At 54.9% G+C, this 68,347-nt stretch overlaps 4 protein-coding genes across 4 annotated transcripts in view; 2 read left to right on the top strand and 2 right to left on the bottom strand.

The window, feature by feature from the left end:
- The window catches only part of LOC138100993 (myc-associated zinc finger protein-like), a gene marked incomplete at its 5' end in the record, with an annotated part of 9,473 nt that extends 3,856 nt beyond the window's left edge, over positions 1–5,617 (top strand). The window contains 2 exon segments of the mRNA XM_068998836.1: positions 411–474; positions 5,384–5,617. Coding sequence (XP_068854937.1) covers positions 411–474; positions 5,384–5,617 — 298 coding nt within the window.
- Positions 5,618–11,487: 5,870 nt separating this feature from the next.
- On the bottom strand, positions 11,488–32,288 carry CLN3 (CLN3 lysosomal/endosomal transmembrane protein, battenin). The gene is made up of 14 exons (XM_068998841.1): positions 32,077–32,288; positions 31,759–31,822; positions 31,580–31,655; positions 31,393–31,446; positions 29,340–29,419; positions 26,753–26,838; positions 25,613–25,685; positions 25,228–25,368; positions 23,828–23,942; positions 18,883–18,951; positions 16,530–16,585; positions 14,694–14,787; positions 12,663–12,806; positions 11,488–11,637 (listed from the first exon to the last, which is right to left on the bottom strand). Exons 1-14 carry the CDS (start codon positions 32,105–32,107, stop codon positions 11,521–11,523), a joined length of 1,200 nt encoding a protein of 399 aa, XP_068854942.1. The 5' UTR covers positions 32,108–32,288; the 3' UTR covers positions 11,488–11,520.
- Positions 32,289–32,400: 112 nt separating this feature from the next.
- SGF29 (SAGA complex associated factor 29) lies at positions 32,401–59,885 on the top strand. Its single transcript, XM_068998842.1, has 9 exons — positions 32,401–32,551; positions 33,735–33,810; positions 33,893–33,965; positions 36,568–36,632; positions 36,818–36,947; positions 44,512–44,658; positions 44,801–44,836; positions 49,973–50,135; positions 59,662–59,885. The coding sequence occupies exons 1-9, from the start codon at positions 32,477–32,479 to the stop codon at positions 59,776–59,778; spliced, it is 882 nt and encodes a 293-aa protein (XP_068854943.1). The 5' UTR covers positions 32,401–32,476; the 3' UTR covers positions 59,779–59,885.
- A 3,960-nt stretch (positions 59,886–63,845) lies between these two features.
- Positions 63,846–68,347, bottom strand: part of LOC138100999 (structure-specific endonuclease subunit SLX1-like) — an 8,946-nt gene continuing 4,444 nt past the window's right edge. Inside the window, exons 4-5 of the mRNA XM_068998843.1 lie at positions 67,813–67,943; positions 63,846–64,031 (exon numbers count right to left, since the gene is read on the bottom strand). Coding sequence (XP_068854944.1) covers positions 63,914–64,031; positions 67,813–67,943 — 249 coding nt within the window. The 3' untranslated portion in view covers positions 63,846–63,913. The remainder of the gene's footprint in view (positions 64,032–67,812; positions 67,944–68,347) is intronic.

The raw sequence follows: 68,347 nt of genomic DNA, 5'->3' as shown, positions 1-68,347 counted from the left end.
ACGGAGGGTCAGTGGGGCATTGGGGCATGGAGGGGCTTGGGGGCATCGTTGGGTGGTGGTGGAACTTGAGGTCATCATGGGGTCATGGTCATGGTGGGGCTTGGAGACACTGGGGCATGGAGGGGCATTGGGGTCATCGTTGGGGCATGGAGGGTCATTGGGGCATTGGGGCATGGTGGGGCTTGGGGCCATCGTTTCATGATCATGGTGGTCATTGGGTCATGGTGGGGCTTGGGGGGGTGGTGGGGGTGGGGGTGGGGGTGGGGTCATTGGGTCATTGGGGCATTGGGTCATTGGGGCATGGTGGGCCATGGGGTCACTCGTGGTCACTGCTCAGTTCCCGGTGGTCCCTGGTGGTCCCTGGTGGTCACTGGTGGTCACTGGTGGTCACTGGTGGTCACTGCCCCCAGGCCGGACCACCTGAACAGCCACGTCCGGCAGGTCCACTCCACCGAGCGCCCCTTCAAGTGCCAGGTGAGGGCCACGGCCACCGCTGGCCACGCCCACTGCTGGCCACACCCACTGCTGGCCACACCCACCGCTGGCCACACCCACTGCTGGCCACACCCACTGCTGGCCACACCCACTGCTGGCCACGCCCACTGCTGGCCACACCCACTGCTGACCACGCCCACTGCTGGCCACACCCACTGCTGGCCACACCCACCGCTGGCCACACCCACCGCTGGCCACACCCACTGCTGGCCACGCCCACTGCTGACCACGCCCACTGCTGGCCACACCCACCGCTGGCCACACACCACTGATGGTCACACCCACTGCTGGCCACACCCACTGCTGGCCACACCCACCGCTGGCCACACCCACTGCTGACCACGCCCACTGCTGACCACGCCCACTGCCGACCACGCCCACTGCTGGCCACACCCACTGCCGGCCACGCCCACTGCTGGCCACGCCCACTGCTGGCCACGCCCACTGCTGGCCACGCCCACCACTGGTCACACCCACTGCTGGCCACGGCCACTGCTGGCCACGCCCCACCGCTGGCCACACCCACTGCTGGCCACACCCACTGCTGGCCACGCCCACTGCTGGCCACGCCCACTGCTGGCCACACCCACTGCTGGCCACGCCCACTGCTGGCCACACCCACTGCTGGCCACGCCCACTGCTGGCCACGCCCACTGCTGGCCACACCCACCGCTGGCCATGCCCACTGCTGGCCACACCCACTGCCGGCCACGCCCACTGCTGGCCACGCCCACTGCTGGCCACGCCCACTGCTGGCCACGCCCACCACTGGTCACACCCACTGCTGGCCACGGCCACTGCTGGCCACGCCCACCGCTGGCCACACCCACTGCTGGCCACACCCACTGCTGGCCACGCCCACTGCTGGCCACGCCCACTGCTGGCCACACCCACTGCTGGCCACGCCCACTGCTGGCCACACCCACTGCTGGCCACGCCCACTGCTGGCCACGCCCACTGCTGGCCACACCCACCGCTGGCCATGCCCACTGCTGGCCACACCCACTGCTGGCCACGCCCACCGCTGGCCACGCCCACTGCTGGCCACACCCACCGCTGGCCACGCCCACCGCTGGCCACACCCACTCCTGGCCACACCCACCGCTGGCCACACCCACTCCTGGCCACACCCACTTCCGACCACGCCCACCGCTGGCCACACCCACTGCTGACCACACCCACTGCTGACCACACCCACTGCTGGTCACACCCACTGCTGGCCACGCCCACTGCTGGCCACACCCACTGCTGGTCACACCCACTGCTGGCCACGCCCACTGCTGGCCACACCCACCGCTGGCCATGCCCACTGCTGGCCACACCCACTGCTGGCCACGCCCACTGCTGGCCAGGCCCACTGCTGGCCACACCCACTGCTGGCCACACCCACTGCTGACCACACCCACTGCCGGCCACACCCACTGCCGGCCACGCCCACTGCTGGCCACGCCCACTGCTGACCACACCCACTGCTGACCACGCCTGGCCCCTCCCCCACCCCATGACCCCACCCCTTGGGGTGCCACGCCCACCTGGACACGTGACCCCCGCCCCTCCCCCACTGCCTCGCCCACTACCCATTGACCCCTGAGTGACCCCTGAGTGACCCCTGAGTGCCCCCTGACCCCTGAGTGACCCCTGAGTGACCCCTGAGTGCCCCCACTGACCCCTGAGTGACCCCTGAGTGCCCCCTGAGTGCCCTCTGACCCCTGAGTGCCCCCACTGACCCCTGAGTGACCCCTGAATGACCCCTGACCCCATTACACAACCCTGCCCCTCCCCCCCGCCCCTCCCCCATTTCCCCTCCCCTGACCCCCGTGTGACCTTGCGTGACCCCGGCTGACCCCTGAGTGACCCCGGCTGACCCCTGAGTGACCCCTGAGTGCCCCCTGACCCCATTACACAACCCCGCCCCTCCCCCCTTTCCCCCTCCCCCATTTCCCTTCCCCTGACCCCCGCGTGACTCCGGCTGACCCCTGAGTGCCCCCACTGACCCCTGAGTGCCCCCTGAGTGCCCCCTGACCCCTGAGTGCCCCCACTGACCCCTGAGTGCCCCCACTGACCCCCGAGTGCCCCCTGACCCCATTACACAACCCCGCCCCTCCCCCCTTTCCCCCCTCCCCCATTTCCCCTTCCCTGACCCCCGCGTGACCCCGGCTGACCCCTGAGTGCCCCCTGAGTGACCCCTGAGTGCCCCCACTGACCCCTGAGTGACCCCTGAGTGCCCCCTGAGTGCCCCCTGAGTGCCCCCACTGACCCCTGAGTGCCCCCTGAGTGCCCCCTGAGTGCCCCCACTGACCCCTGAGTGACCCCTGAGTGCCCTCTGACCCCTGAGTGACCCCTGAGTGCCCACTGACCCGAGTGACCCCTGACCCCTGAGTGACCCCCGAGTGCCCCCTGACCCCATTACACAACCCCGCCCCTCCCCCCTTTCCCCCTCCCCCATTTCCCCTCCCCTGACCCCCGCGTGACCCCGGCTGACCCCTGAGTGCCCCCACTGACCCCTGAGTGCCCCCTGAGTGCCCCCTGACCCCTGAGTGACCCCTGAGTGCCCCCTGACCCCTGAGTGCCCCCTGACCCCTGAGTGACCCCTGAGTGCCCCCACTGACCCCACAGTGACCCCTGAGTGACCCCTGACCCCCGAGTGACCCCCGAGTGCCCCCTGACCCCATTACACAACCCCGCCCCTCCCCCCTTTCCCCCTACCCCATTTCCCCTCCCCTGACCCCCGTGTGACCCCGGCTGACCCCTGAGTGACCCCTGAGTGCCCCCTTGACCCCTGAGTGCCCCCTGACCCCTGAGTGACCCCTGAGTGCCCCCACTGACACCTGAGTGACCCCTGACCCCATTACACAATCCCACCCCTCCCCCCTTTCCCCCCTCCCCCATTTCCCCTCCCCTGACCCCCGCGTGACCCCGGCTGACCCCTGAATGACCCCACTGACCCCTGAGTGCCCCCACTGACCCCTGAGTGACCCCTGAGTGACCCCTGACCCCTGAGTGCCCCCACTGACCCGAGTGACCCCTGAGTGCCCCCTGACCCCATTACACAACCCCGCCCCTCCCCCCTTTCCCCCTCCCCCATTTCCCCTTCCCTGACCCCCGCGTGACCCCGGCTGACCCCTGAGTGACCCCTGAGTGCCCTCTGATCCCTGAGTGACCCCTGAGTGACCCCTGAGTGCCCCCACTGACCCCTGAGTGCCCCCTGACCCCATTACACAACCCCGCCCCTCCCCCCTTTCCCCCTCCCCCATTTCCCTTCCCCTGACCCCCGTGTGACCCCGGCTGACCCCTGAGTGACCCCTGAGTGTCCCCACTGACCCCTGAGTGACCCCTGAGTGACCCCCGAGTGCCCCCTGACCCCATTACACAACCCCGCCCCTCCCCCCTTTCCCCCCTCCCCCATTTCCCTTCCCCTGACCCCCACGTGACCCCGGCTGACCCCTGAGTGACCCCTGAGTGACCCCTGAGTGACCCCTGAGTGACCCCTGAGTGCCCCCACTGACCCGAGTGACCCCTGAGTGACCCCTGAGTGCCCCCTGAGTGACCCCTGAGTGACCCCTGAGTGCCCCCTGACCCCTGAGTGACCGCTGAGTGCTCCCACTGACACCCGAGTGACCCCTGAGTGACCCCTGAGCCACCCCTGACCCCTGAGTGCCCCCACTGACCCCCGAGTGACCCCTGAGTGACCCCAGACCCCATTACACAACCCTGCTCCTCCCCCCCTGCCCCTCCCCTATTTCCCCTCCCCTGACCCCCGTGTGACCTTGCGTGACCCCGGCTGACCCCTGAGTGACCCCTGAGTGCCCCCACTGACCCCTGAGTGCCCCCTGACCCCATTACACAACCCCGCCCCTCCCCCCTTTCCCCCTCCCCCCTTTCCCCCTCCCCCATTTCCCTTCCCCTGACCCCCGTGTGACCCCGGCTGACCCCTGAGTGACCCCTGAGTGTCCCCACTGACCCCTGAGTGACCCCTGAGTGACCCCTGAGTGCCCCCACTGACCCCTGAGTGACCCCTGAGTGCCCCCTGAGTGCCCTCTGACCCCTGAGTGCCCCCACTGACCCCTGAGTGCCCCCTGACCCCATTACACAACCCCGCCCCTCCCCCCTTTCCCCCTCCCCCATTTCCCCTCCCCTGACCCCCGTGTGACCCCGGCTGACCCCTGAGTGACCCCTGAGTGACCCCTGACCCCCGAGTGACCCCTGAGTGACCCCAGACCCCATTACACAACCCTGCCCCTCCCCCCCTGCCCCTCCCCTATTTCCCCTCCCCTGACCCCCGTGTGACCTTGCGTGACCCCGGCTGACCCCTGAGTGACCCCACTGACCCCTGAGTGCCCCCACTGACCCCTGAGTGACCCCACTGACCCCTGAGTGCCCCCTGACCCCAATTACACAACCCCGCCCCTCCCCCCTTTCCCCCTCCCCCATTTCCCGTTCCCTGACCCTGGTGTGACCCCGGCTGACCCCTGAGTGACCCCTGAGTGACCCCTGACCCCTGAGTGCCCCCACTGACCCGAGTGACCCCTGAGTGACCCCTGAGTGACCCCCGAGTGCCCCCTGACCCCATTACACAACCCCGCCCCTCCCCCCTTTCCCTCTCCCCCATTTCCCCTTCCCTGACCCCCGTGTGACCCCGGCTGACCCCTGAGTGACCCCTGACCCCTGAGTGACCCCTGAGTGCCCCCTGACCCCTGAGTGACCCCTGAGTGCCCCCTGACCCCTGAGTGCCCCCTGACCCCTGAGTGACCCCACTGACCCCTGAGTGCCCCCTGAGTGCCCCCTGAGTGCCCTCTGACCCCTGAGTGCCCCCACTGACCCCTGAGTGCCCCCTGAGTGCCCCCACTGACCCCTCCCCCCCCCCCCATCCCCCCGCGGTGTCCGGCAGACGTGCGAGGCGGCGTTTGCCACGCGGGACCGGCTGCGAGCCCACGCCGTGCGCCACGAGGAGAAGGTGCCGTGCCACGTCTGCGGCAAACTGCTGAGCGCCGCCTACGTGGGCGACCACCTGCGCGTGCACGGCCCCGCGCCCCGCGGCCAGCAGCCCGCCACGGCCAGGGGTCAGTCACGGGGTCACTGGGGTCACTGGGGTCACTGGGATCACTGGGGTCACTGGGGGTGAGCAGTGACCACCTGCGCGTGCACGGCCCCGCGCCCCGCGGCCAGCAGCCCGCCACGGCCAGGGGTCAGTCACGGGGTCACTGGGGTCACTGGGAGAGGGCACTGGGGTCAGTGGGGTCAGTGGGGTCAGTGGGAGAGGGTACTGGGGTCACTGGGGTCAGTGGGGCCAGTGGGAGGGAGCACTGGGGTCACTGGGGTCATTGGGAGGGGTTATTGGGATCACTGGGGTCAGTGGGGTCAGTGAGAGGGGGCACTGAGGTCACTGGGGTCACTGGGAACACTGGGGTCACTGGGTTCAGTGGGAGGGGTCACTGGGGGCAGTGGGAGTGGCCAGAGGGGTCACTGGGGTCACTGGGGTCACTGGGGTCACTGGGGTCACTGGGAGGGAGCACTGGGGTCACTGGGGTCATTGGGAGGGGTCATTGGGATCACTGGGGTCACTGGGGTCACTGGGGTCACTGGGGTCAGTGGGAGTGGTGAGTGGGGTCACAGGGGTCACTGGGAGAGGGCACTGGGGTCACTGAGGTCAATGGGGTCACGGGGTTCAGTGGGAGGGGTCACTGGGGTCACTGGGGTCACTGGGGTCACTGGGGTCACTGGGAGGGGTCACTGGGGTCACTGGGGGTGAGCAGTGCCCACCTGCGCGTGCACGGCCCCGCGCCCCGCGGCCAGCAGCCCGCCACGGCCAGGGGTCAGTCACGGGGGGCACTGGGAGGGGTCACTGGGAGAGGGCACTGGGGTCACTGGGGTCATTGGGGTCACTGGGATCAGTGGGAGTGGTGAGTGGGGTCATTGGGGTCACTGGGAGGGGTCACTGGGGTCAGTGGGTTTAGTGAGAGGGGTCACAGGGGTCACTGGGAGAGGGCACTGGGGTCACTGAGGTCAATGGGGTCACGGGGTTCAGTGGGAGGGGTCACTGGGTTCACTGGGGTCACTGGGGTCAGTGAGGGGTCACTGGGGTCACTGGGGTCAGTGGGAGTGGCCAGAGGGGTCACTGGGGTCAGTGGGGTCAGTGAGAGAGGGCACTGGGGTCACTGGGAGGGAGCACTGGGGTCACTGGGGTCACTGGGGTCAGTGAGGGGTCACTGGGGTCACTGGGGTCAGTGGGAGTGGCCAGAGGGGTCACTGGGGTCAGTGGGGTCAGTGAGAGAGGGCACTGGGGTCACTGGGAGGGAGCACTGGGGTCACTGGGGTCAGTGGGGTCACTGGGAGGGGTCACTGGGGTCACTGGGATCACTGGGGTCAGTGAGAGGGAGCACTGGGGTCACTGGGGTCACTGGGGCCAGTGGGGTCAGTGGGGTCAGTGAGAGAGGGCACTGGGGTCAGTGGGGTCAGTGGGGTCACTGGGGTCACTGGGGTCAGTGAGGGGGAGCACTGGGGTCACTGGGGTCACTGGGAGAGGGCACTGGGATCACTGGGGTCACTGGGGTCACTGGGGGTGAGCAGTGCCCACCTGCGCGTGCACGGCCCCGCGCCCCGCGGCCAGCAGCCCGCCACGGCCAGGGGTCAGTCACGGGGGGCACTGGGGTCACTGGGGTCACTGGGATCACTGGGGTCACTGGGAGGGAGCACTGGGGTCACTGGGAGGGAGCACTGGGGTCACTGGGGGCACTGGGGTCAGTGGGAGGAAGCACTGGGGTCACTGGGGTCACTGGGGTCAGTGAGGGGTCACTGGGGTCACTGGGGTCACTGGGAGGGGTCACTGGGGTCACTGGGGTCACTGGGAGGGGTCACTGGGGGCACTGGGGGTGAGCAGTGCCCACCTGCGCGTGCACGGCCCCGCGCCCCGCGGCCAGCAGCCCGCCACGGCCAGGGGTCAGTCACGGGGTCACTGGGGTCAGTGGGGTCACTGGGAGGGGTCACTGGGGTCACTGGGGGCACTGGGGTCAGTGGGAGGGGTCACTGGGGGCACTAGGGTCGCTGGGAGGGGTCACTGGGCTCACTGGGATCACTGGGGTCACTGGGAGGGGTCATTGGGATCACTGGGGGCAGTGGGGTCAGTGGGGTCACTGGGGGCACTGGGGGCACTGGGGTCACTGGGAGGGGTCATTGGGATCACTGGGGGCAGTGGGGTCAGTGGGGTCCGTCACTGGGGTCAGTGGGGTCAGTGAGAGGGAGTGCTGGGGTCAGTGGGAGGGGTCACTGGGGTCACTGGGGCCACTGGGGTCACTGGGAGGGGTCACTGGGGTCACTGGGGTCACTGGGGGTGAGCAGTGCCCACCTGCGCGTGCACGGCCCCGCGCCCCGCGGCCAGCAGCCCGCCACGGCCAGGGGTCAGTCACGGGGTCACTGGGAGGGGTCAGTGGGGTCAGTGGGAGAGGGCACTGGGGTCACTGGGGTCAGTGAGAGGGAGCACTGGGGTCACTGGAGTCACTGGGGTCAGTGAGGGGTCACTGGGGTCACTGGGGCCAGTGGGGTCAGTGGGAGAGGGTACTGGGGTCACTGGGGTCAGTGGGGTCAGTGGGAGGGAGCACTGGGGTCAGTGGGGTCACTGGGGTCATTGGGGTCAGTGGGGTCAGTCATGGGGCACTAGGGTCACTGGGGACAGTGGGAGAGGGTACTGGGGTCACTGGGGTCAGTGGGGTCACTGGGAGGGGTCACTGGGGTCACTGGGATCACTGGGGTCAGTGGGAGGGGTCACTGGGGTCATTGGGGTCACAGGGGTCATTGGGAGGGGTCACTGGGGTCACTGGGGGCAGTGGGAGTGGCCAGAGGGGTCACTGGGGTCAGTGAGAGGGAGCACTGGGGTCAGTGGGGTCACTGGGGTCACTGGGGTCACTGGGGTCAGTGAGGGGGAGCACTGGGGTCACTGGGGGCACTGGGGGTGAGCAGTGCCCACCTGCGCGTGCACGGCCCCGCGCCCCCGCGGCCAGCAGCCCGCCACGGCCAGGGGTCAGTCACGGGGTCACTGGGGTCAGTGGGGTCAGTGGGAGAGGGCACTGGGGTGGGGGAGGGGCTCCACGATGGGGGAGGGGCTCCATGAGGTGGGGGAGGGGCCCCAGGTTGGGGGAGGGGCTCCAGGGTGTGGGGGAGGGGCTCCATGATGGGGGAGGGGCTCAATGATGGGGGGAGGGGCTCCATGAGATGGGGGAGGGGCTCCATGATGGGGGAGGGGCTCCATGGTGGGGGGAGGGGCTCCATGGTGGGGGGAGGGGCTCCATGAGATGGGGGAGGGGCTCCATGGTGGGGGAGGGGCTCCAGGGTGGGGGGAGGGGCTCCATGGTGGGGGAGGGGCTCCATGAGATGGGAGAGGGGCTCCACGATGGGGGGAGGGGCTCCGTGATTGGGGCAGGGGCTCCGTGATGGGGGGAGGAGCTCCATGGTGGGGGAGGGGCAGCTCCTGACCCCTCCCCCCCCCCTTCTTTTTCTCCTCCCCTCCCCCTCCCCCCCCCCCAGGTTCCGGCTGCCCCGCCCCCCGCTCCCGCCCCTCCCCCCCCTGGACGGGACCCCCGGGGGCAGCCAGGGCTGGTGAGGGGGGGGGAGGGGCCTCCCCCTCCCCTCCCCCACCCCCCCTCAGGCCCCTCCCCCTCCCCCACCCCCCCCCTCAGGCCCCGCCCATCCCCCCCTCGGGGGGGGGGGGAGGGGCGGCAGCGTCCAATAAAAACTCGGCTCCCAAAAAGGCTCCGCCCCTTTTATTTGGGGGGGGGGGAGGAGGGGCTGGGGAGGGTGGGGGAGGGGCCGAGGGGTGATGACGTCACGGCCACGCCCCGGGTTAAAAGCGGGGGGGCGGACCCAAAACTGGGGGATTTTCAACCGAAATTTGGGAGTTTCCGGCCCCCCCAAAATTGAGGGTTTTTGGAGCTCAAAGTTTGGGGATTTTTCACCCAAAATTGGGGAATCTGGACCCCAAAATTTGGGAGATTTTGACCCCAAAATTTGGAAGTTTTTGACCCCAAAATTGGGGATTTTTTAGCCCAAAATTTGGGGATTTTTCACCCAAAATTTGGGGATTTTTCACCCAAAATTTGGGAGGTTTTGACCCCAAAATTGGGGATTTTTTGAGCTCAAAATTTGGGGATTTTTCACCCAAAATTGGGGATTCTAGATCCCAAAATTTGGGGATTTTTCACCCAAAATTTGGGAGTTTCTGACCCCAAAATTAGAGATTTTTGACCCCAAAATTTGGGAGGTTTTGACCCCAAAATTGGGGGTTTTTTGAGCTCAAAATTTGGGGATTTTCAATCCCAAAATCTGGGGATTTTTCACCCAAAATTGGGGAATCTGGACCCCCAAATTTGGGGATTTTTCACCCAAAATTTGGGAGGTTTTGACCCCAAAATTGGGGATTTTTCACCCAAAATTTGGGGATTTTTCACCCAAAATTGGGGATTCTAGATCCAAAAATCTGGGGATTTTTCACCCAAAATTTGGGAGTTTTTGAGCCCAAAATCTGGGGATTTTTGACCCCAAAATTTGGGGATTTTTCACCCAAAATTTAGGAGTTTTTCACCCGAAATTTGGGAGTTTCTGACCCCAAAATTGGGGATTTTTGACCCCACAATTTGGGGATTTTTCACCCAGAATTTCAAAGTTTTTGACCCCAAAATTTGGGTATTTTTCACCCAAAATTGGGAAGTTTTGACCCCGAAAATTGGAAGATTTTGACCCCAAAATTGGGGATTTTTGACCCCAAAGTTGGGTTTTTTTCACCCAAATTTTTCAGCATTTTTTGACCCCAAAATTTGGGAATTTTTCATCCGAACCTGGGAATTCCTGACCCCAAAATTTTCCAGGTTTTGACCCCAAAATTTGGGACTTTTTGACCCCAAAATTTGGGTTTTTTGGACCCAAAATTCACCATTTTTTACCTCAAACTTCACAGCGTTTTTAGTTCAAAAATCACCATTTTTACACCTTCGAAACCAGCAATTTTTATCTCCAAATTCACATTTTTTTCTCCTCAAACCAACGAATTTTTAACCTCAAAATTCACGATTTTTACCTCAAAAATTCCCGATTTTTTTGCACCCCAAACCCACCATTTTTCACCTCAAAATTCCCCATTTTTTTTATTTTGAAACCAACGATTTTTGACCTCAAAATTCCCTTTTTTCTCAACCTCCAAAGTCGCCGTTTTTTCCCTTAAAATTCAAGAATTTTCACCTCAAAATTGGGAGGTTTTGACCCCAAAATTGGGGATTTTTCACCCAAAATTTGGAGCGTTTTTTGACCCCAAAATTGGGAATCACTCAGAGGTCACTCAGGGGTCACTCAGGGGTCACTCAGGGGTCACTCAGAGGTCACTCCAGGGTCACTCCAGGGTCACTCCAGGGTCACTTTGCGGTCACTCAATGACCGCTCCAGTGGTCACTCCATGGTCAGTTCATGGTCACTCCAGGGTCACTCAGGGGTCACTCAGAGGTCACTCAGGGGTCACTCAGGGGTCACTCAGAGGTCACTCAGAGGTCACTCAGAGGTCACTCAGAGGTCACTCAGTGGTCAGTTCGTGGTTACTTTGGGGTCACTCCGTGGTCACTCCAGCGTCAGTTTGTGGCCACTCCATGTGGTCACTCCAGGGTCACTCAGCGGTCACTCAGTAGCCACTGGTCACTCAGTGGTCAGTGGTCACTCAGCGGTCACTCAGCGGTCACTCGGTGGTCACTCAGGGGTCACTCTGTGGTCACTCCAGGGTCAGTGAGCAGTCACTCAGCGGTCACTCAGCAGGCAGTGGTCACTCAGTGGTCACTCAGTGGTCACTCAGCGGTCACTCAGCGGTCACTCAGCTGTCAGTGATCACTCAGCGGTCAGTGGTCACTCAGAAGTCACTCAGGGGTCACTCAGTGGTCGGTGGTCACTCAGCGGTCACTCAGCGATCAGTGGTCACTCAGCGGTCAGTGGTCACTCAGCGGTCACTCAGCAGCCACTGGTCACTCAGCGGTCACTCAGAGGTCACTCAGAGGTCACTCAGGGCCTGCAGAACACGGCGTGGGCCCCCAGGGCGGCCCCTCCGGCCGCGGCGATGGCGGCTTCGGCCACCAGAGTGACCACGGCCACGGCCAGAGGCTGCTCCGGGGGGGGCACCTGCGGCCAGGGGAGAGCAGCGGTCACTGGGGTCAGCCAGGGGTCACTCAGGGGTCACTCAGGGGTCAGGGGTCACTGAGGGGTCACCCAGGGGTCAGGGGTCACTGGGGTCACTCAGGGTCACTCAGGGGTCACTGGGGTCAGCCAGGGGTCACTCAGGGGTCAGGGGTCACTCGGGTCACTCAGGGGTCACTCAGGGGTCACTCAGGGGTCACTCAGGGGTCACTCAGGGGTCACTGGGGTCACTCAGAGGTCACTCAGAGGTCACTCAGGGGTCACTCAGGGGTCACTCAGGGGTCACTCAGGGGTCACTCCGGGGTCACTCCGGGGTCACTCCGGGGTCACTCAGGGGTCACTCAGGGTCACTCAGGGGTCACTCAGAGGTCACTCAGAGGTCACTCAGGGGTCACTCCGGGGTCACTCAGGGTCACTCAGGGGTCACTCCGGGGTCACTCAGGGGTCACTCAGGGATCACTCAAGGGTCACTCAGGGGTCACTCAGGGGTCACTCAGGGATCACTCAAGGGTCACTCAGGGGTCACTCCGGGGTCACTCAGGGGTCACTCAGGGGTCGCTCAGGGGTCACTGGGGTCAGCCAGGGGTCACTCAGGGGTCACTCAGGGTCACTCAGGGGTCAGGGGTCACAGAGGGGTCACCCAGGGGTCAGGGGTCACTCAGAGGTCACTCAGGGGTCACTCAGGGGTCACTCAGGGGTCACTCAGAGGTCACTCAGAGGTCACTCAGGGGTCACTCAGGGGTCACTCAGGGATCACTCAGAGGTCACTCAGGGGTCACTCAGAGGTCACTCAGGGGTCACTCAGGGATCACTCAAGGGTCACTCAGGGGTCACTCAGGGGTCACTCAAGGGTCACTCAGAGGTCACTCAGGGGTCACTCAGAGGTCACTCCAGGGTCACTCAGGGTCACTCAGGGGTCACTTGGGTCACTCAGGGGTCACTCGGGGTCACTCAGGGGTCACTCAGGGGTCACTCAGAGGTCACTCAGGGGTCACTCAGGGGTCACTCACCTCCCCCTGCAGGTTCAGGAAGGCGTTCCCGTAGGCCCCTCCCCCCAGCAGCCCCTCCCCCACCGCCAGGGCCGCGGCCACGCCCAGCGCGGGCAGCAGGTGATTGACAGCCACGGCGGCCAATAGGAAGGCGGCGTTCAGCACCTGGGGGCGGGGCCGGGGAGGGGCAGAGAGAGCGGGGGAGGGGCAGGTCAGAAACGGCGGGAAATGGGGGGGGGGGGCAGGGATCTGTGGGGCAGGGGGGGATCTGTGGGGCTGAGCAGGGATCTATGGGGCAGAGCTATGGGGCAGACAAGGATCTGTGGGGTGGATCTACGGGGGCAGGAGGGTCTATGGGGCACAGAGGGATCTATGGGGCAAACGGGGATCTATGGGGCAGAACTGTGGGGCAGGAAGGATCTATGGGGCAGATCTATGGGGCAGACAGGAATCTATGGGGGGGATCTATGGGGCAAACGGGGATCTATGGGGCAGAGCTCTGGGGCAGAGAGGGATCTATGGGGTGGATCTATGGGGCAGGAGGGTCTATGGGGCAGAGCTATGGGGCAGACAGGGATCTATGGGGCACAGGATGATCTATGGGGCAGATCTATGGGGCACAGAGGGATCTATGGGGCAAACGGGGATCTATGGGGCAGAGCTATGGGGCAGGAAGGATCCATGGGGCAGGAAAGATCTCTGGGGCAGATCTATGGGGCAGGGGGATCTATGGCGCAGAGCTATGGGGCACAGAGGGATCTATGGGGCAGATCTATGGGGCAGGAAGGATCTATGAGGCAGATCTATGGGGTGGATCTATGCGGCAGACAGATCTATGAGGCAGAGCTATGGGGCAAACAGGGATCTATGGGGCAGGATCTATGGGGCGGATCTATGGGGCAGAACTATGGGGCAGGAAGGATCTATGGGGCAGGAAAGATCTCTGGGGCAGATCTATGGGGCAGACAAGGATCTATGGGGCAGACAGGATCTATAGGGCAGAGCTATGGGGCAGGAAGGATCTATGGGGCAGATCTATGGGGCAGACAGGGATCTATGGGGCGGATCTATGGGGCAGAGCTATGGGGCAGACAGGATCTATGGGGCAGGATGGATCTATAGGGCAGGATCTATGGGGCAGACAGGATCTATAGGGCAGATCTATGGGGCAGGAAGGATCTATGAGGCAGATCTATGGGGCACAGAGGGATCTATGGGGCGGATCTATGGGGCAGACAGGGATCTATGGGGCAGGGCAGATCTATGGGGCGGATCTATGGGGCAGGAAGGATCTATGGGGCAGGATCTATGGGGCAGGAAGGATCTATGGGGCAGGATCTATGGGGCAGAGCTGTGGGGCAGACAAGGATCTATGGGGCAGATCTATGGGGCAGGAAAGATCTATGGGGTGGATCTATGGGGCAGACAGGGATCTATGGAGCGGATCTATGGGGCAGGATCTATGGGGCAGGAAGGATCTATGAGGCAGATCTATGGGGTGGATCTATGGGGCAGACACAGATCTATGGGGCAGAGCTATGGGGCAGGGCAGGATCTATGGGGCAGGAAAGATCTCTGGGGCAGATCTATGGGGCAGATCTATGGGGCAGGAAGGATCTATGGGGCAGATCTATGGAGCGGATCTATGGGGCACAGAGGGATCTATGGGGCAGATCTATGGGGCAGGAAGGATCTATGAGGCAGATCTATGGGGTGGATCTATGGGGCAGACACGGATCTATGGGGCAGGATCTATGGGGCGGATCTATGGGGCAGAACTATGGGGCAGGAAGGATCTATGGGGCAGGGAGGATCTATGGGGCAGATCTATGGGGCACAGAGGGATCTATGGGGCAGATCTATGGGGCAGGGCAGATCTATGGGGCAGGATCTATGGGGCAGGAAGGATCTATGGGGCAGATCTATGGGGCAGGAAGGATCTATGGGGCAGATCTATGGGGCAGGAAGGATCTATGGGGCAGGGCAGATCTATGGGGCGGATCTATGGGGCAGACAGGGATCTATGGGGCAGGGCAGATCTATGGGGCAGACCTGCAGCAGCGCCAGCAGCCAGAGGCGCCGCAGGCGGAGGCAGCGCGAGGACGAGCGAGAGACGAAAACCCCGGCCTGGTACAGGAGCTGCAGCCTGGGGGGCACAGGGGGAGATGGGGGTCAATGTGTGGGGCGGGGAGGGGTCAGTGTGTGGGGCAGAAATGGGGGTCTGTGTGGGGCAGGGAGAGATGGGGGTCAATGTGTGGGGCACAGAGAGAGGGGGGTCAATGTGTGGGGCAGGGAGGGATGGGGGTCAGTGTGTGGGGCAGGGAGAGAGGGGGGTCAATGTGTGGGGCAGGGAGGGATGGGGGTCAGTGTGTGGGGCAGAGAGAGAGGGGGGTCAATGTGTGGGGCAGGAGGGGCAGAGAGAGATGGGGTCAGTGTGTGGGGCAGGGAGGGGTCAATGTGTGGGGCAGAGACGGGGTCAGTGTGTGGGGCAGAGATGGGGGTCAGTGTGTGGGGCAGGGAGGGGTCAGTCTGTGGGGCAGGGAGGGGTCAATGTGTGGGGCAGAGATGGGGGTCAATGTGTGGGGCGGGGGGGTCAGTGTGTGGGGCAGAGATTGGGGTCAGTGTGTGGGGCACAGAGAGAGGGGGATCAGTGTGTGGGGCAGGAAGGGCAAGGAGGGGTCAGTGTGTGGGGCAGAGAGGGGGGTCAATGTGTGGGGCAGGGAGAGATGAGGTCAATGTGTGGGGCAGGAAAGGGCTCAATCTATGGGGCAGTTTTGGGTCAATCTATGGGGCAGGGGAGGCTGAGATGTGGGGTAGGGCTGAGCCCGATCTATGGGGCAGAGAGGCCTCAATCTGTGGGGCAGGCCTGGGCAGGAGGGTGGGTCGTCCGGGTCAATCTATGGGGCAGAAAGAGCTAAGATGTGGGGCAGGGCTGGCCTGATCTATGGGGCAGAGAGGCCTCGATCTGTGGGGCAGGTTCAGGTCAATCTATGGGGCAGAGAGGCCTCGATCTGTGGGGCAGGGCTGGGCAGGAGTGGGACACGTCTGGGTCAATCTATGGGGCAGAAGGAGCTGAGATGTGGGGCAGGGCTAGGCCGATCTATGGGGCAGAGAAGCCTCGATCTGTGGGGCAGGTGATGATCGATCTATGGGGCAGAAGGAGCTGAGATGTGGGGCAGGGCTGGGCCGACCTATGGGGCAGAGAGGCCTCGATCTGTGGGGCAGGGCTGGGCCGATCTATGGGGCAGGAGTGGGGCAGGGCTGGGCCGATCTATGGGGCAAAGAGGCCTTGATCTGTGGGGCAGGCCTGGGCAGGAGTGGGGAACATCCGGGTCAATCTAGGGGGCAGAAAGAGCTGAGATGTGGGGCAGGGCTAGGCCGATCTATGGGGCAGAGAAGCCTCGATCTGTGGGGCAGGTGATGATCGATCTATGGGGCAGAAGGAGCTGAGATGTGGGGCAGGGCTGGGCCAATCTATGGGGCAGGAGTGGGGCAATTTTGGGCCGATCTATGGGGCAGAGAGGCCTCGATCTGTGGGGCAGGGCTGGGCCGATCTATGGGGCAGGAGTGGGGCAGGTTTGGGGCCGATCTATGGGGCAGGAGAGGGCTGAGATGTGGGGCAGTTTGGGGCTGATCTATGGGGCAGAGAGGCCTCAATCAGTGGGGCAGGGCTGGGGCCGATCTATGGGGCAGGAGTGGGGCACATCCGGGTCAATCTATGGGGCAGAAGGAGCTGAGATGTGGGGCAGGGCTGGGCCGACCTATGGGGCAGAGAGGCCTCAATCTATGGGGCAGTTAATGATCGATCTATGGGGCAGCAGTGGGGCAGTTTGGGGCTGATCTATGGGGCAGAGGCCCCTCCCCCCCCGCCCCTCCCCCCCCGCTCACGTGCGGTACTGGGCGCTGTGGGGGAGGGGCGAGGAGGGGAAGAAGAGCAGCTCCATCTGGGGGGGGGGGGGAGGGGGGGAGGGGTCGGGGGAGGGTTCGCAGCCCCTCCCCCACCCCCCGAAACCCCTCCCCCACCCCCCAATCCGCCATCTTGGCCCCTCCCCCACCCCCCAAAAAACCCCGCCATTCCTGCCCCTCCCCCACCCCTCCCAGCCCCTCCCCCACTCCATTCCCGCCATTTTTGCCCCTCCCCCACCCCCTGCAGACCCCTCCCCCACTCCCAAATCCGCCATTCCCGCCCCTCCCCCACCCCCAAACCCGCCTTTTTTTGCCCCTCCCCCACCCCCAAAACCCCTCCCCCAACCCCTCAAGTCCCAGCCCCTCCCCCACCCCATTCCCGCCATTTTACCCCTCCCCCACCCCCAATCCGCCATCTTGGCCCCTCCCCCACCCCTCTCCAGCCGCTCCCCCATCCCATTCCCACCATTCCCGCCCCTCCCCCACCCCCCCAATCCGCCATCTTGGCCCCTCCCCCACCCCCAAATCCGCCATCTTTCCCCTCCCCCTACCCATTTATGCCCCTCCCCCACCCCTCCCGGCCCCTCCCCCACCCCCAAACCCGCCATCTTTACCCCTCCCCCACCCCCAAATCCGCCATCTTGGCCCCTCCCCCACCCAATTCCCACCATTCCCGCCCCTCCCCCACCCCCAAACCCACCATCTTTCCCCTCCCCCACCCCTCCCAACCCCTCCCCCACCCCATTCCTGCCATTTCTGCCCCTCCCCCACCCCCAAATCCACCATCTTTCCACTCCCCCACCCCAAATCCGCCATTTTGCCCCTCCCCCACCCCCAAACCCGCCATGTTGGCCCCTCCCCCACTCAATTCCCACCATTCCCGCCCCTCCCCCACCCCCAAATCCGCCATTTCTGCCCCTCCCCCACCCCATTCCCGCCATTTTACCCCTCCCCCACCCCCCAACCCGCCATCTTTCCCCTCCCCCACCCCTCCCAACCCCTCCCCCACCCCCAAACCCGCCATCTTTACCCCTCCCCCACCCCCAAATCCGCCATTTTGGCCCCTCCCCCACCCCATTCCCACCATTCCCGCCCCTCCCCCACCCCCAATCCGCCATTTTACCCCTCCCCCACCCCAAATCCGCCATTTTACCCCTCCCCCACCCCTCCCTGCCCCTCCCCCACCCCATTCCTGCCATTTCTGCCCCTCCCCCACCCCCAAATCCACCATCTTTCCACTCCCCCACCCCAAATCCGCCATTTTGCCCCTCCCCCCCCCCAAATCCGCCATCTTGGCCCCTCCCCCACTCAATTCCCACCATTCCTGCCCCTCCCCCACCCCCCAATCCGCCATCTTTACCCCTCCCCCACCCCCCAAACCCGCCATCTTTCCCCTCCCCCACCCCTCCCTGCCCCTCCACCACCCCCAATCCGCCATCTTTACCCCTCCTCCACCCCAAATCGGCCATCTTGGCCCCTCCCCCACCCCCAATCCACCATTTTACCCCTCCCCCACCCCATTCCCGCCATCTTTCCCCTCCCCCACCCCTCCCGGCCCCTCCCCCACCCCCAAATCCACCATCTTTACCCCTCCCCCACCCCATTCCCGCCATTTTGCCCCTCCCCCACCCCATTCCCGCCATCTTGGCCCCTCCCCCACCCCATTCCCGCCATTTTACCCCTCCCCCACCCCCAAACCCGCCATCTTTCCCCTCCCCCACCCCTCCCAACCCCTCCCCCACCCCCAAATCCGCCATCTTGGCCCCTCCCCCACTCAATTCCCACCATTCCTGCCCCTCCCCCACCCCCCAAACCCGCCATCTTTCCCCTCCCCCACCCCTCCCGGCCCCTCCCCCCCCCCCAAATCCGCCATCTTTACCCCTCCCCCACCCCCAAATCCGCCATTTTGGCCCCTCCCCCACCCCATTCCCACCATTCCCGCCCCTCCCCCACCCCCCAATCCGCCATTTTACCCCTCCCCCACCCCAAACCCGCCATCTTTCCCCTCCCCCACCCCTCCCAACCCCTCCCCCACCCCCAAACCCGCCATTTTGGCCCCTCCCCCACTCAATTCCCACCATTCCCGCCCCTCCCCCCACCCCCAAATCCGCCATCTTTCCCCTCCCCCACCCCTCCCAACCCCTCCCCCACCCCCAAATCCGCCATTTTGGCCCCTCCCCCACCCCATTCCCGCCATTTTACCCCTCCCCCACCCCCCAATCCGCCATCTTTCCCCTCCCCCCACCCCCAAACCCACCATCTTTCCCCTCCCCCACCCCTCCCGGCCCCTCCCCCACCCCCCCCAATCCGCCATCTTGGCCCCTCCCCCACCCACCAGCCCCTGGTTGATGAAATATTCGGCGAAGTAGACGAGGCCCAGCGGCGCCCCCTGGCGGAGCGCGACCTGCGGGGGGGGGGGAGGGGCGGCGGGAAAGGTGGGGGAGGGGCGGAGTCAACCCCAGCCCCTCCCCCACCCCCCTCACCCCTCCCCCACCTCCTCTTTCCCCCAAATTCCCCCGTTTTTCCCCCCAAATTTCTGATTTTTTCGCCCCAAAATTCCCATTTTTAGGCCCCAAAATTCCGACTTTTCCCCCGAATTTCCCCCGGTTTTTTTACCGAAAATTCGCGTTTTCCTCCCCAAAAATTCCCCATTTCCGCCGAATCCCCGTTTTTGACCCCAAAATTTCCGGTTTTCCCCCCAAATTCCCCCAAATTTCCCCGAATTTCCTCAAATTCTCCCCAAATTTCCCCCAATTTTCCCTCAAATTCTCACAAATTTTCCCAAATTCCCCCAAATCTCCCCAAATTTCCCCCAAATTCCCCCAAAATTCCCTCAAATTTTCCCCAATTTCCCCCCAATTTTTCCCCAATTCCCCCAAATCCCCCCAATTTCCCCAATTTCCCCCCAAATTTCCAAATTTTCCCCAAATTCCCCTCAAATTCCCCCAATTTTTCCAAAATTCCCCCAATTTTTCCCATTTTTCCCCATAAATTCCCCCAAATTCCACCCAAATTTCCAAATTTTCCCCCAAATTTCCCCCAAATTCCCCCAAAATTCCCTCAAATTCTCCCCAATTTTCCCCAAATTTTTCCCCAATCCCCCCAATTTTCCCCCAATTTCCCCCGATTTTCCCCGATTTCCCCCCAAATTCCCCCAAATTTCCCCGAATTTCCTCAAATTCTCCCCAAATTTCCCCAAATTTTCCCCAAATTCCCCTCAAATTCCCCCAAATTTCCCCCAAATTCTCCCCAAATTCCCCCAAATTTTGCCCAAATTCTCCCCAAATTCCCCCAAATTTCCCCGAATTTCCCCAAATTCCCCTCAAATTCCCCCAAATTTCCCCCAAATTCTCCACAAATTTCCCCCAATTTTCCCCAAATTCCCCCCAAATTTCCCTCAAATTCTCCCCAATTTCCCCCAAATTCCCCCAATCCCCCCAATTTTCCCCCAATTTCCCCCGATTTCCCCAATTTCCCCCCAAATTTCCAAATTTTCCCCAAATTCCCCCAAATTTTCCCAAATTCCCCCAATTTTTCCCAATTTCCCCCAAATTTTCCCGTTTTTTCCCATAAATTCCTCCAAATTCCACCCAAATTTCCAAATTTTCCCCAAATTTCCCTCAAATTCCCCTAAATTTCCCCCAGTTTTTCCCAAATTTCACCAATTTTTTCTTAAATCCCCCCAAATCCCCCCAAATTTCCCCGAATTTCCTCAAATTTTCCCCAATTTTCCCCGAATTCTCCCCAATTCCCCCCAGGCCCCGCCCCCTCCAAATTCCCCCAAATTTCCCCCAAATTCCCTCAAATTTTCCCCAATTTCCCCCCAAATTTCCAAATTTTCCCCAAATTCCCCTAAATTTTCCCAAATTCCCCCAATTTTTCCCCAATTCCCCCAATTTTCCCCAAATTTCCCCCAAATTCCTCCAAATTCCACCCAAATTCCCCCAATTTTTCCCAAATTGTCCCCAAATTTTCCCAAATTTCCCCCAAATTCCCATAAATTCCACCCAAATTTCCAAATTTTCCCCAAATTCCCTCAAATTCTCATAAATTTTCCTGAATTTCCCCAAATTTTCCCAAATTGTCCCCAAATTTTCCCAAATTTCCCCCAAATTCCCATAAATTCCACCCAAATTTTCAAATTTCCCCCAAATTCCCTCAAATTCCCCTAAATTTTCCTGAATTTCCCCCAAATTCCCCCAAATTTCCCCCAATTGTTCCCAAATTTCACCAATTTTCCCCAAATCCCCCCAAATTCCCCCAAATTTCCCCGAATTTCCTCAAATTCTCCCCAATTTTCCCCGAATTCTCCCCAATTCCCCCCAGGCCCCGCCCCCTCCAAATTCCCCCAAATTTCCCCCAAATTCCCTCAAATTCTCCCCAATTTCCCCCCAAATTTCCAAATTTTCCCCAAGTTCCCCTAAATTTTCCCAAATTCCCCCAATTTTTCCCCAATTCCCCCAATTTTCCCCAAATTTCCCCCAAATTCCTCCAAATTCCACCCAAATTCCCCCAAATTTTCCCAAATTGTCCCCAAATTTTCCCAAATTTCCCCCAAATTCCCATAAATTCCACCCAAATTTCCAAATTTTCCCCAAATTCCCTCAAATTCTCCTAAATTTTCCTGAATTTCCCCCAAATTCCCCCAAATTTCCCCCAATTGTTCCCAAATTTCACCAATTTTCCCCAAATCCCCCCAAATTCCCCCAAATTTCCCCAAATTCCCTCAAATTCTCCCCAATTTTCCCCAAATTCTCCCCAATTCCCCCCAGGCCCCGCCCCCTCTCCAGGCCCCACCCCCTCCAAATTTCCCCAAATTTCCCCCAAATTCCCCCAGAATTCTCCCCAATTTCCCCCCAAATTTCCAAATTTTCCCCAAATTCCCCTCAAATTCCCCCAAATTTTCCCAAATTCCCCAAATTCCACCCAAATTTCCAAATTTTCCCCAAATTTCCCCTAAATTCCCCTGAATTTTCCTGAATTTCCCCCAAATCCCCCCAAATTTCACCAATTTTTCCCCAAATCCCCCCAAATTTCCCCGAATTCCCTCAAATTCTCCCCAATTTCCCCCATTTTTTTCCCAATTTCCCCCAATTCCCCCAGGCCCCGCCCCCTCCAATTTTCCCAAATTTCCCCCAAATTTCCCCAATTTCCCCCCAAATTTCCAAATTTTCTCCCAAATTTCCCCCAAATTCCTCCAAATTCCACCCAAATTCCCCCAATTTTTCCCAAATTGTCCCCAAATTTTCCCAAATTTCCCCCAAATTCCCATAAATTCCACCCAAATTTCCAAATTTTCCCCAAATTCCCTCAAATTCTCCTAAATTTTCCTGAATTTCCTCCAAATTTCCCCCAGTTTTCCCAAATTTCACCAATTTTTCCCCAAATCCCCCCAATTTTCCCCCAATTTCCCCCGATTTCCCCAATTTCCCCCCAAATTTCCAAATTTTCCCCAAGTTCCCCTCAAATTCCCCCAATTTTTCCCCAATTCCCCCAATTTTTCCCAAATTCCCCCCAAATTCCTCCAAATTCCACCCAAATTCCCCCAATTTTTCCCAAATTGTCCCCAAATTTTCCCCAATTTCCCCCAAATTCCCTCAAATTCCCCTAAATTTTCCTGAATTTCCCCCAAATTCCCCCAAATTTCCCCCAATTGTTCCCAAATTTCACCAATTTTTCCCAAATCCCCCCAAATTCCCCCAAATTTCCCCGAATTTCCTCAAATTTTCCCCAATTTTCCCCGAATTCTCCCCAATTCCCCCCAGGCCCCGCCCCCTCCAAATTCCCCCAAATTTCCCCAAAATTCCCCCAGAATTCTCCCCAATTTCCCCCCACATTTCCAAATTTTCCCCAAATTCCCCCAAATTTTCCCCAAATTCCCCCAAATTTTCCCAAATTCCCCCAAATTTTCCCAAATTCCCCCAATTTTCCCCAAATTTCCCCCAAATTCCTCCAAATTCCACCCAAATTCCCCCAATTTTTCCCAAATTGTCCCCAAATTTTCCCAAATTTCCCCCAAATTCCCATAAATTCCACCCAAATTTCCAAATTTTCCCCAAATTCCCTCAAATTCTCCTAAATTTTCCTGAATTTCCCCCAAATTTCCCCCAGTTTTCCCAAATTTCACCAATTTTTCCCCAAATCCCCCCAATTTTCCCCCAATTTTTCCCCCGATTTCCCCAATTTCCCCCCAAATTTCCAAATTTTCCCCAAGTTCCCCTCAAATTCCCCCAATTTTTCCCCAATTCCCCCAATTTTTCCCAAATTCCCCCCAAATTCCTCCAAATTCCACCCAAATTCCCCCAATTTTTCCCAAATTGTCCCCAAATTTTCCCCAATTTCCCCCAAATTCCCTCAAATTCCCCTAAATTTTCCTGAATTTCCCCCAAATTCCCCCAAATTTCCCCCAATTGTTCCCAAATTTCACCAATTTTTCCCAAATCCCCCCAAATTCCCCCAAATTTCCCCGAATTTCCTCAAATTTTCCCCAATTTTCCCCGAATTCTCCCCAATTCCCCCCAGGCCCCGCCCCCTCTCCAGGCCCCGCCCCCTCCAAATTCCCCCAAATTTCCCCAAAATTCCCCCAGAATTCTCCCCAATTTCCCCCCACATTTCCAAATTTTCCCCAAATTCCCCCAAATTTTCCCCAAATTCCCCCAAATTTTCCCAAATTCCCCCAAATTTTCCCAAATTCCCCCAATTTTCCCCAAATTTCCCCCAAATTCCTCCAAATTCCACCCAAATTCCCCCAATTTTTCCCAAATTGTCCCCAAATTTTCCCAAATTTCCCCCAAATTCCCATAAATTCCACCCAAATTTCCAAATTTTCCCCAAATTCCCTCAAATTCTCCTAAATTTTCCTGAATTTCCCCCAAATTTCCCCCAGTTTTCCCAAATTTCACCAATTTTTCCCCAAATCCCCCCAATTTTCCCCCAATTTTCCCCGATTTCCCCAATTTCCCCCCAAATTTCCAAATTTTCCCCAAATTCCCCTCAAATTCCCCCAATTTTTCCCAAATTGTCCCCAAATTTTCCCAAATTTCCCCCAAATTCCCATAAATTCCACCCAAATTTCCAAATTTTCCCCAAATTCCCTCAAATTCTCCTAAATTTTCCTGAATTTCCCCCAAATTTCCCCCAGTTTTCCCAAATTTCCCCAATTTTTCCCCAAATTCCCCCAAATTTCCCCCAGTTTTCCCAAATTTCCCCAATTTTTCCCCAAATCCCCCCAAATTTCCCCGAATTCTCCCCAAATTTCCCCCAGGCCCCTCCCCCCTCACCTTGGCCACGCCCCACGGGCCCCGCCCGGCCCCTCCCCCCTGCGCGGGGTGGGGGAGGGGCGGCTCCGGAGGGGGGGGAGGGGGAGGGGGGGGAGGCCCCAGGAGGAAGAAAAAACTGGGGAGAAAAAAGGGGAAAACGGGAAAAAAACGTAAAAATGCGAAATTCGGGGGATTTTCGGGGGAATTTGACGAAATTTGGGAAAATTCAGAGAAATTTTGGGGGAATTTGGGGAAATTCGGGGAGAATTTGAGGGAATTCGGGAAATTTTAGAGAAATTTTGGGGGGAATTTGGGGAATTTTGGGGGGAATTTGGGGAAATTTGGGAAAGTTTGGGGGTTTTGGGGGGAATTTGGGGAAAATTGGGGGAATTTGAGGGAATTTTATGAAATTTGGGAAAATTTAGAGAGTTTGGGGGGAATTTGGGGAAAATTTTGAGGAAATTTGGGGAAAATTTGGGGGAAAAGCAGAAATTTTGGGGGAAAACCCCAAAATTTTGGGAAAAAAGCAGAAATTTGGGGGAAAAAGCCGAGATTTGGGGGGAAAATGACGAAATTTGGGGGGAAAAGCAGAAATTTTAGGGAAATAAAGCCAAAATTTGGGGAAAAAAGCAAATTTGGGGCCAAACCTGCAAAATTTGGGGGAAAAAAGAGGAAATTTGGGGGAAAAAGTGGAAATTTGGTAGAAAACGAAGAAATGTGAAAGGAAAAGGCCAAAATTTGGGAAAAAAAGTGGAAATTTGGGGGAAAAAGGTGCAACTTTGGGGGGAAAAGAGGAAATTTTGAAGAAAACCCCGAAATTCGGGGAAAAATGTGGAAATTTGGGGAAAAAAGGTGGAAATTTGGGGGAAAGTGCCGAGATTTGGGGAGAAAATGACGAAATTTGGGGGAAAAAGGGGGAATTTGGGGTCAAAAGCAGAAATTTGGGGAAAAAAGGGGAAATTTGGGGGGAGATAAGGAAATTTGGGGGAAAACCCCGAAATTTGGGAAAAAAAGCAGAAATTGGGGGAAAAAGGCGGAAATTTGGGGGAAAATGCCAAGATTTGGGGGAAAAAAGGGAAATTTGGGGAAAAAAGCAGAAATTTGGGGAAAAAGCGGAAATTTGGGGGAAAAAGCTGAGATTTGAGGGGAAAATGCCGAGATTTGGGGGAAAAAGGGGAAATTCGAGGTCAGAAGCGGAAATTTGGAGGAAAAAAGCAGAAAATTTGGGAAAAAAACCCCAAAATTTTGGGAAAAAAACCTGAAATTTGGGGAAAAAAACCCCGAAATTCGGGGCAAAAAAGCCGAAATTTGGGGCGAAACGCCGGAATTTCGGGGTTTTTCCGAACGCTAAGGAATTTTGGGGCTGAAAGCTCGGATTTGGGGGGGTCCCTGCCCCCTCCCACGCCCCTCCCCCCCCTCACCTGAGCAGCATGCTGGGGGGCAGGGCCAGCGCCGGCAGCAGCGCGTGGGGGAGGGGCAGCGCCGCCCGCAGCCCCCAGAAGGACAAAGCCCCGCCCAGTCCGGCCGCGCCCGTCCCCGACGACCAATGGGAGAGCCCGGAGCTGTGGGGGGAGGGGAGGGGAAGGGCCGGGGTGGGGGAGGGGCCGGGCCACGCCCCCAACCCCTCCCAGCCAAGCCCCTCCCCCCGGTTTTTTGGGTGGTTTCCAGGCAGGGTTTTTGGGGTGATTTGGAGGCGTTTTGGGGGCGCCTCCCCCTCGTTTTAGGGCCCCTCCCAGCGTTTTCACGGGGGGGTTTGGAGGCATTTTGGGGTGATTTGGGCCCATTTTGGGGTGATTTGGGCCTTACCTGGGGTAGGAGGACGCCAAGGTCAGGAAGGTGACCTCACCCAGCCCCGCCCCCGCACTGCCGAGGGCCACCCCTGGGAGAGCAGAGAGTGACCCCTGAGTGACCCCTGAGTGACCCCTGGGTGACCCCTGAGTGACCCCTGAGTGACCCCTGAGTGACCCTGAGTGACCCCTGAGTGACCCCTGAGTGACCCCTGAGTGACCCCGGAGTGACCCTGACTGATCCCAGTGACTCCCAGCAACCCCCGAGTGACCCCATTGACCCAAGTGACCCTGAGTGACCCCTGCATGTCCCTGAGTGACCTCTGAGTGACCCTGAGTGACCCTGAGTGACCCCAAAGTGACCCTGAGTGACCCTGAGTGGCCCCTGAGTGACCCCTGACCCCTCATTGACCCCTGAGTGACCCCTGAGTGCCCCCAGTGACTCCCAGTAACCCCCGACTGACCCCACTGCCCCCCGACTGACCCCCCTGACCCCCCACTGACCCCCGAGTGCCCCCCGAGTGCCCTGAGTGACCCCACTGACCCCCCTGACCCCCAACTGACCTCACTGACCCCTGAGTGACCCCTGAGTGACCCTGAGTGACCCTGACTGATCCCAGTGACTCCCAGTAACCCCTGACTGACCCCCCTGACCCCCGAGTGACCCCACTGACCCCTGAGTGCCCGCTGAGTGCCCCAAGTGACCCTGAGTGACCTCTGAGTGACCCTGACTGATCCCAATGACTCCCAGTGACTCCCAGTAACCCCTGACTGACCCCACTGACCCCGACTGACCCCCCTGACCCCTGAGTGACCCGAGTGACCCCTGAGTGCCCCCAGTGACTCCCAGTAACCCCCCACTGACCCCCCTGACCCCCGACTGACCCCACTGACCCCGACTGACCCCTGAGTGACCCCTGAGTGACCCCTGACTGATCCCAATGACTCCCAGTGACTCCCAGTAACCGCTGACTGACCCCACTGCCCCCCGACTGACCCCACTGACCCCTGAGTGCCCCCCGACTGACCCCACTGACCCCTGAGTGACCCCCGACTGACCCCACTGACCCCTGAGTGACCCCTGACTGACCCCACTGACCCCTGAGTGCCCCCACTGACCCCCGAGTGCCCCCCGAGTGCCCCCCGAGTGCCCGCTCACCCCCGAGGCTGCCCAGGCTCCCGCTGGCCGTGGCCACGGCGCTGACGCTGCCCCACAGGCTCAGAGCCACGGCCACCACGCGCGCCCTGCGGGAGGGGGAGGGGCCGGCTGGGACGGAGGGGGAGGGGCGTGGCCACCGCTGGGCGTGGTCACGCTCTGGCCACGCCCCCTTCGGTGCCCCCCCAAATTCCCTTTTTTTCCCCCCCAAAAAAATTCCCTTTGTGACTTTTCATTCCCCCCAAAATTTCCCGTCATTCCTCCAAACTCCGCCCCTTTAAGACCCTCCCCCTTCAAGCCCCGCCCCTTTGAGCCCCTCCCCTTTAAGCCCCGCCCCCTTTAGACCCCACCTTAAGCCCCTCCCCTTTAAGCCCCACCCCTTTAAGCCCCTCCCCCTTTAAGCCCTGCCCCTTTAAGCTCCACCCCTTAAGCCCCTCCCCTTCAAGCTCCGCCCCTTGCACCCCTCCCCCTTTAAGCCCCAACCCATTTAAGCCACTCCCCCTTTAAGCCACGCCCCTTTAAGCCCCACCCTCTTTAAGCCCCACCCATTTAAGCCCCACCCCTTAAGCCCCTCCCATTTAACCCCCTCCCCTTTAAGCCCCTCCCCCTTTAATCCCCTCCCATTTAAACCCTGCCCCTTTAAGCCCATCCCCCTTAAGCCCCTCCCCCTTCAGCTGCCACCCCTTTAAGCCCCGCCCCTTTAAGCCCCTCCCCTTTAAGCACCACCCTTTAAGCTCCGCCCCTTTAAGCCCCTCCCCTTTAAGCACCACCCTTTAAGCACCACCCTTTAAGCACCACCCTTTAAGCCCCTCCCCTTTAAGCCCCGCCCATTTAATGCCCTCCCCTTTAATCCCCTCCCCTTTAAGCCCCACCCTTTTAAGCCCCACCCCTTTAAGCCCCTCCCCCTTTTAACACCTCCTATCCAAGCCCACCCAAGGCCCCGCCCCCTTTAAGCCCCACCCACTCTGGCCCCTCAACCATTTAGGCCCCGCCCCTTTAAACCCCACCCCCTTTAGGCCCCGCCCTTTCAGGCCCTGCCCTTTTAGGCCCCGCCCACTTAAACACCGCGCCCTCACATCCCACCCCCTTTAGGCCCCACCCCTTTTGAGCCCCCACCCCTTTAAACCCCACTCCCTTTAGGCCCCGCCCGTTTAAACCCTACCCCTTCCGCCCCTCCCCCTCAGGCCCCGCCCCCTTCCTGCCCTGCCCCCTTTAGGCCCCAGCTCCTTTAGGCCCTGCCCTTTCAGGCCCCGCCCCTTTAAGCCCCACCCCCTTAAACCCCACCCACTTTAGGCCCCACCCCCTTTAGGCTCTGCCCCTTTTAGGCTCCACACCTTTAGGCCCCACCCCCTTTAAACCCCACACGCTTTAGGCCCAACCCCCTTAAACCCCACCCCTTCCAGCCCCACCCCTCTAAGCCCCACCCCCTTAGGCCCCCGGCCCCCTTTAGGCCCTGCCCCTTTTAGGCCCCATCCCTTTAGGCCCCACCCATCAGACCCACCCCCTTTAAACCCCGCCCTTCTAGGCCCCACCCCTTTAAACCCCACCCCCTTCAGCCCCCTCCCCTTTAGGCCCACCCCCCTTTAAGCCCCTCCCCTTAAGCCCCACCCCTTAAGCCCCACCCCTTTAGACCCCACCCCCTCTTGGCCCCACCCCCTTCAGCCCCTGCCCCCTTTAAACCCCACCCCCTTTAGGCCCCGCCCCTTTTAGGCTCCACCTCTTTAAGCCCCGCCCCTTTAAATCCCACCCCTTCTGCCCCTCCCCCTCAGGCCCCGCCCCTTCCAGCCCCACCCCCTTTAGGCCCCACCCCCTTTAGGCCCCGCCCCTTTTAGGCTCCACCTCTTTAGGCCCCCCCCTTTAAGCCCCACTCCTTTTAACCCTCTCCCATTTAGGCCCCACCCCATTAAACCCCACCCCTTCAGGCCCTGCCCCCTTTAAACCCCACCCCCTTTAGACCCCACCCCCTTTAGGCCCTGCCCTTTCAGGCCCTGCCCCTTAAACCCCACCCCCTTTAGGCCCAGCCTCCTTTAAGCCCCACCCCCTTTAAACCCCACACACTTTAGGCCCAACCCCCTTAAACCCCACCCCCTTTAGGCCCCACCCCTTTTATGCTCCACCCCTTCAGGTCCCACCCCCTTTAAACCCCGCCCTTTTAGGCCCCGCCCACTTAAACCCCGCCCCCCTCACGTCCCACCCCCTTTAGGCCCCACCCCTTTTGAGCCCCCACCCCTTTAAACCCCACTCCCTTTAGGCCCCGCCCCTTTAAACCCCACCCCTTCTGCCCCTCCCCCTCAGGCCCCACCCCCTTTAGGCCCCACCCCCTTTAGGCCCCACCCTCTTCAGCCCCTGCCCCCTTTAAACCCCACCCCTTTAAGCCCCACCCCCTTTAGGCCCCACCCCTTTTAGGCTCCACCTCTTTAGGCCCCACCCCCTTTAAGCCCCACTCCTTTTAAGCCCCTCCCATTTAGGCCCCACCCCTTTAATCCCCTCCCCTTTAAGCCCCTCCCCCTTTAATCCCCACCCCTTTAGGTCCCACCCCATTTAAGCCCCGCCCCCTTTAGGCCCCGCCCCCTTAAGCCCCGCCCCTCACCGCAGGGGAAGCCCCTCCCCCAGCAGGGGCAGCAGCAGCTTCACGGCGAGCGCAGGGAGGACGTCGGCCAGGAGCACGGCCTGCGCCGAAATCCCGGGAATTCGCCCCAAAATCCCGGGAATTCGCCCCAAAATCCAGGAATTCGCCCCAAAATCCCGGGAATTTGCCCCAAAATCCCCGGAATTCACCCCAAAATCCCACCAATTTGCCCCAAAATCCCCAGAATTCGCCCCAAAATCCCAAGAATTCACCCCAAAATCCCAGGAATTTGCCCCAAAATCCCCAGAATTCACCCCAAAATCCCGGGAATTCGCCCCAAAATCCCCGGAATTCACCCCAAAATCCCAGGAATTCGCCCCAAAATCCGGGAATTCGCCCCAAAATCCCCAGAATTCGCCCCAAAATCCCCGGAATTCACCCCAAAATCCCACCAATTTGCCCCAAAATCCCCGGAATTCACCCCAAAATCCCACCAATTTGCCCCAAAATCCCCGGAATTCACCCCAAAATCCCACCAATTCTCCCCAAAATCCGGGAATTTGCCCCAAAATCCGGAATTCACCCCAAAATCCCCGGAATTCACCCCAAAATTCCCGGAATTCACCCCAAAATCTGGGAATTCGCCCCAAAATCCCGGGAATTTGCCCCAAAATCCCCGGAATTCACCCCAAAATCCCACCAATTTGCCCCAAAATCCCCAGAATTCGCCCCAAAATCCCAAGAATTCACCCCAAAATCCCAGGAATTTGCCCCAAAATCCCCAGAATTCACCCCAAAATCCCGGGAATTCGCCCCAAAATCCCCGGAATTCGCCCCAAAATTCCACCAATTTGCCCCAAAATCCTCAGAATTCGCCCCAAAATCCAGGAATTCGCCCCCAAAACCCCGGGAATTCGCCCCAAAATCCCAAGAATTCGCCCCAAAATCCCAAGAATTCACCCCAAAATCCAGGAATTCTCCCCAAAATCCGGGAATTCGCCCCCAAAATCCCCAGAATTCGCCCCAAAATCCGGGAATTCTCCCCAAAATCCCACCAATTCGCCCCAAAATCCCGGAATTCGCCCCAAAATTCCCGGAATTCTCCCCAAAATCCGGGAATTTGCCCCCAAAATCCCCAGAATTCTCCCCAAAATCCCACCAATTTGCCCCAAAATCCCCGGAATTCACCCCAAAATCCCCGGAATTCACCCCAAAATTCCCGGAATTCACCCCAAAATCTGGGAATTCGCCCCAAAATCCCCGGAATTCGCCCCAAAATCCCCGGAATTCACCCCAAAACCCTCAGAATTCGCCCCAAAATCCCCAGAATTCCCCCCAAAATCCCCGGAATTTACCCCAAAATCCCCGGAATTCACCCAAAAATCCCGGGAATACGCCCCAAAATCCCAAGAATTCGCCCCAAAATCCCCGGAATTCACCCCAAAATCCCCGGAATTCGCCCCAAAATCCCCAGAATTCACACCAAAACCCCGGGAATTCGCCCCAAAATCCCACCAATTCGCCCCAAAATCCTCAGAATTTACCCCAAAATCCCGGAAATTCGCCCCAAAATCCTCAGAATTCGCCCCAAAATCCTCAGAATTCGCCCCAAAATCCGGGAATTCGCCCCAAAATCCCAAGAATTCACCCCAAAATCCAGGAATTCGCCCCAAAATCCGGGAATTCGCCCCAAAATCCTCAGAATTCACCCCAAAATCCGGGAATTCTCCCCAAAATCCCAGGAATTCGCCCCAAAATCCCAAGAATTCTCCCCAAAATCCCGGGATCCCAATCAGCTCCCACCTCCCCAAGCCCCGCCCACTTAAGACCCGCCCCCTTAAGCCCCACCCAATCAGCTCCCACCTTCCAAGCCCCGCCCCTCCAACCCCACCCAATCATCTCCCACCTCCCCAAGCCCCGCCCCCTTAAGCCCCACCCAATCAGCTCCCACCTCCCCTTTAGCCCCGCCCCTCCAACCCTCACCCAATCAGCTCCCACCTCCTAAGCCCCGCCCCTCCAACCCCACCCAATCAGCTCCCGCCTCCCAAGCCCCGCCCCCTTAAGCCCCACCCACCCCCGTCCCCACAGGGTCGCAGTCATGGCGGCTCCGATTCCGCGGCGCTTCCCCCTAAAAAAAAAAAACGGGAAAAAAAACCAAAAAAACCAAAAAATTTGGGAATTTCGCCGCGTGAAAAAGGGGCGTGGCCTTCCCCCAGAGGGGGCGTGGTTTTTAAAGGTAAAAAGGGGGCGTGGCCACTCACGGGGCGTGGCTCCAGCAGGTCGCGGGCGGCGCTGAGCATCAGCACGTACGGGAAGTTGTTACACAGCCCCAAAATCCTGCGGGGGGGGGCGGGGTTTAAATGGGTGTGGGGGTTTAATTTAACAAAAACCCGGCTCCGTTTTGGGGGGAAAATCGGGGGTTTTTGAATCAAGCACTCACCAAAAAGCGGCTCCGATTCGCCACGAGGAGGTCGGGGGCGGTGGGGGAGGGGCGGGCTCGGCGGCTGTAGGGGGGGAGGGGAAGATTTTTAGGGTGATTTTAGCAGATTTTGGGGGCGGTTTGTGGCTCCCGGTGGCGCTTTTTAAGGCTCCGGGTGTTACTCCCGGGGCGCCTTTCCCCTTTGCATTCCCTGCCCTGTCAGGCCCGGGTTGGAAATGCCGGTTTTTGTGGCGCTGTGGGTCCCAAATTCCCGCTTTTTAAGCCCGATTTTAGTGCCGGTTTTTGGCGCTCTCTCTCTCTCTCTCTCCCCCCTCTCACCCGGCGGCAGCAGCGGTTCCTCGTCCGCCATGTTGGGGCGCTCGTCACGTGACGGCGCCCGTCACGTGACACCCATCTTTGGCGCGGCGAGGGGGCGTGGCTTAAAGCGCGGGAATACCATATTAGGAGATAATGGGCGTGGCTGCGCGGCGCGCGCCCCATATATGGACACGTTGTGGGCGTGGCTTCACCGCCCAATTAATATTAACAAACAGGCGCGGCTTTGACCATATATGGTGAATTGTGGGCGTGGTTTAGCGCCTCAGAGCTCCGCTCCCCCCTGAGGCGCCGCCGCCATTTTGTCCCGCCCTCCCTCCCGCCTTTCCTCCCGCGGGTCCCCTCAGGAGCCGCCGCCATTTTGCCCCGCCCTCCTCCTTCCCCTCCGTTCCGTTCTCCCGTCATGGCGCTGGTCTCGGCGGATTCGCGCATCGCGGAGCTGCTGGGGGAGCTGCACCAGCTCATTAAACAGACGCAGGTACCGCGTTTTCGGGGGGGTTGGGATGCCGCGTTTCCCTTTAGGATCCCCCGTTCCCTCTCAGGACTCCCCATTTTCCCCTCACCGATCCCCGTTTCCTCCGCTTTTCCTCCCTTTCTCCTCAGCGATCCTGCTATTTCCCCCTTCCCCATATCCCCTCACGGAGCCCCCGTTTCGCGCTCATGAGCCCCTCCAAATTCCCCATTTCGACCCCATCGCCACCCAGTTACCGCGGAAATCACCGATTTTATCTTAAAACGGGTGGTTTTTAGCACAAAATCGCTGGCTTGTATCCCACATTCAACTCTTTCTGCCCCCAAACCTTCATTTCTCCTTAAAATCTCCCATTTGTGCCCCCAAATCACCCATTTCTACTTCAAACCCACCCCCTTCACTCTCAAATCGCCAATTTCTGCCCCCGAAATCGCTCATTTTTGCCCCCGAAATCACCCATTTTGCCTTAAAATTGCTCATTTTCACCCCCAAATCACCCATTCTGTCCAAACCCACCCATTTCTGCTCCAAACCTGCCAATTTACTCTTTATTTCCAATCCTCTTTCCCCCCCCAAAACCCCTTTTCCCGCGTTATCCCCTCAAAATGCCCTTCCCCCCTAAACTCCTATTTATACTCCCCAAATCCTTCTTTTATCCCCCTAAATCCTTCTTTATTAACTCCAACCTCCAATTTCCCCCCCAAAACCCATATTCACTCCCCCAAATCCCATTTTTCTCCCTTTTCCCCCCCAAATTTCCCATCTTTCTCCCTTTCCCCCCAAAATCCATATTCATCCCCCCAAATCCCATTTTTCTCCCTTTTCCCCCCCAAATTTCCCATTTTTCTCCCTTCCCCCCCCAAAATCCATATTCATCCCCCCAAATCCCATTTTTCTCCCTTTTCCCCCCCAAATTTCCCATCTTTCTCCCTTTTCCCCCCAAAATCCATACTCATCCCCTCAAATCCCATTTTTCTCCCTTTTCCCCCCCAAATTTCCCATTTTCCCCTCATAAATCCCCCATTATTAACCCCAAACTCCAATTTTCCCCCTTTTTTCCCCCCATTTCCCACCAATCTCCTCCTTCTTTTCTCCATTCCCCCCCCTTTTTTTCCTCATTTTCCCCCATTTTGGCCTCCTTTTTGACCCAATTTCCCGGTTTTTTCCCCCAACTTTTCCCCCCCCTCAGGAGGAGCGCTCCCGCAGCGAGCACAACCTGGTGAACATCCAGAAGACGCACGAGCGGATGCAGACGGAGAACAAAAGTAAAATCCCGGGATTTGGGGGGAATTTTGGGGGGATTTCGGGGGGTTTTGGGGCCCCCCTCACCCCCCGGGACCCCCCCAGTCTCCCCCTATTACCGCACCAAGCTCCGCGGGCTCTACACCACAGCCAAGGCCGACGCCGAGGCCGAGTGCAAGTGAGTCTGGAATTCCGGTCTTAAATCCCAAAAAAACCCCGGCATTCCCCCAATTTCTGCTCTTTCCCCTCAGATTTCCACTTTTCCCCCTCAGATTTCCACTTTTTCCCTGCTAATTTTCCCTTTTTCCCCTTAAATTTTTACTTTTTCCCCTCAGATTTCCACTTTTTCCCTGCTAATTTTCCCTTTTTCCCCTTAAATTTCCACTTTTTCCCTCAGGTTTCCACTTTTCTCCCTCAGATTTCCACTTTTTCCCTGCTAATTTTCGCTTTTCCCCTTAAATTTCTACTTTTTCCCCTCAGATTTCCACTTTTCCCCTCAGATTTCCACTTTTGCCCTGCTAATTTTCCCTTTTCCCCTTAAATTTCTACTTTTTTCCCTCAGGTTTCCACTTTTCCTTCTCAGATCCCCACTTTTCCCCTGCTAATTTTCCCTTTTTCCCCTTAAATTTCTACTTTTTCCCCTCAGATTTCCACTTTTCCCCTCAGATTTCCACTTTTGCCCTGCTAATTTTCCCTTTTTCCCCTTAAATTTCCACTTTTTCCCTCAGGTTTCCACTTTTCTCCCTCAGATTTCCACTTTTTCCCTGCTAATTTTCGCTTTTCCCCTTAAATTTCTACTTTTTCCCCTCAGATTTCCACTTTTCCCCTCAGATTTCCACTTTTTCCCTGCTAATTTTCCCTTTTTCCCCGCTAATTTTCCCTTTTTCCCCTTAAATTTCCACTTTTTCCCCTCAGATTTCCACTTTTCCCCTCAGATTTCCACTTTTTTCCTGCTAATTTTTCCTTTTTCTCCTCAAATTTCCGCTTTTTCCCCTCAAACTTCCAGTTTTCTCCTCAAATTCCTGCTTTTCCCCCCTCAGATTTCCGCTTTTTCCCCTCAGATTTCCACTTTTTCCCTGCTAATTTTTCCTTTTTTCCCTTAAATTTCCACTTTTTCCCTCAGATTTCTGCTTTTCCCCCCTCACATTTCCACTTTTTCCCCTCAGATTCCCACTTTTGCCCTGCTAATTTTTCCTTTTTCCCCTTAAATTTCTACTTTTTCCTCTCAGATTTCTGCTTTTCCCCCTCTGATTTCCACTTTTTCCCTGCTAATTTTCCCTTTTTCTCCTTAAATTTCCACTTTTTTCTCTCAGGTTTCCACTTTTTCCCCTCAGATTTCCACTTTTTTCCTGCTAATTTTTCCTTTTTCCCCTCAAATTTCCACTTTTCTCCTCAAATTCCTGCTTTTGCCCCTCAGATTTCCACTTTTGCCCTGCTAATTTTTCCTTTTTCCCCTTAAATTTCTACTTTTCCCCTCAGATTTCCACATTTCCCTCTCAGATTTCCACTTTTTCCCCTCAGATTTCCACTTTTTCCCTGCTAATTTTTCCTTTTTTCCCCCTCAGATTTCCACTTTTCCATGTCAAATTTCTTTTTCCTCTCTAATTTCCATTTTCCCCCTCAAATTCTTGCTTTATTTCCCCACATTCCCACTTTATCCCTTCAAATTCCCACTTTTTTCCCTTCAAATTCCCACTTTTTCCCCTCAGATTTCCACTTCTCCCCCTCAGATTTTTGCTTTTTCCCCTCAAATTTCTTTTCCCCCTCAGATTTCTGCTTTTCCCCCTCAGATTTCCACTTTTTCTCTGCTAATTTTTCCTTTTTTCCCCCTCAGATTTCCACTTTTCCATCTCAAATTTGGTTTTCCTCTCCAATTTCCACTTTTTCCCTCAAGTTCTTGCTTTATTTCCCCACATTCCCATTTTATCCCTTCAAATTCCCACTTTTTCCCCTCAGATTTTCACTTTTCCCCCTCAGATTTCTGCTTTTCCCCTCAGATTTCTAGTTTTCCCCCTCAGATTTTTGCTTTTTCCCCTCAAATTTCTGTTTTTTCCCCTCAGATTTTTGTTTCTCCCCCTCAGATTTCCACTTTTTCCCTGCTAATTTTTCCCTTTTCCCCATCAGATTTCTTTTTCACTTCAAATTTCTGCTTTTTCTCCCAAATTCCCCCCTTTTCCTTCAAAACTCCCTGGTTTTCTCTCAAAACTCTCCATTTTCCCCTCAGAATTGCTGGTTTTCCTTCAAAATTCTTGCTTTCCCCTCAAATTTCTGTTTTTCCCATCAAAATTCCACTTTTCCCCCTGAAAATTTCCTCTTTTCCCGCTCAGATTTCTACTTTTCCCCTTCAAATTTCCATTTTTCCCCCTCAAGATTCTGCTTTTTCTCTCAAATTTCTGCTTTTCCCCCTCAAATTTCCATTTTCCCCCCTCAAGATTCTTTTTTCTCTCGAATTTCTGCTTTATCCCCTCCAATTTCCACTTTTCCCCCTCAAATTCCTCCTTTACCCCCCAAAACCCCCCCTTTACCTCCCAAATCCCCCCTTTTTCTCCCCAAATCTCCCCTTTTCCCTCACAATTCCCTCCTTTTCCCTCACAACTCCCCGCTATTTTCTCCTCAAAATCTCCTTCCCCCCCCCCTTTCTCCGCCCCCAAAACTCCCCTTTTTCACCCCAAACCCCCACCCCCTCCCCTCAAAACCCCCCCTTTTTCCCTCCGCTTTCCAAATTCCATTTTTTCCCCCCAATTTTTACCTTTTTCCCCGTGTTTTTTTAATCCCCTCAGCGTCCTCAGGAGAGCCTTGGATAAAATCGCCGAGATCAAATCCCTGCTGGAGGAGCGCCGCATCGGTACGGCCGCCAGGGGGCGCTGCGGCCACGCTCCCCTCACACCGGGCTGTGGGGGCGGGGGGGGGAAAGGCGGGAAAAGCTTCAAATCCCTCAAAATTCCACCAAAATCCATCGGGATTTTGAGGGGATCGGGGAGTTTTTATTGATTTTTTTTTTTTCGGTTGTTTCAAATGTTTTGATTCCAGCGGCAAAAATCGCCGGGATCTACAGCGAGGCGGAGCCGCCCAGGAAGACGATGAGGAGGGGGGTGCTGATGACGCTGCTGCAGCAGTCGGCGATGACGCTGCCGCTGTGGATCGGGAAACCCGGGGAAAAGTGAGGAAAAATGAGGGGAAAAGTGAGGGAAAATGAGGGGAAAATGGGAATTGGAGGGAATAATGAGGGTTTGGGGGGGTTTTGAGGGGAAAAAAGGGGGATTTGTGGGGGAAAAAGTGGGATTTTGGAAGGAAAAGGGGGGATTTGAGGGTGCCGATGGTGCTGCCGCTGTGGATGGGGAAACCCGGGGAAAAGTGAGGGAAAATGAGGGGAAAAGTGAGGAAAAATGAGGGGAAAATGGGAATTTGAGGGAATAACGAGGGTTTGGGGAGGGATGAATAAGGATTTTGGGGGACAAAGGGGGGATTTTTAGGGAAAAAACAGGGATTTTGGAAGGAAAAGGGGGGATTTGAGGGTGCCGATGGTGCTGCCGCTGTGGATGGGGAAAGCTGGGGAGAAGTGAGGAAAAATGAGGGGAAAAGTGAGGAAAAATGAGGGGAAAAGTGAGGAAAAATGAGGGAAAAATGGGAATTTGAGGGAATAATGAGGGTTTGGGGGGAAAAAATGGGGGATTTTTTGGGGAAAAAGTGGGATTTTGGAGGGAAAAGGGGGGATTTGAGGGTGCCGATGACGCTGCCGTTGTGGATGGGGAAAGCTGGGGAGAAGTGAGGGAAAATGAGAGGAAAAGTGAGGAAAAATGAGGGGAAAAGTGGGAATTTGAGGGGAAAAGTGGGAATTTGAGGGAATAATGAAGGTTTGGGGGGGTTTTGAGGGGAAAAAAGGGGGATTTGTGGGGGAAAAAGAGGGATTTTGGAAGGAAAAGGGGGGATTTGAGGGTGCCGATGGTGCTGCCGCTGTGGATGGGGAAACCCGGGGAAAAGTGAGGGAAAATGAGGGGAAAAGTGAGGAAAAATGAGGGGAAAAGTGGGAATTTGAAGGAATAATGAACGTTTGGGAGATTTTTTTGGGGAAAAATGGGGGGATTTTTAGGGAAAAAGAGGGATTTTGGAAGGAAAAGGGGGGATTTGAGGGTGCCGATGGCGCTGCTGTTGTGGATGGGGAAACCCGGGGAAAAGTGAGGAAAAATGAGGGGAAAAGTGAGGAAAAATGAGGGGAAAAATGGGAATTGGAGGGAATAATGAGGGTTTGGGGGATTTTGGGGGAAAAAGGGGGGATTTTTAGGGAAAAAAGTGGGATTTTGGAAGGAAAAGGGGGGATTTGAGGGTGCCGATGGCGCTGCCGTTGTGGATGGGGAAAGCTGGGGAAAAGTGAGGGAAAATGAGGGGAAAAGTGAGGAAAAATGAGGGGAAAAGTGGGAATTTGAGGGGAAAATGGGAATTTGAGGGAATAATGAGGGTTTGGGGGGAAAAAATGGGGGATTTTTTGGGGAAAAAGTGGGATTTTGGAGGGAAAAGGGGGGATTTGAGGGTGCCGATGACGCTGCCGTTGTGGATGGGGAAAGCTGGGGAGAAGTGAGGGAAAATGAGAGGAAAAGTGAGGAAAAATGAGGGGAAAAGTGGGAATTTGAGGGGAAAAGTGGGAATTTGAGGGAATAATGAGGGTTTGGGGGGGTTTTGAGGGGAAAAAAGGGGGATTTGTGGGGGAAAAAGAGGGATTTTGGAAGGAAAAGGGGGGATTTGAGGGTGCCGATGGTGCTGCCGCTGTGGATGGGGAAAGCTGGGGAAAAGTGAGGGAAAATGGGGGGAAAAGTGAGGAAAAATGAGGGAAAAAGTGAGGAAAAACGGGGGGAAAAGTGGGAATTTGAGGGAATAATGAGAGTTTGGGGGGGATTTTGGGGGAAAAATGGGGGGATTTGTGGGGGAAAAAGTGGGATTTTGGAAGGAAAAGGGGGGATTTGAGGGTGCCGGTGGCACTGCCGCTGTGGATGGGGAAAGCTGGGGAAAAGTGAGGGAAAATGAGGGGAAAAGTGAGGAAAAATGAGGGGAAAATGGGAATTTGAGGGAATAACGAGGGTTTGGGGAGGGATGAATAAGGATTTTGGGGGACAAAGGGGGGATTTTTAGGGAAAAAACAGGGATTTTGGAAGGAAAAGGGGGGATTTGAGGGTGCCGATGACGCTGCCGCTGTGGATGGGGAAACCTGGGGAAAAGTGAGGAAAAATGAGGGGAAAGTGAGGAAAAATGAGGGGAAAAGTGAGGAAAAATGAGGGAAAAATGGGAATTTGAGGGAATAATGAGGGTTTGGGGAGAAAAAATGGGGGTTTTTTTGGGGAAAAAGGGGAGATTTTGGAAGGAAAAGGGGGGATTTGAGGGTGCCGATGACGCTGCCGCTGTGGATGGGGAAACCCGGGGAGAAGTGAGGGAAAATGAGGGGAAAAGTGAGGAAAAATGAGGGGAAAAGTGGGAATTTGAGGGAATAATGAGGGTTTGGGGGATTTTTGGGGGAAAAATGGGGGGCTTTGTGGGGGAAAAAGTGGGATTTTGGAAGGAAAAGGGGGGATTTGAGGGTGCCGATGATGCTGCCGCTGTGGATGGGGAAAGCTGGGGAAAAGTGAGGGAAAATGAGGGGAAAAGTGAGGAAAAATGAGGGGAAAAGTGGGAATTTGAGGGGAAAATGGGAATTTGAGGGAATAACGAGGGTTTGGGGAGGGATGAATAAGGATTTTGGGGGAAAAAGGGGGGATTTTGGAAGGAAAAGGGGGGATTTGAGGGTGCCGATGACGCTGCCGCTGTGGATGGGGAAACCTGGGGAGAAGTGAGGGAAAATGGGGGGAAAAGTGAGGAAAAATGATGGGAAAAGTGGGAATTTGAAGGAATAATGAACGTTTGGGAGATTTTTTTGGGGAAAAATGGGGGGATTTTTAGGGAAAAAGAGGGATTTTGGAAGGAAAAGGGGGGATTTGAGGGTGCCGATGATGCTGCCGTTGTGGATGGGGAAAGCTGGGGAAAAGTGAGGAAAAATGAGGGGAAAAGTGGGAATTTGAGGGGAAAATGGGAATTTGAGGGAATAACGAGGGTTTGGGGGGAAAAAATGGGGGATTTTTTGGGGAAAAAGGGGAGATTTTGGAAGGAAAAGGGGGGATTTGAGGGTGCCGATGATGCTGCCGCTGTGGATGGGGAAAGCTGGGGAAAAGTGAGGAAAAATGAGGGGAAAAGTGAGGAAAAATGAGGGGAAAAGTGGGAATTTGAGGGGAAAATGGGAATTTGAGGGAATAATGAGGGTTTGGGGGGGTTTTGAGGGGAAAAAAGGGGGATTTGTGGGGGAAAAAGGGGGGATTTTGGAAGGAAAAGGGTGGATTTGAGGGTGCCAATGGTGCTGCCGCTGTGGATGGGGAAAGCTGGGGAAAAGTGAGGGAAAATGAGGGGAAAAGTGAGGAAAAATGAGGGGAAAAGTGGGAATTTGAAGGAATAATGAACGTGTGGGAGATTTTTTGGGGAAAAATGGGGGGATTTTTAGGGAAAAAGTGGGATTTTGGAAGGAAAAGGGGGGATTTGAGGGTGCCGATGACGCTGCCGCTGTGGATGGGGAAACCTGGGGAGAAGTGAGGGAAAATGGGGGGAAAAGTGAGGAAAAATGATGGGAAAAGTGGGAATTTGAAGGAATAATGAACGTTTGGGAGATTTTTTTGGGGAAAAATGGGGGGATTTTTAGGGAAAAAGAGGGATTTTGGAAGGAAAAGGGGGGATTTGAGGGTGCCGATGATGCTGCCGTTGTGGATGGGGAAAGCTGGGGAAAAGTGAGGAAAAATGAGGGGAAAAGTGGGAATTTGAGGGGAAAATGGGAATTTGAGGGAATAACGAGGGTTTGGGGGGAAAAAATGGGGGATTTTTTGGGGAAAAAGGGGAGATTTTGGAAGGAAAAGGGGGGATTTGAGGGTGCCGATGATGCTGCCGCTGTGGATGGGGAAAGCTGGGGAAAAGTGAGGAAAAATGAGGGGAAAAGTGAGGAAAAATGAGGGGAAAAGTGGGAATTTGAGGGGAAAATGGGAATTTGAGGGAATAATGAGGGTTTGGGGGGGTTTTGAGGGGAAAAAAGGGGGATTTGTGGGGGAAAAAGGGGGGATTTTGGAAGGAAAAGGGTGGATTTGAGGGTGCCAATGGTGCTGCCGCTGTGGATGGGGAAAGCTGGGGAAAAGTGAGGGAAAATGAGGGGAAAAGTGAGGAAAAATGAGGGGAAAAGTGGGAATTTGAAGGAATAATGAACGTTTGGGAGATTTTTTGGGGAAAAATGGGGGGATTTTTAGGGAAAAAGTGGGATTTTGGAAGGAAAAGGGGGGATTTGAGGGTGCCGATGACGCTGCCGCTGTGGATGGGGAAAGCTGGGGAAAAGTGAGGAAAAATGAGGGGAAAAGTGAGGGAAAATGAGGGAAAAATGAGGGGAAAATGGGAATTTGAGGGAATAACGAGGGTTTGGGGGGAAAAAATGGGGGATTTTTTGGGGAAAAAGAGGGATTTTGGAGGGAAAAGGGGGGATTTGAGGGTGCCGATGGTGCTGCCGCTGTGGATTGGGAAACCCGGGGAAAAGTGAGGGAAAATGAGGGGAAAAGTGAGGAAGAATGAGAGAAAAAGTGGGAATTTGAGGGGAAAATGGGAATTTGAGGGAATAATGAGGGTTTGGGGGGAAAAAATGGGGGATTTTTTGGGGAAAAAGTGGGATTTTGGAGGGAAAAGGGGGGATTTGAGGGTGCCGATGACGCTGCCGCTGTGGATGGGGAAACCTGGGGAAAAGTGAGGGAAAATGAGGGGAAAATGGGAATTTGAGGGAATAATGAGGGTTTGGGGGGAAAAAATGGGGGATTTTTTGGGGAAAAAGTGGGATTTTGGAAGGAAAAGGGGGGATTTGAGGGTGCCGATGGTGCTGCCACTGTGGATGGGGAAAGCTGGGGAAAAGTGAGGAAAAATGAGGGGAAAAGTGAGGAAAAATGGGGGGAAAATGGGAATTTGAGGGAATAATGAGGGTTTGGGGGGAAAAAATGGGGGATTTTTTGGGGAAAAAGTGGGATTTTGGAAAGAAAAGGGGGGATTTGAGGGTGCCGATGGTGCTGCCGCTGTGGATGGGGAAAGCTGGGGAAAAGTGAGGGAAAATGAGGGGAAAAGTGAGGAAAAATGAGGGGAAAATGGGAATTTGAGGGAATAATGAGGGTTTGGGGGGAAAAAATGGGGGTTTTTTGGGGAAAAAGAGGGATTTTGGAAGGAAAAGGGGGGATTTGAGGGTGCCGATGACGCTGCCGCTGTGGATGGGGAAAGCTGGGGAAAAGTGAGGAAAAATGAGGGGAAAAGTGAGGAAAAATGAGGGGAAAAGTGGGAATTTGAGGGGAAAATGGGAATTTGAGGGAATAATGAGGGTTTGGGGGGGTTTTGAGGGGAAAAAAGGGGGATTTGTGGGGGAAAAAGGGGGGATTTTGGAAGGAAAAGGGTGGATTTGAGGGTGCCAATGGTGCTGCCGCTGTGGATGGGGAAAGCTGGGGAAAAGTGAGGGAAAATGAGGGGAAAAGTGAGGAAAAATGAGGGGAAAAGTGGGAATTTGAAGGAATAATGAACGTTTGGGAGATTTTTTGGGGAAAAATGGGGGGATTTTTAGGGAAAAAGTGGGATTTTGGAAGGAAAAGGGGGGATTTGAGGGTGCCGATGGTGCTGCCGCTGTGGATGGGGAAAGCTGGGGAAAAGTGAGGAAAAATGAGGGGAAAAGTGAGGGAAAATGAGGGAAAAATGAGGGGAAAATGGGAATTTGAGGGAATAACGAGGGTTTGGGGGGAAAAAATGGGGGATTTTTTGGGGAAAAAGAGGGATTTTGGAGGGAAAAGGGGGGATTTGAGGGTGCCGATGGTGCTGCCGCTGTGGATTGGGAAACCCGGGGAAAAGTGAGGGAAAATGAGGGGAAAAGTGAGGAAGAATGAGAGAAAAAGTGGGAATTTGAGGGGAAAATGGGAATTTGAGGGAATAATGAGGGTTTGGGGGGAAAAAATGGGGGATTTTTTGGGGAAAAAGTGGGATTTTGGAGGGAAAAGGGGGGATTTGAGGGTGCCGGTGGCACTGCCGCTGTGGATGGGGAAACCTGGGGAAAAGTGAGGAAAAATGAGGGGAAAGTGAGGAAAAATGAGGGGAAAGTGAGGAAAAATGGGGGGACAAGTGAGGAAAAATGAGGGAAAAATGGGGCTTTGAGGGAATAATGAGAGTTTGGGGGGATTTTGGGGGAAAAATGGGGGGATTTTGGGGGAAAAAGAGGGATTTTGGAGGGAAAAAGGGGGAAAATTGGGAGGAACAAAAGGGGAATTTGAGTATTGGTGCCTCCTTGGGTAATTTGGGTTAAAAATAAGCAATTTTGGGTTAAAATGAAGCCATTTTTGCAGTAGAAATGGGTAATTTTGGGGTGAAATGGATGATTTTGGGGTAAAATAGTTGGTTTTGGGGTAGAAATACAGGATTTTGGGGTAAAATAGATGATTTTGAGGTAGAAATGGATGATTTTGGGGTAAAATAAATAATTTTGAGGTAAAAATAGTTGATTTTGAGGTAGAAATGGAGGATTTTGGGGGAAAATTGATGATTTTGAGGTAGAAACGGATGCTTTTGAGGTAAAATAAATGATTTTGAGGTAAAATAAATGATTTTGGGGTAGAAATTGAGGTTTTGAGGTAAAATAGTATTTTTTGAGGTAGAAATGGATGATTTTGGGGAAAAATAAAGGATTTTGAGGTAGAAATGGATGATTTAGGGTAAAATTGATGATTTTGAGGTAGAAATAGATGATTTTGGGATAAAATAGATGATTTTAGGTTAAAATAAATGATTTTGAGGTAGAAACGGATGATTTGAGGTAAAACTGATGATTTTGAGGTAAAAATAGATGATTTTGAGATAAAATAAATGATTTTGAGGTTGAAATGGATGATTTTGAGGTAAAATGGTTGATTTTTAGGTAAAAACGGATGATTTTGGGATAAAATAGATAATTTTGGGGTAAAATAAATGATTTTGAGGTAGAAATGGATTATTTGGGGTAAAATAAATGATTTTGAGATAGAAACAGATGATTTTGAGATAAAATAGATGATTTTGAGGTAGAAATGGATGGTTTTGGGATAAAATAGATAATTCTGGGGTAAAATAAATGATTTTGAGGTAGAAACAGATGGTTTGAGGTAAAATTGATGATTTTGAGGTAAAAATAGATGATTTTGAGGTTGAAATGGATGATTTTGAGGTAAAATAGATGATTTTGAGGTAAAATTGATGATTTTGAGGTAGAAATGAGCAACTTTCGGGTAAAAATGAGTCATCCTCAGCTAGAACCGAGCCATTTGGGAGCAAAACTTCCAATTTCGGGGCTAAACCGAGCGATTTCATTCCCGAAAACCAACAATTTCAAGGTAAAACCCAGCGGTTTGAAGCAAAAGCAAGCCATTTTCGTGCAAAAAAAAATGACATTTTCAGAATAAAAATCAGAGTAAAAATCAGAGTAAAAATCAGAGTAAAAATCAGAGTGAAAATCAGTAAAAATCAGTAAAAATCAGAGTAAAAATCAGAGTAAAAATCAGAGTAAAAATCAGAGTAAAAATCAGAGTAAAAATCAGAGTAAAAATATAAAAATATTTTAATTTAGAGGTAAAACCAAGGGGGATTTTTTGGGGGGGGGGTTCAGGAATTGTTTCGACCTCCCCCAGACCCCCTCCCCTGTGCGGGGCGGTGCCGGCGGCCGGCGACTACGTGGCCAAACCCGGCGACAAAGTGGCCGCCAGGGTCAAGGCCCTGGAAGGGGACGAGCAGTGGATCCTGGCTGAGGTGGTCAGCTACAGCCACGCCGCCAACAAGTGAGTGAGCAGCCCCCAAATTCCCCTCTTTTTGACCCCAAAAAATTCTTCCTTTTTTGGGGGGGGATTTTTTTTTTTTTTTTTTTTTCTCGGCCTCGAAACGGGGGGAAAAACGGTGAATTTTGGGTGGTTTCCCCCACAGGTATGAAGTGGATGATATCGATGAGGAGGGGAAGGAGTGAGTGAGGCAAAGGAAAAATCTGGAATTCGGTGTAAAATGCCCCCAAAATGCACTTAAATGAGCCTTAAAAGTTTCCCCAAATCCTCCCCCAAAAGTGCCCTAAATTGGGGGAATATTCCCTCAAATGCTTTTAAAGCTGCCCAAATTCCCCTCGAAACCTCCCCAAATCTTCCCTGTGTTGTCCAAAAATCCCCTTAAACCTCCCCAAGTTTCCCCAAACCTCCCCAATTCACCCCAAAATCCTCTTAAACCTTCCCAGATCCTCCCAAAATCACCTTAAACCCCTCCAAATTCCCCAAAATCCCCTCAAAAACCTATTAAAACCTCCCCAAATCTTTCCAGTCTTCCCCCAAAATCCCCAAATCCCCTCAGAACTTCCCCAAATCCCCTCAAACCTCCCGAAAACGCCACAAAAATCCCTTAAAACCTCCCAAAAATCCCCTTAAACTTCCCCAAATCTTTCCAGTCTTCCCCCAAAATCCCAAATCCCCTCAAAACCTCCCCAAATCTCCTCCAAACCTCCTCAAATCCCCTCAAAACCTCCCCAAATCCCCTCAAACCTCCCAAAAATCCCTTGAAACCTCCCCAAATCTTTCCAATCTTCCCCCAAATCCCCTCAAAACCTCCCCAAATCCCCTCAAACCTCCCAAAAATTTCTTTAACCTCCCCAAATCTTTCCAGTCTTCCCCCAAAATCCCAAATCCCCTCAAAACCTCCCCAAATCCCCTCAAACCTCCCCAAAATCCCTTGAACCCCCCCAAATCTTTCAATTCTTCCCCCAAACTTCCCCAAATCCCCTCAGAACTTCCCCAAATCCCCTCAAAACTTCCCTAAGTCCCCTCAAACCTCCCAAAAATCCCTTGAAACCTCCCTAAATCTTTCCAATGGTCCCCCAAACCTCCCCAAATCCCCTCAAACCTCCCCAAATCCCCTCAAAACCTCCCCAAATCTCCTCCAAACCTCCCAAAAATCCCCTCAAACCTCCCCAAAACCCCCCTGAAGCCTCCCCAAATCTTCCCAATCTTCCCCCAAATCCCCTCAAAACCTCCCCAAATCCTCTCAAACCTCCCAAAAATTTCTTTAACCTCCCCAAATCTTTCCAATCTTCCCCCAAACCTCCCCAAATCCCCTCAAAACCTCCCCAAATCCCCTCAAACCTCCCCAAAATCCCTTGAACCCCCCCAAATCTTTCAATTCTTCCCCCAAACTTCCCCAAATCCCCTCAAAACTTCCCTAAGTCCCCTCAAACCTCCCAAAAATCCCTTGAAATCTCCCCAGATCTTTCCAGTCTTCCCCCAAAATCCCCAAATCCCCTCAGAACTTCCCCAAATCCCCTCAAACCTCCTGAAGATGCCACAAAAATCCCCTCAAACCTCCCAAAAACTCCCTCAAACCTCCCCAAATCTTCCCAATCTTCCCCCAAATTCCCTCAAAACCTCCCCAAATCCCCTCAAACCTCCCGAAACCGCCCCAAAAATCCCCTCAAACCTCCCAAAAATCCCTTTAACCTCCCCAAATATTTCCAGTCTTCCCCCAAAATCCCCAAATCCCCTCAAAACTTCCCCAAATCCCCTCAAACCTCCCAAAAATCCCTTGAAACCTCCCCAAATTTTCCCAGTCTTCCCTCAAACCTCCCCAAATCCCCTCAGAACTTCCCCAAATCCCCTCAAACCTCCTGAAGATGCCACAAAAATCCCCTCAAACCTCCCAAAAACTCCCTCAAACCTCCCCAAATCTTCCCAATCTTCCCCCAAATCCCCTCAAAACCTCCCCAAAATCCCTTGAACCCCCCCAAATCTTTCAATTCTTCCCCCAAACTTCCCCAAATCCCCTCAGAACTTCCCCAAATCCCCTCAAACCTCCCAAAAATCCCTTGAAACCTCCCCAAATCTTTCCAATTGTCCCCCAAACCTCCCCAAATCCCCTCAAAACCTCCCCAAATCTCCTCCAAACCTCCCAAAAATCCCCTCAAACCTCCCAAAACCCCCCTGAAACCCCCCCAAATCTTCGCAATCTTCCCCCAAATCCCCTCAAAACCTCCCCAAATCCCTTCAAACCTCCCCAAAATCCCTTGAACCCCCCCAAATCTTTCAATTCTTCCCCCAAACTTCCCCAAATCCCCTCAGAACTTCCCCAAATCCCCTCAAAACTTCCCTAAGTCCCCTCAAACCTCCCAAAAATCCCTTGAAACCTCCCTAAATCTTTCCAATCGTCCCCCAAACCTCCCCAAATCCCCTCAAACCTCCCCAAATCCCCTCAGAACTTCCCCAAATCCCCTCAAACCTCCCGAAACCACCACAAAAATCCCCTCAAACCTCCCAAAAATCCCCTCAAACCTCCCCAAAACCCCCTTGAAACCTCCCCAAATCTTTCCAATGGTCCCCTCAAACCTCCCCAAATCCCCTCAAAGCCTCCCCAAATCCCCCCAGAACTTCCCCAAATCCCCTGAAACCTCCCCAAAACGCCACAAAAATCCCCTCAAACCTCCCAAAAATCCCTTGAAACCTCCCCAAATCTTTCCAATCTTCCCCCAAATCCCCTCAAAACCTCCCCAAATCCCCTCAAACCTCCCAAAAATTTCTTTAACCTCCCCAAATCTTTCCAGTCTTCCCCCAAAATCCCAAATCCCCTCAAAACCTCCCCAAATCCCCTCAAACCTCCCCAAAATCCCTTGAACCCCCCCAAATCTTTCAATTCTTCCCCCAAACTTCCCCAAATCCCCTCAGAACTTCCCCAAATCCCCTCAGAACTTCCCCAAATCCCCTCAAAACTTCCCTAAGTCCCCTCAAACCTCCCAAAAATCCCTTGAAACCTCCCTAAATCTTTCCAATGGTCCCCCAAACCTCCCCAAATCCCCTCAAACCTCCCCAAATCCCCTCAAAACCTCCCCAAATCTCCTCCAAACCTCCCAAAAATCCCCTCAAACCTCCCCAAAACCCCCCTGAAGCCTCCCCAAATCTTCCCAATCTTCCCCCAAATCCCCTCAAAACCTCCCCAAATCCTCTCAAACCTCCCAAAAATTTCTTTAACCTCCCCAAATCTTTCCAATCTTCCCCCAAACCTCCCCAAATCCCCTCAAAACCTCCCCAAATCCCCTCAAACCTCCCCAAAATCCCTTGAACCCCCCCAAATCTTTCAATTCTTCCCCCAAACTTCCCCAAATCCCCTCAAAACTTCCCTAAGTCCCCTCAAACCTCCCAAAAATCCCTTGAAATCTCCCCAGATCTTTCCAGTCTTCCCCCAAAATCCCCAAATCCCCTCAGAACTTCCCCAAATCCCCTCAAACCTCCTGAAGATGCCACAAAAATCCCCTCAAACCTCCCAAAAACTCCCTCAAACCTCCCCAAATCTTCCCAATCTTCCCCCAAATCCCCTCAAAACCTCCCCAAAATCCCTTGAACCCCCCCAAATCTTTCAATTCTTCCCCCAAACTTCCCCAAATCCCCTCAGAACTTCCCCAAATCCCCTCAAACCTCCCAAAAATCCCTTGAAACCTCCCCAAATCTTTCCAATTGTCCCCCAAACCTCCCCAAATCCCCTCAAAACCTCCCCAAATCTCCTCCAAACCTCCCAAAAATCCCCTCAAACCTCCCCAAAACCCCCCTGAAGCCTCCCCAAATCTTCCCAATCTTCCCCCAAATCCCCTCAAAACCTCCCCAAATCCTCTCAAACCTCCCAAAAATTTCTTTAACCTCCCCAAATCTTTCCAATCTTCCCCCAAACCTCCCCAAATCCCCTCAAAACCTCCCCAAATCCCCTCAAACCTCCCCAAAATCCCTTGAACCCCCCCAAATCTTTCAATTCTTCCCCCAAACTTGCCCAAATCCCCTCAAAACTTCCCTAAGTCCCCTCAAACCTCCCAAAAATCCCTTGAAATCTCCCCAGATCTTTCCAGTCTTCCCCCAAAATCCCCAAATCCCCTCAGAACTTCCCCAAATCCCCTCAAACCTCCTGAAGATGCCACAAAAATCCCCTCAAACCTCCCAAAAACTCCCTCAAACCTCCCCAAATCTTCCCAATCTTCCCCCAAATCCCCTCAAAACCTCCCCAAAATCCCTTGAACCCCCCCAAATCTTTCAATTCTTCCCCCAAACTTCCCCAAATCCCCTCAGAACTTCCCCAAATCCCCTCAAAACTTCCCTAAGTCCCCTCAAACCTCCCAAAAATCCCTTGAAACCTCCCTAAATCTTTCCAATCGTCCCCCAAACCTCCCCAAATCCCCTCAAACCTCCCCAAATCCCCTCAGAACTTCCCCAAATCCCCTCAAACCTCCCGAAACCACCACAAAAATCCCCTCAAACCTCCCAAAAATCCCCTCAAACCTCCCCAAAACCCCCTTGAAACCTCCCCAAATCTTTCCAATGGTCCCCTCAAACCTCCCCAAATCCCCTCAAAGCCTCCCCAAATCCCCCCAGAACTTCCCCAAATCCCCTGAAACCTCCCCAAAACGCCACAAAAATCCCCTCAAACCTCCCAAAAATCCCCTCAAACCTCCCCAAATCTTCCCAATCTTCCCCCAAATCCCCTCAAAACCTCCCCAAATCCCCTCAAACCTCCCCAAATCTTTCCAATCTTCCCCCAAAATCCCCAAATCCCCTCAAAACCTCCCCAAATCCCCTCAAACCTCCCGAAAACGCCACAAAAATCCCCTCGAACTTCCCCAAACCCCCCTGAAACCTCCCCAAATCTTCCCAATCTTCCCCCAAATCCCCTCAAAACTTCCCCAAATCCCCTCAAACCTCCCAAAAATCCCTTGAAACCTCCCCAAATCATTCCAATCTTCCCCCAAACCTCCTCAAATCCCCTCAAAACTTCCCCAAATCCCCTCAAACCTCCCCAAAACGCCACATAAATCCCCTCAAAACCTCCCCAAATCCCCTTAAACCTCCCAAAAATTCCCTGAAACCTCCCCAGATCTTCCCAATCTTCCCCCAAATCCCCTCAGAACTTCCCCAAATCCCCTCAAACCTCCCGAAACCGCCCCAAAAATCCCCTCAAACCTCCCCAAATCTTCCCAATCTTCCCCCAAATCCCCTCAAAACCTCCCCAAATCCCCTAAAACCTCCCCAAAATCCCTCGAACCCCCCCCCAAATCCCCTTTTCGGGGGCACCTTTCCCCTCACGCCCTCCCAGGCGCCACACGCTGAGCCGCCGCCGCATCATCCCCCTGCCCCAATGGAAAACCAACCCGGAGACGGATCCCGAGGCTCTTTTCCACAAGGATCAGCTGGTCCTGGCCCTTTATCCGCAAACCACCTGCTTCTACCGGGCCCTCATCCACGCCCCGCCTCAGCGCGTGAGTATCGGACCCAAAATCCCGAGAAAACGCCTCAAAAATTCCTTCGGAAATGAAGGGTTTTTTTGAGGCGGGAGGGAGGGCGGGGGAAAGGTTGGCTCCGGTAGGGGGCGCCGTGCGCGCCGTGAGGGGGTTGCTAGGGGGCGGGGCTTGTTGCTAGGGAGGGGTTGCCATATATGGAGGGTTGCTAGGGGGCGGGGCTTGTTGCTAGGGAGGGGTTGCCATATATGGAGCGTTGCTAGGGGGCGTGGCTTGTTGCTAAGGAGGGGTTGCCATATATGGAGGGTTGCTAGGGGCGGGGCTTGTTGCTAGGGAGGGGTAGCCAGATATGGCATTGCTAGGGGCGTGGCTTGTTGCTAGGGAGGGGTTGCCATATAAGGAGTGTTGCTAGGGGGCGTGGCTTGTTGCTAGGGAGGGGTTGCCAAATATGGATGGTTGCTAGGGGGCAGGGCTTGTTGCTAAGGAGGGGTTGCCATATATGGAGGGTTGCTAGGGGGCGGGGCTTGTTGCTAAGGGGAGGGGTTGCCATATAAGGAGTGTTGCTGGGGGCGGGGCTTGTTGCTAGGGAGGTGCTGCCATATATGGAGCGTTGCTAGGGGGCGTGGCTTGTTGCTAAGGGGAGGTGCTGCCTTATAAGGAGGTTGCTAGGGGGTGTGGCTTGTTGCTAAGGAGGGGTTGCCATATAAGGAGTGTTGCTAGGGGGCGGGGCTTGTTGCTAGGGAGGGGTTGCCATATAAGGAGTGTTGCTGGGGGCGGGGCTTGTTGCTAGGGAGGGATTGCCATATATGGAGCGTTGCTAGGGGGCGGGGCTTGTTGCTAAGGGGAGGGGTTGCCATATATGGAGGGTTGCTAGGGGGCGGGGCTTGTTGCTAAGGAGGGGTTGCCATATATGGAGGGTTGCTAGGGGGCGTGGCTTGTTGCTAGGGAGGGGTTGCCATATATGGAGGGTTGCTAGGGGGCGGGGCTTGTTGCTAAGGGGAGGGGTTACCATATAAGGAGTGTTGCTAGGGCGGGGCTTGTTGCTAGGGAGGGGTAGCCATATATGGCGTTGCTAGGGGGCGTGGCTTGTTGCTAGGGAGGGGTTGCCATATAAGGAGCGTTGCTAGGGGGCGGGGCTTGTTGCTAGGGAGGGTTGCCATATAAGGAGGGTTGCTACGGGGCGTGGCTTGTTGCTAGGGAGGGGTAGCCATATATGGAGCGTTGTTAGGGGCGGGGCTTGTTGCTAGGGAGGGGTTGCCATATAAGGAGGTTGCTAGGGGCGGGGCTTGTTGCTAAGGGGAGGGGTTGCCATATATGGAGTGTTGCTAGGGGGCGGGGCTTGTTGCTAGGGAGGGATTGCCATATATGGAGCGTTGCTAGGGGGCGGGGCTTGTTGCTAGGGAGGTGCTGCCATATAAGGGGGTTGCTAGGGGGTGTGGCTTGTTGCTAAGGAGGGGTTGCCATATAAGGAGCGTTGCTAGGGGGCGTGGCTTGTTGCTAGGGAGGGTTGCCATATATGGAGCGTTGCTAGGGGGCGGGGCTTGTTGCTAAGGGGAGGTGCTGCCTTATAAGGAGGTTGCTAGGGGCGGGGTTTGTTGCTAGGGAGGGGTTGCCATATATGGAGCGTTGCTAGGGGGCGGGGCTTGTTGCTAGGGAGGGGTTGCCATATATGGAGGGTTGCTAGGGGGCGGGGCTTGTTGCTAGGCAGGGGTTGCCATATAAGGAGCGTTGCTAGGGGCGGGGCTTGTTGCTAGGCAGGGGTTGCCATATAAGGAGTGTTGCTAGGGGGCGGGGCTTGTTGCTAAGGGGAGGGGTTGCCATATATGGAGGGTTGCTAGGGGGCGGGGCTTGTTGCTAAGGAGGGGTTGCCATATATGGAGCGTTGCTAGGGGCGGGGCTTGTTGCTAGGCAGGGGTTGCCATATAAGGAGCGTTGCTAGGGGCGGGGCTTGTTGCTAGGCAGGGGTTGCCATATAAGGAGTGTTGCTAGGGGGCGGGGCTTGTTGCTAAGGGGAGGTGCTGCCTTATAAGGAGGTTGCTAGGGGGTGTGGCTTGTTGCTAAGGGGAGGGGTTGCCATATATGGAGGGTTGCTAGGGGGCGGGGCTTGTTGCTAGGGAGGGGTTGCCATATATGGAGCGTTGCTAGGGGGCGGGGCTTGTTGCTAAGGGGAGGGGTTGCCATATAAGGAGTGTTGCTAGGGGGCGGGGCTTGTTGCTAGGGAGGGGTTGCCATATATGGAGCGTTGCTAGGGGGCGGGGCTTGTTGCTAGGGAGGGGTTGCCATATATGGAGGGTTGCTAGGGGCGGGGCTTGTTGCTAAGGGGAGGGGTTGCCATATAAGAAGTGTTGCTAGGGGGCGGGGCTTGTTGCTAAGGGGAGGGGTTGCCATATATGGAGGGTTGCTAGGGGGCGGGGCTTGTTGCTAAGGAGGGGTTGCCATATATGGAGGGTTGCTAGGGGGCGTGGCTTGTTGCTAGGGAGGGGTTGCCATATATGGAGGGTTGCTAGGGGGCGGGGCTTGTTGCTAAGGGGAGGGGTTGCCATATAAGGAGGGTTGCTAGGGGGCGTGGCTTGTTGCTAGGGAGGGGTTGCCATATATGGAGGGTTGCTAGGGGGCGGGGCTTGTTGCTAAGGGGGGGGGTTACCATATAAGGAGTGTTGCTAGGGCGGGGCTTGTTGCTAGGGAGGGGTAGCCATATATGGCGTTGCTAGGGGGCGTGGCTTGTTGCTAAGGGGAGGGGTTGCCATATATGGAGCGTTGCTAGGGGGCGGGGCTTGTTGCTAGGGAGGGGTTGCCATATATGGAGGGTTGCTGGGGGCAGGGCTTGTTGCTAGGGATAGGTTGCCATATATGGAGGGTTGCTAGGGGGCGTGGCTTGTTGCTAAGGGGAGGGGTTGCCATATATGGAGGGTTGCTAGGGGGCGGGGCTTGTTGCTAAGGGGAGGGGTTGCCATATAAGGAGCGTTGCTAGGGGGCGGGGCTTGTTGCTAAGGAGGGGTTGCCATATATGGAGGGTTGCTAGGGGGCGGGGCTTGTTGCTAGGGAGGGGTTGCCATATATGGAGGGTTGCTAGGGGGCGTGGCTTGTTGCTAAGGAGGGGTTGCCATATATGGAGCATTGCTAGGGGGCGTGGCTTGTTGCTAAGGAGGGGTTGCCATATATGGAGTGTTGCTGGGGGCGGGGCTTGTTGCTAAGGAGGGGTTGCCATATATGGAGGGTTGCTAGGGGGCGGGGCTTGTTTCTAGGGAGGGGTTGCCATATATGGAGGGTTGCTAGGGGGCGTGGCTTGTTGCTAAGGGGAGGGGTTGCCATATATGGAGTGTTGCTGGGGGCGGGGCTTGTTGCTAAGGAGGGGTTGCCATATATGGAGGGTTGCTAGGGGGCGTGGCTTGTTGCTAAGGGGAGGTGTTGCCATATAAGGAGTGTTTCTAGGGGGCGTGGCTTGTTGCTAGGGAGGGGTTGCCATATATGGAGGGTTGCTAGGGGGCGGGGCTTGTTGCTAGGGAGGGTTGCCATATAAGGAGCATTGCTAGGGGGCGGGGCTTGTTGCTAAGGGGAGGGGTTGCCATATATGGAGGGTTGCTAGGGGGCGGGGCTTGTTGCTAGGGAGGGTTGCCATATATGGAGGGTTGCTAGGGGGCGTGGCTTGTTCCTAAGGGGAGGGGTTGCCATATATGGAGCGTTGCTAGGGGGCGTGGCTTGTTGCTAGGGAGGTTTTGCCATATAACGAGGTTGCTAGGGAGCGGGGCTTGTTGCTAAGGGGAGGGGTTGCCATATATGGAGCGTTGCTAGGGGCGTGGCTTGTTGCTAAGGAGGGGTTGCCATATATGGAGGGTTGCTAGGGGGCGGGGCTTGTTGCTAAGGGGAGGGGTTGCCATATAAGGAGTGTTGCTAGGGGGCGGGGCTTGTTGCTAGGGAGGGGTTGCCATATAAGGAGGGTTGCTAGGGGGCGGGGCTTGTTGCTAAGGGGAGGGGTTGCCATATAAGGAGTGTTGCTAGGGGGCGTGGCTTGTTGCTAAGGGAGGGGTTGCCATATAAGGAGTGTTGCTAGGGGGCGGGGCTTGTTGCTAGGGAGGGGTTGCCATATATGGAGCGTTGCTAGGGGGCGGGGCTTGTTGCTAGGGAGGGGTTGCCATATATGGAGGGTTGCTAGGGGGCGTGGCTTGTTGCTAAGGGGAGGGGTTGCCATATATGGAGGGTTGCTAGGGGGCGTGGCTTGTTGCTAAGGGGAGGGGTTGCCATATATGGAGGGTTGCTAGGGGGCGGGGCTTGTTGCTAAGGGGAGGGGTTGCCATATATGGAGCGTTGCTAGGGGGCGTGGCTTGTTGCTAGGGAGGGGTTGCCATATAAGGAGTGTTGCGAGGGGGCGGGGTTTGTTGCTACGGAGGGGTTGCCATATATGGAGGGTTGCTAGGGGGCGGGGCTTGTTGCTAGGGAGGGGTTGCCATATAAGGAGTGTTGCGAGGGGGCGGGGTTTGTTGCTAGGGAGGGGTTGCCATATATGGAGGGTTGCTAGGGGGCGGGGTTTGTTGCTAGGGAGGGGTTGCCATATATGGAGGGTTGCTAGGGGGCGGGGCTTGTTGCTAGGGAGGGTTGCCATATAAGGAGCATTGCTAGGGGGCGGGGCTGGTTGCTAAGGGGAGGGGTTGCCATATAAGGAGGTTGCTAGGGGGCGGGGCTTGTTGCTAAGGGGAGGGGTTGCCATATATGGAGCGTTGCTAGGGGCGGGGCTTGTTGCTAAGGGGAGGGGTTGCCATATATGGAGGTTGCTAGGGGGCGGGGCTTGTTGCTAAGGGGAGGGGTTGCCATATATGGAGCGTTGCTAGGGGGCGTGGCTTGTTGCTAAGGGGAGGGGTTGCCATATATGGAGGGTTGCTAGGGGGCGGGGCTTGTTGCTAAGGCGGGGTTGCCATATAAGGAGCGTTGCTAGGGGGCGTGGCTTGTTGCTAGGGAGGGGTTGCCATATATGGAGTGTTGCTAGGGGGCGTGGCTTGTTGCTAGGCAGGGGTTGCCATATATGGAGCGTTGCTAGGGGGCAGGGCTTGTTGCTAGGGAGGGGTTGCCATATATGGAGGGTTGCTAGGGGCGGGGCTTGTTGCTAGGGAGGGGTAGCCATATATGGCGTTGCTAGGGGGCGGGGCTTGTTGCTAGGGAGGGTTGCCATATATGGAGGGTTGCTAGGGGGCGTGGCTTGTTGCTAAGGGGAAGGATTGCCATATATGGAGGGTTGCTAGGGGCGGGGCTTGTTGCTAGGGAGGGGTTGCCATATATGGAGCGTTGCTAGGGGGCGGGGCTTGTTGCTAAGGGGAGGGGTTGCCATATATGGAGCGTTGCTGGGGGCGGGGCTTGTTGCTAGGGAGGGGTTGCCATATAAGGAGTGTTGCTAGGGGGCGGGGCTTGTTGCTAGGGAGGGGTTGCCATATATGGAGCGTTGCTGGGGGCGGGGCTTGTTGCTAGGGAGGGTTGCCATATAAGGAGTGTTGCTAGGGGGCGGGGCTTGTTGCTAGGGAGGGGTTGCCATATATGGAGCATTGCTAGGGGGCGGGGCTTGTTGCTAGGGAGGGGTTGCCATATATGGAGGGTTGCTAGGGGCGGGGCTTGTTGCTAAGGGGAGGGGTTGCCATATAAGGAGTGTTGCTGGGGGCGGGGCTTGTTGCTAGGGAGGGGTTGCCATATAAGGAGCATTGCTAGGGGGCGTGGCTTGTTGCTAAGGGGAAGGATTGCCATATATGGAGGGTTGCTAGGGGCGGGGCTTGTTGCTAGGGAGGGGTTGCCATATATGGAGGGTTGCTAGGGGCGGGGCTTGTTGCTAGGGAGGGGTAGCCATATATGGCGTTGCTAGGGGGCGGGGCTTGTTGCTAGGGAGGGTTGCCATATATGGAGGGTTGCTAGGGGGCGTGGCTTGTTGCTAAGGGGAAGGATTGCCATATAAGGAGTGTTGCTAGGGGGCGGGGCTTGTTGCTAGGGAGGGGTTGCCATATATGGAGCGTTGCTGGGGGCGGGGCTTGTTGCTAGGGAGGGGTTGCCATATATGGAGGGTTGCTAGGGGGCGGGGCTTGTTGCTAAGGGGAGGGGTTGCCATATAAGGAGCATTGCTAGGGGGCGGGGCTTGTTGCTAGGGAGGGGTTGCCATATAAGGAGGTTGCTAGGGGGTGTGGCTTGTTGCTAAGGAGGGGTTGCCATATATGGAGTGTTGCTAGGGGGTGGGGCTTGTTGCTAGGCAGGGGTTGCCATATAAGGAGTGTTGCTAGGGGGCGGGGCTTGTTGCTAAGGGCAGGGGTTGCCATATATGGAGGGTTGCTAGGGGGCGGGGCTTGTTGCTAAGGAGGGGTTGCCATATATGGAGGGTTGCTAGGGGGCGTGGCTTGTTGCTAAGGGGAGGGGTTGCCATATATGGAGGGTTGCTAGGGGGCGGGGCTTGTTGCTAAGGGGAGGGGTTGCCATATATGGAGGGTTGCTAGGGGGCGGGGCTTGTTGCTAAGGGGAGGGGTTGCCATATAAGGAGTGTTGCTAGGGGGCGGGGCTTGTTGCTAGGGAGGGGTAGCCATATATGACGTTGCTAGGGGGCGTGGCTTGTTGCTAAGGAGGGGTTGCCATATATGGAGGGTTGCTAGGGGGCGGGGCTTGTTGCTAAGGGGAGGGGTTGCCATATATGGAGCGTTGCTAGGGGGCGTGGCTTGTTGCTAAGGGGAGGGGTTGCCATATATGGAGGGTTGCTGGGGGCGGGGCTTGTTGCTAAGGGGAGGGGTTGCCATATATGGAGGGTTGCTAGGGGGCGGGGCTTGTTGCTAAGGAGGGGTTGCCATATATGGAGGGTTGCTAGGGGGCGTGGCTTGTTGCTAAGGGGAGGGGTTGCCATATATGGAGGGTTGCTAGGGGGCGGGGCTTGTTGCTAAGGGGAGGGGTTGCCATATAAGGAGTGTTGCTAGGGGGCGGGGCTTGTTGCTAGGGAGGGGTAGCCATATATGACGTTGCTAGGGGGCGTGGCTTGTTGCTAAGGAGGGGTTGCCATATATGGAGGGTTGCTAGGGGGCGGGGCTTGTTGCTAAGGGGAGGGGTTGCCATATATGGAGCGTTGCTAGGGGGCGTGGCTTGTTGCTAGGGAGGGGTTGCCATATATGGAGCGTTGCTAGGGGGCGGGGCTTGTTGCTAAGGGGAGGGGTTGCCATATAAGGAGTGTTGCTAGGGGCGGGGCTTGTTGCTAGGGAGGGATTGCCATATATGGAGCGTTGCTAGGGGCGTGGCTTGTTGCTAAGGAGGGGTTGCCATATATGGAGGGTTGCTAGGGGGCGGGGCTTGTTGCTAAGGGGAGGGGTTGCCATATATGGTGGGTTGCTGGGGGCGTGGCTTGTTGCTAAGGGGAAGTGCTGCCTTATAAGGAGGTTGCTAGGGGGCGTGGCTTGTTGCTAAGGTGAGGGGTTGCCATATAAGGAGCGTTGCTAGCGGTGTGGCTTGTTGCTAAGGAGGGGTTGCCATATATGGCGTTGCTAGGGGGCGTGGCTTGTTGCTAAGGAGGGGTTGCCATATATGGAGTGTTGCTAGGGGGTGGGGCTTGTTGCTAGGCAGGGGTTGCCATATAAGGAGTGTTGCTAGGGGGCGGGGCTTGTTGCTAAGGGCAGGGGTTGCCATATATGGAGGGTTGCTAGGGGGCGGGGCTTGTTGCTAAGGAGGGGTTGCCATATATGGAGGGTTGCTAGGGGGCGTGGCTTGTTGCTAAGGGGAGGGGTTGCCATATATGGAGGGTTGCTAGGGGGCGGGGCTTGTTGCTAAGGGGAGGGGTTGCCATATATGGAGGGTTGCTAGGGGGCGGGGCTTGTTGCTAAGGGGAGGGGTTGCCATATAAGGAGTGTTGCTAGGGGGCGGGGCTTGTTGCTAGGGAGGGGTAGCCATATATGACGTTGCTAGGGGGCGTGGCTTGTTGCTAAGGAGGGGTTGCCATATATGGAGGGTTGCTAGGGGGCGGGGCTTGTTGCTAAGGGGAGGGGTTGCCATATATGGAGCGTTGCTAGGGGGCGTGGCTTGTTGCTAAGGGGAGGGGTTGCCATATATGGAGGGTTGCTGGGGGCGGGGCTTGTTGCTAAGGGGAGGGGTTGCCATATATGGAGGGTTGCTAGGGGGCGGGGCTTGTTGCTAAGGAGGGGTTGCCATATATGGAGGGTTGCTAGGGGGCGTGGCTTGTTGCTAAGGGGAGGGGTTGCCATATATGGAGGGTTGCTAGGGGGCGGGGCTTGTTGCTAAGGGGAGGGGTTGCCATATATGGAGGGTTGCTAGGGGGCGGGGCTTGTTGCTAAGGGGAGGGGTTGCCATATAAGGAGTGTTGCTAGGGGGCGGGGCTTGTTGCTAGGGAGGGGTAGCCATATATGACGTTGCTAGGGGGCGTGGCTTGTTGCTAAGGAGGGGTTGCCATATATGGAGGGTTGCTAGGGGGCGGGGCTTGTTGCTAAGGGGAGGGGTTGCCATATATGGAGCGTTGCTAGGGGGCGTGGCTTGTTGCTAGGGAGGGGTTGCCATATATGGAGCGTTGCTAGGGGGCGGGGCTTGTTGCTAAGGGGAGGGGTTGCCATATAAGGAGTGTTGCTAGGGGCGGGGCTTGTTGCTAGGGAGGGATTGCCATATATGGAGCGTTGCTAGGGGCGTGGCTTGTTGCTAAGGAGGGGTTGCCATATATGGAGGGTTGCTAGGGGGCGGGGCTTGTTGCTAAGGGGAGGGGTTGCCATATATGGTGGGTTGCTGGGGGCGTGGCTTGTTGCTAAGGGGAAGTGCTGCCTTATAAGGAGGTTGCTAGGGGGCGTGGCTTGTTGCTAAGGTGAGGGGTTGCCATATAAGGAGCGTTGCTAGCGGTGTGGCTTGTTGCTAAGGAGGGGTTGCCATATATGGCGTTGCTAGGGGGCGTGGCTTGTTGCTAGGGAGGGGTTGCCATATAAGGAGCGTTGCTAGGGGGCGGGGCTTGTTGCTAGGGAGGGTTGCCATATAAGGAGCGTTGCTAGGGGGCGGGGCTTGTTGCTAGGGAGGGGTTGCCATATATGGAGCATTGTTAGGGGCGGGGCTTGTTGCTAGGGAGGGGTTGCCATATAAGGAGGTTGCTAGGGGGCGGGGCTTGTTGCTAAGGGGAGGGGTTGCCATATATGGAGGGTTGCTAGGGGGCGGGGCTTGTTGCTAGGGAGGGGTTGCCATATATGGAGGGTTGCTAGGGGGCGGGGCTTGTTGTTAAGGGGGTTGCTAAGGGACGGAGCTTGTTGCTATGGGGGGGTTTAAATCTACTTGGGACTCGCCCAAAATCCCCCAAATCCACCCCAAAATCCCCCCTAAAATCCCCCAAAATCCCTCCAAATCTTCCCAAATCTTCCCAAATCTCCCCAAATCTTCCCAAATCTCTTCCAAAATTGGGGTTTTTTGGGGGGAAATGGGATTTTTTTAGGGGAAAAATTGAGATTTTTGGGGGAAAAAAATGGGATTTTTTGGGGGAAAAATTGGGATTTTTGGGGTTAAAACGACGGGAAAGAGCCCCAAAATGCCCCAAACTTGACCCAAATGTGCCCCTCTCCAGCCCCAGGACGACTATTCGGTGCTTTTCGAGGACACCTCCTACGCCGACGGCTACTCACCGCCCCTCAACGTGGCCCAGCGCTACGTGGTGGCCTGCAAGGAGACCAAAAAGAAGTGAAAATGCCCCAAAAACGGCCCCAGATCCTGCCAGAGGCACCCCAAATTGGGGGAGAGCGGCCCCAAATTATTGGGGAGGGAAAAATGGGGAAAAATGGGATTTTTTTGGGGGAAAAAAAGGGATTTTTAGGGAAAAAATTGAGATTTTTTGGGGGAAAAAAGGGATTTTTTGGGGAAAAATTGGGATATTTTTTGGGAAAAAAATGGGATATTTTTGGGGAAAAATTGAGATTTTTCAGGGAAAAAAAAGGGATTTTTTGGGGGAAAAATCGGGATTTTTAGAGGAAAAATTGAGATTTTTAGAGGAAAAAAATGGTATTTTTTTGTGGAAAAATTGGGATTTTTAGGGAAAAAAGGAGTTTTTTGGGAAAAAAAAATGGGATTTTTTGGGGAAAATTTGGGAATTTTTAGGGAAAAATTCTCCCCCAAATTGGGGGAGAGCGGCCCCAAATTATTGGGGAGGGAAAAAAGGGATTTTTTGGGGAAAAAATGGGATTTTTAGGGAAAAAAAGGGATTTTTAGGGGGAAAAATTGGGATTTTTTGGGGAAAAATTGAGATTTTTTGGGGAAAAAAATGGGATATTTTTGGGGAAAAATTGAGATTTTTAGAGGAAAAAAATTGGGATTTTTTGGGGGAAAAATCGGGATTTTTAGAGGAAATATTGAGATTTTTAGAGAAAAAAAATGGTATTTTTTTGTGGAAAAATTGGGATTTTTTGGGGAAAAAAGGAGTTTTTTGGGAAAAAAAAAATGGGATTTTTTGGGGAAAATTTGGGAATTTTTAGGGAAAAATTAGGATTTTTTGGGGGGAAAAATTGGGATTTTTTGGGGGAAAAATTGGGGTTTTTTGGGGAAAAAATGGGTTTTTTTGGGGGAAAAATTGGGGTTTTTTGGGGAAAGAAAAGGGAGGTTTTGGGGGAAAAAATGGGAATTCTTAGGGAAAAATTGGGATTTTTTGGGGAAAAAATGGGATTTTTGTGGGGAAAAAAATGGGATTTTTTGGGGGAAAAATTGGGGTTTTTTGGGGGAAAAATTGGGGTTTTTTGGGGGAAAAATGGGATTTTTAGAGGAAAAAAAGGGATTTTTTAGGGGTAAAATGGGGGTTTTTTTGGGGAAAAAATGGGGTTTTTTTGGGGGGAAAAATTGAGATTTCTGGGGGTAAAAATTGGGATTTTTTGGATAAAAATCAGGATTTTTGGGGTTAAAACGCCGGGAAAGAGCCCCAAAGTTGCCCAAATGCCCCAAAATGCCCCAAAGTTGCCCCAAATGCCCCAAAGTTGCCCCAAATGCCCCTCTCCAGCCCCAGGCCGACTATTCGGTGCTTTTCGAGGACACCTCCTACGCCGACGGCTACTCACCGCCCCTCAACGTGGCCCAGCGCTACGTGGTGGCCTGCAAGGAGACCAAAAAGAAGTGAAAATGCCCCAAAAACGGCCCCAGATCCTGCCAGAGGCACCCCAAATTGGGGGAGAGCCGCCCCAAATTATTGGGGAGGGAAAAAAGGGATTTTTTGGGGAAAAAAGGGGAATTTTGGGGAAAAAAAAGGGATTTTTAGGGAGAAAAAAAGGGATTTTTTGGGGAAAAATTGGGATTTTTTTGGGAAAAAAATGGGATATTTTTGGGGAAAAATTGAGATTTTTAGAGGAAAAAAATGGGATTTTTTGGGGAAAAAAATGGGATTTTTAGGGGGGAAAAAAGGGAGTTTTTTGGGGAAAAAAATGTGATTTTTTGGGGAAAAAAGTGGGATTTTTAGGGGGGAAAAAAAGGGAGTTTTTTGGGGAAAAAATTGTGATTTTTTGGGGGGAAAAAATTGGGATTTTTTGGGGAAAAAATGGGATTTTTGGGGGAAAAAAATGGGATTTTTTGGGGGAAAAATCGGGATTTTTAGAGGAAAAATTGAGATTTTTAGAGGAAAAAATGGTATTTTTTTGTGGAAAAATTGGGATTTTTAGGGAAAAAAGGAGTTTTTTGGGAAAAAAAATGGGATTTTTTGGGGAAAATTTGGGAATTTTTAGGGAAAAATTAGGATTTTTTGGGGGGAAAAATTGGGATTTTTGGGGGGAAAAATTGGGGTTTTTTGGGGAAAAAATGGGGTTTTTTGGGGGAAAAATTGGGGTTTTTTGGGGAAAAAATGGGGTTTTTTGGGGGAAAAATGGGATTTTTTGGGGAAAAAAAATGGGATTTTTGGGGGAAAAAATTGGGATTATTAAGGGAAAAAATGGGATTTTTAGGGAAAAAAAAGGGGTTTTTTTGGGGAAAAATCGGGAATTTTGGGGTTAAAACACCGGGAAAGAGCCCCAAAGTTGCCCAAATGCCCCAAAATGCCCCAAAGTTGCCCCAAATGCCCCAAAGTTGCCCCAAATGCCCCTCTCCAGCCCCAGGCCGACTATTCGGTGCTTTTCGAGGACACCTCCTACGCCGACGGCTACTCACCGCCCCTCAACGTGGCCCAGCGCTACGTGGTGGCCTGCAAGGAGACCAAAAAGAAGTGAAAATGCCCCAAAAACGGCCCCAGATCCTGCCAGAGGCACCCCAAATTGGGGGAGAGCGGCCCCAAATTATTGGGGAGGGAAAAAAGGGATTTTTTGGGGAAAAAATGGGATTTTTGGGGGAAAAAAAGGGATTTTTAGGGGGAAAAAAAGGGATTTTTTGGGGAAAAATTGAGATTTTTTGGGGAAAAAAATGGGATATTTTTGGGGAAAAATTGAGATTTTGAGAGGAAAAAAATTGGGATTTTTTGGGGTAAAATTGGGATTTTTAGGGGGAAAAGTTGGGATTTTTTGGGGAAAATTTGGGATTTTTAGAGGAAAAAAATGGGATTTTTTGGGGAAAAATTGGGATTTTTAGGGAAAAAATGGGATTTTTTGGGAAAAAAAAGGGGTTTTTTTGGGGAAAAAATGAGAATTTTTAGGGAAAAATTGGGATTTTTAGGGAAAAAAATGGGATTTTTTGGGGGAAAAGTTGACATTTTTGGGGTAAAAAAAAGGGATTTTTTGGGGGAAAATTTGGGATTTTTGGGGTTAAAATGAAGGGGAAAGAGACCAAAATTTGGGGAAATCAGCCCAAAATTATTGGGGAGGGAAAAAATGGGAATTTAATGGGAAATAAAACGAATTTTAGGAAAATAAATGGGATTTTTTTGCGGAAAAAATTGGGATTTTAGGAAGAAAAATTGAGGATTTTTTTGGGGAAAAAATTGGGATTTTTTGGGTGAAAAATTGGGATTTTTTTGGGGAAAAATTGCGATTTTTTGGGGGGGGGAAGGGAGTTTTTTGGGGAAAAAATGGGATTTTTAGGGGGAAAAATTGGGATTTTTATGGGAAAAATTAAGATTTTTAGAGGAAAAAAATGGGAATTTGGGGAAAATTGGGATTTTTGGTTTAAAATGAGGGGAAAGAGCCCAAAATTGGGAAAATCACTCCAAAATTATTGGGGAGGAAAGAAATGGGATTTTAGGAAAAAAATTTGGGAATTTTGTGGGAAAAATGGGAATTTTTGGGGAAAAAATGGGATTTTTGGGGGAAAAATTGGGAATTTTGGGGTTAAAATGGAGGAGGAAGAGGCCAAAATTTGGGAAATCACCCCAAAATTATTGGGAAGGGAAAAAATGGGATTTCAGGAAAAAAACCTGGGATTTTTATGGGAAAAATGGGATTTTTTACAGGAAAAAACGGGAAATTTGGGGGGAAAAAATGGGAATTTTGGGGGTTAAAATAACACAAAACAACCCAAAAATTGGGGAAATCACCCCAAAATTATTTGAGGGTTGGGTTAAAGGACGATGGGAGCCCAAAAAGTGACAGAGGAGGGAAAAGTGGGGAAAAATCGGGGGGAAAAAAGGGGGAATTTGGGGTTAAAATGGAGAGAAAATTCCCAGAATTTAATGGGGGGAGGGGAAATGGGGGAGGGGCCAAAAAATGAGGGGGGAGGGGCCAAAAAGGAGGGGGAGGGGCCAAAAATCCCCTCCTCAAAATGGCGGCAGAAAGGGGGAGGGGCACAGAACGGAAATGACGTCACGGGGGCGTGGCCAAGCCAAGCCCCACCCCCTTTAATTTATTCACTGCTTAATTAAAATGTAACCACCTTTATTAGAAATAAATTAATTAAAACAAATCGAATCTTCCGTGGGCGTGGCCTCACGTGGGGGCGGAGCTCGGAACAATGACGTCATCGGGCTCCGCCCACTCCTCTTCGGGCTCCGCCTCCCCCAGGCAACGACGAATCAGATCCCCCCAGAGGAGGTGGGCGTGGCACCTGGGGGCGGGGCCAACATTAGGACACGCCCCCCGCCGCCATTTTGAGGCCCTTAGCAACAAGCCCTGTCTGTCGTAAGCCATTTTGGAGCCTTTCCTTATAAGGAAATGAGGCCCTTAGCAACAAGCCCCGCCCCCTAGCAACCACACAGAACGTTCCCTTATAAGGAAATGGGGCCCTTAGCAACAGGCCCCGCCCCCTAGCAACCACATAAGCCCTTTCCATATTAGGAAAAAGGCCCTTAGCAACAAGCCCCGCCCCTTAGCAACAGGCCCTGGCTGTCGACAGCCATTTTGGAGCCTTCCCTTATAAGGAAATGGGGCCCTTAGCAACAGGCCCCGCCCCCTAGCAACCGCACAGAACGTTCCCATATAAGGAAATGGGGCCCTTAGCAACAGGCCCCGCCCCCTAGCAACCGCACAGAACGTTCCCTTATAAGGAAATGGGGCCCTTAGCAACAAGCCCCGCCCCTTAGCAACAGGCCCTGTCCTTCAGCAGCCATTTTGGAGCCTTTCCTTATAAGGAAATGGGACCCTTAGCAACAGGCCCGCCCCTTAGCAACCACATAGAACGTTCCCATATAAGGAAATGGGGCCCTTAGCAACAAGCCCCGCCCCTTAGCAACCGGCCCTGTCTGTCGGCAGCCATTTTGGAGCCTTTCCTTATAAGGAAATGGGACTTTAGCAACAAGCCCCGCCCCCTGGCAACCCTTCCAACCCTTCCCTTATAAGGAAATGGGACCTTAGCAACAAGCCCCGCCCCCTGGCAACCCTTCCAACCCTTCCCTTATAAGGAAATGGGGCCCTTAGCAACAGGCCCCGCCCCTTAGCAACCACACAGAACGTTCCCTTATAAGGAAATGGGGCCCTTAGCAACAAGCCCCGCCCCTTAGCAACAGGCCCTGTCTTTCGGCAGCCATTTTGGAGCCTTTCCTTATAAGGAAATGGGGCCCTTAGCAACAGGCCCCGCCCCTTAGCAACCATATAAGCCCTTGCCTTATAAGGAAATGGGGCCCTTAGCAACAAGCCCCACCCTTATCAACAGGCCCTGTCCTTCAGCAGCCATTTTGGAGCCTTTCCTTATAAGGAAATGGGACCTTAGCAACAAGCCCCGCCCCCTGGCAACCCTTCCAACCCTTCCCTTATAAGGAAATGGGGCCCTTAGCAACAAGCCCCGCCCCTTAGCAACAGGCCCTGTCCTTCAGCAGCCATTTTGGAGCCTTTCCTTATAAGGAAATGGGACCTTAGCAACAAGCCCCGCCCCCTGGCAACCCTTCCAACCCTTCCCTTATAAGGAAATGGGGCCCTTAGCAACAGGCCCCTCCCCCTAGCAACCACACAGAACGTTGCCTTATGAGGAAATGGGGCCCTTAGCAACAAGCCCCGCCCCCTAGCAACCACATAAGCCCTTTCCATATTAGGAAAAAGGCCCTTAGCAACAAGCCCCGCCCCTTAGCAACAGGCCCTGTCCTTCAGGAGCCATTTTGGAGCTTTTCCTTATAAGGAAATGGGGCCCTTAGCAACAGGCCCCGCCCCCTAGCAACCACATAAGCCCTTTCCATATTAGGAAAAAGGCCCTTAGCAACAAGCCCCGCCCCTTAGCAACAGGCCCTGTCCTTCAGGAGCCATTTTGGAGCTTTTCCTTATAAGGAAATGGGGCCCTTAGCAACAGGCCCCGCCCCCTAGCAACCGCACAGAACGTTCCCATATAAGGAAATGGGGCCCTTAGCAACAGGCCCCGCCCCCTAGCAACCACACAAAACGTTCCCTTATAAGGAAATGGTTCCCTTAGCAACAAGCCCCGCCCCTTAGCAACAAGCCCTGTCTCTCAGCAGCCATTTTGGAGCCTTTCCTTATAAGGAAATGGGGCCCTTAGCAACAGGCCCGCCCCTTAGCAACCACACAGAATGTGCCCTTATAAGGAAATGGGGCCCTTAGCAACAAGCCCCGCCCCTTAGCAACAGGCCCTGGCTGTCGGCAGCCATTTTGGAGCCTTCCCTTATAAGGAAATGGGGCCCTTAGCAACAGGCCCCGCCCCTTAGCAACAGGCCCTGTCTGTCGGCAGCCATTTTGGAGCCTTTCCTTATAAGGAAATGGGGCCCTTAGCAACAGGCCCCGCCCCTTAGCAACCATATAAGCCCTTGCCTTATAAGGAAATGGGGCCCTTAGCAACAAGCCCCACCCCTTAGCAACAGGCCCTGTCTGTTGGCCGCCATTTTGGAGCCTTTCCTTATAAAGAAATGGGGCCCTTAGCAACAAGCCCCGCCCCTTAGCAACAGGCCCTGTCCTTCAGCAGCCATTTTGGAGCCTTTCCTTATAAGGAAATGAGGCCCTTAGCAACAAGCACCACCCCTTAGCAACCACACAGAACGTTCCCTTATAAGGAAATGGGGCCCTTAGCAACAAGCCCCGCCCCTTAGCAACAGGCCCTGTCTGTCAGCAGCCATTTTGGAGCCTTTCCTTATAAGGAAATGGGGCCCTTAGCAACAAGCCCCGCCCCTTAGCAACAGGCCCTGCCCCTCAGCTGCCATTTTGGAGCCTTTCCTTATAAGGAAATGGGACCTTAGCAACAAGCCCCGCCCCCTGGCAACCCTTCCAACCCTTCCCTTATTAGGAAATGGGGCCCTTAGCAACAGGCCCCGCCCCATAGCAACAGGCCCTGTCCTTCAGCAGCCATTTTGGAACCTTTCCTTATAAGGAAATGGAGCCCTTAGCAACAGGCCCCGCCCCCTAGCAACCACACAGAACGTTGCCTTATGAGGAAATGGGGCCCTTAGCAACAGGCCCCGCCCCCTAGCAACCGCACAGAATGTGCCTTATAAGGAAATGGGGCCCTTAGCAACAAGCCCCGCCCCTTAGCAACAGGCCCTGTCCTTCAGCTGCCATTTTGGAGCCTTTCCCTATAAGGAAATAGGCCCTTAGCAACAAGCCCCGCCCCCTAACAACCAAACAGAACATTCCCTTATAAGGAAATGGGGCCCTTAGCAACAGGCCCCGCCCCCTAGCAACCACACAGAACGTTGCCTTATAAGGAAATGGGGCCCTTAGCAACAAGCCCCGCCCCTTAGCAACCACACAGAACGTTGCCTTACAAGGAAGAGGCCCTTAGCAACAAGCCCCGCCCCTTAGCAACCACACAGAACGTTGCCTTACAAGGAAGAGGCCCTTAGCAACAGGCCCCGCCCCTTAGCAACAGGCCCTGTCTCTCAGCAGCCATTTTGGAGCCTTTCCTTATAAGGAAATGGGGCCGTTAGCAACAAGCCCCGCCCCCTAGCAACCACGCAGATCGTTGCCTTATAAGGAAATGGGGCCCTTAGCAACAGGCCCCGCCCCTTAGCAACAGGCCCTGTCTGTCGGCAGCCATTTTGGAGCCTTCCCTTATAAGGAAATGGGGCCCTTAGCAACAAGCCCCGCCCCCTAGCAACCGCACAGAATGTTGCCTTATAAGGAAATGAGGCCCTTAGCAACAGGCCCCGCCCCCTAGCAACCACGCAGATCGTTGCCTTATAAGGAAATGAGGCCCTTAGCAACAGGCCCCGCCCCCTAGCAACCACGCAGATCGTTGCCTTATAAGGAAATGGGGCCCTTAGCAACAAGCCCCGCCCCTTAGCAACAGGCCCTGCCCCTCAGCTGCCATTTTGGAGCCTTTCCTTATAAGGAAATGGGGCCCTTAGCAACAAGCCCCGCCCCCTAGCAACCACACAGAATGTGCCCTTACAAGGAAATGGGGCCCTTAGCAACAAGCCCCGCCCCTTAGCAACAAGCCCCGCCCCTCTCCTCACCCGGGACAGGCGCCCCCTAGCGGCAGCAGCTGCAGCGGCTCCGGAGCCAGGAAGAGCCGGGCCAGGCAGGGGGGATGGGCGGCCATGGAGCAAAGGGGGCGGGGACAGCGCAGAAGGGGCGTGGCCTGCACCTGGAAAGGGGCGTGGTCACATCAGCACCCCCCAAAAATCCCCATAAACATGATATCATTTGCATAAATCTACATAAATCTGCATAAATTTGAATTTTGGATGTTCGGATTGCTCCCGCAACTGCTCGCGTTACTTAGGGCACCGCCCGGCCCCTCCCCCACCCCCAAATTCCCGGGTTTTCACCCCAAAACTCCCCCCAAATCTAAAGCCCCACTGCCTTCAACCCCCTCCCATTTAAGCCCCACCCCCTTAAACCCCACCCCCTTAAACCCCACCCACTCTAAGCCCCACCCCTTTAAACCCCTCCGATTTAAACCCACCCACTTTAAGCTCCTCCCATTTTAATCTGGCCCAATTTAAGCCCTGCCCCTTTAAGCCTCACCCATGTTAAGGACCACCCATT

The sequence above is a fragment of the Aphelocoma coerulescens genome, unplaced genomic scaffold (assembly GCF_041296385.1).
Source record: "Aphelocoma coerulescens isolate FSJ_1873_10779 unplaced genomic scaffold, UR_Acoe_1.0 HiC_scaffold_181, whole genome shotgun sequence".
NCBI lineage: Eukaryota > Metazoa > Chordata > Aves > Passeriformes > Corvidae > Aphelocoma > Aphelocoma coerulescens.
This window is presented reverse-complemented; position numbering and strand designations above follow the sequence as displayed.

Excerpts from the sequence above, each read along its gene's own strand:
- SGF29 (XM_068998842.1), top strand. The coding sequence starts at position 32,477 with ATGGCGCTGGTCTCGGCGGATTCGCGCATCGCGGAGCTGCTGGGGGAG. Across the intron at positions 32,552-33,734 it reads AGCTCATTAAACAGACGCAG|GAGGAGCGCTCCCGCAGCGA; the intron begins GTACCGCGTTTT and ends CCCCCCCCTCAG. Across the intron at positions 44,837-49,972 it reads ATCGATGAGGAGGGGAAGGA|GCGCCACACGCTGAGCCGCC; the intron begins GTGAGTGAGGCA and ends ACGCCCTCCCAG.
- CLN3 (XM_068998841.1), bottom strand. The coding sequence starts at position 32,107 with ATGGCGGACGAGGAACCGCTGCTGCCGCCGG. Across the intron at positions 31,447-31,579 it reads ACCTGCTGGAGCCACGCCCC|GGGGAAGCGCCGCGGAATCG; the intron begins GTGAGTGGCCAC and ends TTTTTTTTTTAG. Across the intron at positions 14,788-16,529 it reads CACAGCGCCCAGTACCGCAC|GCTGCAGCTCCTGTACCAGG; the intron begins GTGAGCGGGGGG and ends TGTGCCCCCCAG.